The sequence below is a fragment of the Mizuhopecten yessoensis genome, unplaced genomic scaffold (assembly GCF_002113885.1).
Source record: "Mizuhopecten yessoensis strain PY_sf001 unplaced genomic scaffold, ASM211388v2 scaffold2091, whole genome shotgun sequence".
In the NCBI taxonomy this organism is placed as follows: domain Eukaryota; kingdom Metazoa; phylum Mollusca; class Bivalvia; order Pectinida; family Pectinidae; genus Mizuhopecten; species Mizuhopecten yessoensis.
Window position 1 is genome coordinate 1588036 of NW_018404373.1, and position 72089 is coordinate 1660124.

At 35.4% G+C, this 72089-nt stretch overlaps 4 protein-coding genes across 6 annotated transcripts in view; 2 read left to right on the forward strand and 2 right to left on the reverse strand.

Moving 5' to 3' along the window:
* Nucleotides 1–11758: 11758 nt before the first annotated feature.
* Nucleotides 11759–17340, reverse strand: LOC110445130. Its single transcript, XM_021489551.1, has 7 exons — nucleotides 17137–17340; nucleotides 16333–16620; nucleotides 15170–15634; nucleotides 14825–14952; nucleotides 14250–14366; nucleotides 13252–13851; nucleotides 11759–12918 (listed from the first exon to the last, which is right to left on the reverse strand). The coding sequence occupies exons 1-7, from the start codon at nucleotides 17284–17286 to the stop codon at nucleotides 12630–12632; spliced, it is 2037 nt and encodes a 678-aa protein (XP_021345226.1). The 5' UTR covers nucleotides 17287–17340; the 3' UTR covers nucleotides 11759–12629.
* Nucleotides 17341–23691: 6351 nt separating this feature from the next.
* LOC110445177 (zinc transporter 7-like) lies at nucleotides 23692–37486 on the reverse strand. 2 transcript variants are annotated; one of them, XR_002462325.1, is made up of 12 exons: nucleotides 37338–37486; nucleotides 34949–35050; nucleotides 34347–34460; nucleotides 33866–33953; nucleotides 32922–33051; nucleotides 31123–31167; nucleotides 30683–30793; nucleotides 30155–30290; nucleotides 29746–29836; nucleotides 28800–28949; nucleotides 25917–28209; nucleotides 23692–25879 (listed from the first exon to the last, which is right to left on the reverse strand). XR_002462325.1 is itself a non-coding variant. In XM_021489648.1 (11 exons), the coding sequence occupies exons 1-11, from the start codon at nucleotides 37412–37414 to the stop codon at nucleotides 28162–28164; spliced, it is 1092 nt and encodes a 363-aa protein (XP_021345323.1). In that variant the 5' UTR covers nucleotides 37415–37486; the 3' UTR covers nucleotides 23692–28161. The 2 variants fall into 2 exon arrangements, 1 of the variants encoding a protein (XP_021345323.1); XM_021489648.1 differs by having other exon boundaries at nucleotides 23692–28209.
* A 228-nt stretch (nucleotides 37487–37714) lies between these two features.
* On the forward strand, nucleotides 37715–46400 carry LOC110445131 (NAD kinase 2, mitochondrial-like). Its single transcript, XM_021489552.1, has 9 exons — nucleotides 37715–38064; nucleotides 38534–38622; nucleotides 40082–40252; nucleotides 40534–40623; nucleotides 41020–41262; nucleotides 42246–42397; nucleotides 43298–43438; nucleotides 45028–45070; nucleotides 45778–46400. Exons 1-9 carry the CDS (start codon nucleotides 37870–37872, stop codon nucleotides 45911–45913), a joined length of 1260 nt encoding a protein of 419 aa, XP_021345227.1. The 5' UTR covers nucleotides 37715–37869; the 3' UTR covers nucleotides 45914–46400.
* Nucleotides 46401–60246: 13846 nt separating this feature from the next.
* Nucleotides 60247–72089, forward strand: part of LOC110445178 (vasculin-like) — a 21269-nt gene continuing 9426 nt past the window's right edge. Inside the window, exons 1-8 of one of the 2 annotated variants that reach the window (XM_021489650.1) lie at nucleotides 60247–61510; nucleotides 64282–64386; nucleotides 64781–64823; nucleotides 65398–65594; nucleotides 67315–67527; nucleotides 68338–68413; nucleotides 69820–69905; nucleotides 70218–70337. In XM_021489650.1, the coding sequence (XP_021345325.1) occupies nucleotides 64315–64386; nucleotides 64781–64823; nucleotides 65398–65594; nucleotides 67315–67527; nucleotides 68338–68413; nucleotides 69820–69905; nucleotides 70218–70337 (807 nt within the window). In that variant the 5' untranslated portion in view covers nucleotides 60247–61510; nucleotides 64282–64314. The remainder of the gene's footprint in view (nucleotides 61511–64281; nucleotides 64387–64780; nucleotides 64824–65397; nucleotides 65595–67314; nucleotides 67528–68337; nucleotides 68414–69819; nucleotides 69906–70217; nucleotides 70338–72089) is intronic. The other variant, XM_021489651.1, reaches the window with a different exon arrangement.

Genomic DNA, 72089 nt, shown 5'->3' on the forward strand with positions numbered 1-72089 from the left:
TATAGTAGTCATCGAAACACATCGATGTCTGATATGTCATTATAAATACACAAAAGTCGGAGCATTGTTTTTAACTGACTGGCTTGAACAACGGTAAGGTATAGTCACAGCAAAACATTCCGTACTCAGCTGTTTACACAAGAATCGCAAACAATAAACTTCATGAGTACAAACGCTTTTCAATGTTGGTTAATCGCACTTAGATATAATATATACATAGTAATCATCGAAACACATCGATGTCTGATATGTCATTATAAATACACAAAATTCGGAGCATTGTTTTTAACTGACTGGCTTGAACAACGGTAAGGTATCGTCACAGGTAAACCAGTCTTTCTCACCAGATCTATTAATAGACTGACAGGCGCTCACTGTCGCTACAGCTGTCAGGCATGGTCGGTCAGTCGATCGGTGTACAGGTAAAGGTGACCGTTGTGCCTGGGGGGAAGTTTCAGCGAAAAGGGGAAGTTTCAGCGGAAAGGGGAAGTTTCAGCGGAAAGGGGAAGTTTCAGCGGAAAGGGGAAGTTTCAGCGGAAAAGGGAAGTTTCAGCGGAAAGGGGAAGTTTCAGCAGAAAGGGGAAGTTTCAGCGGACCAAGGGGAAATTTCACAGAAAAGGGGAAGTCCTACCGGGAATGGGGAAATAAAACTTTTTTGGGGAAGTTTCATCGAAAATGGGGAAGTTTCATCGAAAATAGGGTAATTACTACCCCCTTTGCGAGGAAACTTCCCTAAAACTATTCCCTAGTGACTCCATCAAGCTATGGCCCGCTTGTGTGAGCGTCCAACCGGGCACTGTTATGACGCGTCCTCAGTATTAATTTACAGGTAGCTCTATCGGAATCCCGTGTCTAGATTATTGTAAACAGGCGAATTAAGGCCATGGCTATTAATTCATGCGTTTATGCCATTACAAACCGTACCTGTTTTCTTAAAAGACACACATCTTGATTATGTTCTTCCTGACCTTGGAATGGTAAAATTACATATAGTTTTCGAAAAGCATTTCTAACACGTGAATTGCGCTCTTTACTTTATGCTGCAGTCTTCCTGCATTTAAAACAAAATAGACTGTCCTCGACGATGAATTTTCCTGCATGTTCAGTAATATCTTTGCGATAATAAAAGTTCATTTTTTTCGCTTTGACTTTTTTTTTACTCTGAAAAAACAATCCCTTATACTTTGTAAATAATAAATAAAAATACTAGCACCAATTGGAGGGTAAAACATATCATTTAAAAGGATATCTTTACTACAAAGCTGTACTGTACACACATACAGGGCTTTGTTAACATGATTCCATAGAAGATAAATCAATAGGTATGTTATTTAAATATTTAAAAAAAAATGTTCCATCGATGATCACATGCCTAAATATTTAAAAAAAGAAAAGTGTATCTGAACGTGAATTCGAACTTTCACCGTTCACTTCTGGTCACAGGCTAACTGTGTTACGCATTAAGCTACATCGGACATAGGCATAGTATAGAAATACAAACTGTTTTAACCCAAGAAACGTCTCTGGCAGTTTTGAGAAACTTTATCAACCCTGTTTTACATTATTTTGAGCACTTTCCCAAAGGAGGACCACTTTTCCGTCATACGATATGTTTATGCATTTTACATCACGTAATCAAAAAGTTTATTCAAAAGTTGGTCCTCGGATGGGAAAGTATTGAAAGTATTTTCTTTAAGTCTGGGAAACCCCGTCACTTTTATAGTTATAGTGAACATGGCTATATTTGCAGTATTATCTCAACAATACCGAATATTCATATTCAATGGGTTTGATACCTATTCCATAAATTTCGCTACTGAAAATTATTTACTCGTTAATATATTTTTCCGTTTTCATTAATGCCGGCTTAGGGAAATGTGGGCAGTTATCCGCCGACCACGTTTCTCTTTTTGCTCCTGGCGTATCTTCCCAGTCTATGAGCGATATCTACATCCTCACCACTAAGTTGGACCTTCAACTTGGAATTTACGAAGTCTACCAACTTTTTCTACACATTCTTCCACCAACTATTTTTCTGTCTCATCTTCTAGTCAAATTTTCCAGGTTCCCTTAGCTCATCATTTTCCTTCTCCAAATCAAACATTTTCTCTTCAAGTGACTCTATCAGATCACGGTTTTCTCTCTTGATTTCATCCTTGAGTTTTGAGAGCTTATCTTCCATTCTGTCTGTGATTTTGGAAATCTTCTTGTCCATATCAGCCTTGGTAACCAGACTTGACAGAATAGCACTAATTTCATCAAGTCTTTCACCTGCAGACTTTGTCCCACTTGAACTTGAACTTGAATTTAGAAACGAATATTAATAGGGTTACACTAAATATAATTGTAACACCATGGTTAGTCTGTCTTACCAGGCTGTACACGACCGTCCCACAAAGTGGCCGCGCATGCGCCTACGAGAATACTTGAGAGCCATTCTTCATATAGGTTTGGTAATATTCTGATGTAAATCAACATGTTGAAACATGAAAATAATTTTATATTTAATGAGACAAATGACGGTGTGGGACAAATCGTAAATAAGAAATGAAAATCAATAATTTCACGTATATCAAAGTTTTACATTTTACACAAACAACGTACGTATTAAACGGTTCACAACGTTAATACGCGGACAGACTAGGCCAGGCCTATGTATTGAGTAATCATAATCATACTTTCATGCTGAGTGAAATGATTTCAGGCAATTTCAATTCTAGGAATTACTCCAGAAACGCTTTTGAATATTTAAATGTAATGGAAAAAACTAGTTTGAATCAACATCATTGTTCCAGCATTAGATATATGCTTAGTTGGAATTTATGCAAATATACTATGCTGACACTGAATATATTGAACTTTTAATAACTTAACCCTTGCTGTGGAGCTGGTGGATTTCCCTTTAGCTGCTGATGATGCCGTCGTCGCCTCCGGGTTGTGATGACTTCACCCTCAGACTCTGAATCTGTGTTTGAGGATGATGATGTTTCGCAGTTTAGAGTGGATCTTTCACAGGGATTGTGTTGAACGGAAGCAGCATGTTTCTGTGCAGGTTCCTTCGAGGTCCCTTACCAGACTCCAGCTTCACCTCATACACAGGAATATCAATATTTGGTACTTTAGAAAACAAACAGGGTTCCCGATCCCATCGATCTGCCAGTTTGTGTTTCCCTTTGAGACCAACCTTCCTTGTAAGGACTCTTTCACCAATCTCAAGCCTCAACTCATGTAAAGACCGATCATACCGGTGTTTGTTCTGAGCAGCGTGTTTGAACGCCTCAGTCTGGGCTGCTTTATAAGCATACTCCATCAAGCATACTCCATCCTTTTTCGCAGCTTGCTAACATAGGAGGAGTAGTCCTCTACTCCCTGCTGACCAGGGGCAGTACCAAAAAAGGCATCTACCGATAACCGGGGGTGCCAGCCGACCACGAGATAGTGGGGTGAAAAGCCGGTGGCACCACTCTTAGTGGCGTTATATGCCTAAACCAGTGATTCTATGCAAGACTTCCAGTCCGTTTTCTTCTCATCTTCTAAGGTAGCTAACATACCTAGGAGAGTTCAATTGAACCGTTCAGCCGAGCCATTTCCCATAGGGTGGTAAGGAGTAGTCCTAGTCTTCTTAACCCCTGCTAGCTTGCAGAGCTCTGTAATAACTTTGCAAGAAAAAAAGATCAATTACCTGTAACTGAGCGAGATCGGGTTATCTCAGTCTCGGGCTAAGATTCTGTAACATCCCAACCTCGGCTTACGCTCGGTTGGGATTTTGTTACAGAATCTTAACCCTCGACTGAGATAACCCGATCTCGCTCAGTTACAGGTAACAGATTTTATTAGTGTCTTCCGGCACATGAGGCACAGCTTTACCCACTACACAATCAAGCAATGGGGTTACAGTGACAGCAGTTTGGCAAACAGCCTTGATAACATCTGGATTCATTTGAAACATGCGTGAGAGACTATCCGTGCTAGCGTTGTTTTTCCCAGGTCTAAAATTCAAGGTAAATTTGTGATTGGCCAATGCAGCTACCCAACGGTGACTGGTTGCATCCAGCTAAGCCTTACTCAACACATAAGTCAGAGGAGTATTGTCCGTGACAACTTGAAACGTATTACCATAGAGGTAATCGTGACACTTGTCTGTGACTGCCCATTTAAGAGCTAAAATCTCTAACTTATGAGCCTGATAATTCCGTTCAATGGGTCTTAAGCCGCGACTTGCATATGCAATTACCTTCTCTACGCCATCTTGCTTTTGATAGAGCACAGCACTCAAACCGAGGGCACAAATATATGTATAGACAACAAATAGCTTCGAGAAATAAGCATAAGCTAGAACAGGGGGATGAACCAGTTTCTCTTTAACGGTGTCGAAAGCTGTCTGCTGTGGTTCCTCCCACAATCACTCAGCCATTTTCTTTGGTTTCGACTTGGATTTAGTCTTTGATTTCCTTGTCAAGTCACGACCATGTAAAAGTTTGTTTGGGGGCTGTACAACTTTATAAAAGTCCTTGATGAAGCGTCTATCGTAGCCGCTAAACCCCAGAAACTGGCGTAATTCCTTCACATTCTTAAGTGGAAGCCAATTCTTTACAGCGGACAATTTTTCAGGATCTGTCGCTATACCTATGTCCAAAGTATGTAACTGATGTCTTGAAAAAAATCATATTTTGAGGGTTTTAATTTAGGCCGTGTTTCACTTGTCTTGCAAAAAACTGATTCTAACCTGTTTAAGTACTCATCAAAGGTCCGGGAAAAGATCAAAATGAATTAAACACTATCGCCTATGCATTTCTCCATGAGACGCTGAAAACACGCAGTGGCACAACTCAAACCAAAGCTCATCCTGTTGGTCTCCAAAGAAAACAGGTTACCAACAGAAAAAGCAGTCTTGAGCTTGTCAGACTTCTCAACCGCAACTTTCCAGTAACCTGACCTTAAGTCCAGTTTCCAAATAGAACGTGACCCAATCAGGCTGTCCACTGTATCGTCAAAGCGAGGAAGCATATAAGCATCCTGACGAGTGCCTGAATTCAGAATGTGGTAGTCTATACAGAATAGTAATGATCCATCCTTTTTGACTACATTGGAAATATAAGGACTATTCGATTATCTTATGACGCCTGCATCATGCATCTCTTTGATATACTGACGGACCTCCTCATACATACCCGGCGGTATCTTACGATAGGGTTGTTTAAGTGGTCTATCGTCTATGAGGTCAATGCGATGTTTCACAAGATCCGTACAACCAATGTCAAAAGTACCGATAGAAAAAGCATTTTTCCAATATCCCAGAACCTGACGTGCCCTTAACAGTTGCAAGTCAGTAAGGCTTTCATAGTCAAACACTATACCAAGCTCCTCTGGTACAAATTTTACACTTTGTTTTGTGTCAGCTGGTAAGTCTGGAGCCAGATTATCCACCACCTTTACTGGGTTAGCAGTGAAAATAGTGCTTTTAGGCTTGATAATAACATATTTACCTGTGACATTAATACTTTGACGGGAATGTTGATGCTTAACACACTATTGTGAACCTTAATGACACGAGGGCTAACTGTATATTTCAGGTCAGAATTTACGGTATTATCTGTAACAGTTTTTTTTGTATCTTGGTCAAGTCCCCTTGCTATGCCAGTAATAACCATTGACTCGTAGGGAGTGATTGGTTTCCTGCTCAAAGTTTTTACCGAGTAGGAACAAGTTATACTGGACACAGCAATTTCCCACTCCGATGGTAGAGTGACGACGTCATCCAAGGCTAAGGAATTTTATTTTGTACCCCAAAGTGCTGGACACCGCTGATTATATTCCGTGTCTGGCACGACAAACAATAACAAAAATGGTAGACTGACAGTACATTCAATATAGCCTAAATAATTTAAGAGTGAACCATTAGCTACTTTAACCTCTAACCCTAAGGAATTCAGTTCCTGTAATTATGGTTTATCTGATAGACTATTATAAAATGTCTCAGAAATGGTGGAAATCATTGAACTACTGTCAATTAGACCTTTAACCTCTTGAACTTGAATTCTAATGAGGGCCTCGTTAGAGGGACCCAGAAGCTTATCCGTAACCTTCAATATTTTGGCCAGTTGCCATTTAACTGGCCTCTGTTTGGCCACATGAAGAGACCGCTACTTTTTTGGGTCGGACTTTTGATCTTCACCTTTGTGACCTTTGTGACCTTTGTGACCTTTGCCACGACCTCGACCCCTATATCCTTACTTCGATCTCTGCTCATCTGTAGTCGATGTGGCTTTACCAAGTTTGGACAGAATCTGATCAAATTTGGTCTAAAGATTAGAGGACATTTTTTCCTCCGGTACTTATTATTTCTTGTCCAACTCTTTACTTATGTCGGAAGCGTACTGTTATCCTTACAACTGACAGCATGACTTTGACCTTTCTTTTTGTGGTCCTTCTTGTCAGTACTATTTTGTCTACCTGCTACGCCAGACTCAGACACGTATCTCGCGCAACAGCTCATCAAAGTCTTGTAATTAGTCATATTTGTGACGTGTCTGATTCTATAGTCTGTCTGAACGAAGTGACGTCTAGAACTTATGCCTAAACATGTCATTTCTAGATAACGGCTGGACAGAACCATTGCCAATGGCAGTCTGTAACAGGGTTTCTAATCTGCAACCAAAATCGGTAAAATACTCACCTTGTCTTTGCGACGAGTTAAAAAAACCTCCTGCATCAACATACCATCGGTGGATATATCTCCAAACAATGTATATTTACGTTTGGTTTGGTTTTATTTTGTTTAACGTCCTATTAAAATGTAAGGTCATTTAAGGACGTGCCTCCATGTGTGTTGTGTAAGTGTACACGTGTGTATGTATGCTGGCGACAGGGTATGTTGGTCAACTTGCCTCCTTGTAATAACGCGGATCTAATGCCGACTTTATAGTGCTATTTCACTGAAACACCATGCCAAAGGTACCCAGCACAGCATTCCGCCCGGTCACATTATACTGACAACGGGTGAACCAGTTGGTGCCATTACCTTCGATGCTGAACGTTAAACAGGGAATAACAACTACCATTTTTAAGGACTTTGGAATGGGCTAGAGGACAGGACCCATTTCCTTCCTCACCTTGGCGAATGCTCATCATTAAAGTTAAAAGTGAAGAATTGCCAAGCAAGGCGCTAGGAAATTAAAGGTAGTTAGAAATAGAAAGAAAGACAAAGATTCCAAATGTTGCAATGGGTGCAGCAGATTCATTTTGGTCGCCTTTGTGACCCTAAGTAGAGGGCGCAAAAGTAAATCCCCCATTCTGCAGGGGGGTTCCCTATATAAGTCGCCTGTTACGGTAAAATGCAGTTGGTAACAGCAGGCGTATTCTTTTCTCGATCCCCACCGGCAGGGGTGATCAAGTTTACGGAGTATATCTGTAATGGCAGGTTTCTCCCCCAGAGAGATAAGTTTCCTTCTAGTTGTTCCCCTTAAGGAGCGACGCACTGCTTGCTTGCACTAATGTGCTTGGAGAAACTTCATCATCTCTATACAAGGAACGGATCTCATATCGCCATGTCTGATAGGTTACGTCCCCTTTTGGTGGGGGGTCAGTACCAGAAAATGGTGATTTTTTGAAAATTAAGGAAGACTCGACCTGAAAAAGTTTCGTCGGGACTAGTGTTATGTGTAGCCACTGAACTGGTCCGATTACTCGGTAAGAGAGGTATATTACTGGTATATTTGGGCTTGGGAGCAATAAAACTGTTTTCCTCCTTCACCGGCGTTATCCGGTATCTCTTCCACTGAATCACAAAAACTTAAATTAAGTGTTATGTATAAGACTAAAATTGATGATGGATATTGAAATTAAAAGGTGAGAGAAGATGGCGACCGACACGCAAACATATAGAGAAAGTAGATTTTTTGTGTTTCAACAAGTTTAGAGATTGTATTAACTTCTTCGAGTTTGCAAGTGTGTTTCGGAAGAGCTCTACAATGAGGTAGTGTTACATGAACATGTATAGTGATTGGAAATTATATGTATTGACAGTGTTCGGTCGGTCCTGTTGTATGTCGTTGTTTACATAATGAAAATTGAACTGTTTTGAACTGATATTGAACACTTTCTTATCTGAGTGCAGTCCAAAACATTTCGTCACGCTCCAGTGATTTTGAATGTACCTGTACAAATGCCACACGGGGAAGAAACTGAACTGTGGCTAAACAGTTAACATTGACCGTTTCCACCAATAGTTTCGTGATTTATTATGTGACTTACATTAATATGGGTAAAAGTTCAATTGGCAGTTGTTGATTTTCTTTAATTAAGTTGAGCATTGCCATAAATACATGTACATTGACAAGAAAACAGTGGCCTTGTACTGTTAACCCTGTGTGTATATCATCTTTTGTAATAAAATATTTTATTGAAGTAGGACATCTCGAGGACTGTTTACGAGTTTTATTCCGATGTCACTGTGGATGTGATTTGGAAAGCGACATGACATATTTACAACATGTCTACAGGTTGTATCTAAATGCATTCAGTCAATATTTACACTAGTTTAGGGTTGGAATATTTTAACATTTCACATTGATTCGTCATAATCAAGCTTGTGAGTGATTATAGTACTTTAGATTCTTAGTAAACGCTGAATGAACTAATAAGCTATGGTTTGGTAATTGTGTATACGTTCAAACCTCTCTGTACCTAGTTAGGGTCGGAAAATGTAAATATGTGTATACCTCTTTGTCCCCGGTTTAGGTTTTGTCAACAAAATATGTGTATACCTCTTTGTCCCCGGTTTAGGTTTTGTCAATATAAATATGTGTATACCTCTTTGTCCCCGGTTAAGTTTTTGTCAATTTAAATATGTTTATACCTCTTTGTCCCCGGTTTAGGTTTTGTTAATGTAAATATGTTTATACCTCTTTGTCCCCGGTTTAGGTTTTGTCAATATAAATATGTGTATACCTCTTTGTCCCCGGTTTAGGTTTTGTCAACAAAATATGTGTATACCTCTTTGTCCCCGGTTTAGACTTTGTCAAAGTAAATATGCGTATACCTCTTTGTCCCCAGATAAGGTTTTGTCAATGCAAATATGTGTATACCTCTTTGTTCCAAGATAAGTTTTAATCAATATAAATATGTTCAGAGCTCTGTGCTCCCGGTTTAGATTTTGTCAATGTAAATATGTGTTTACCTCTTTGTCCCCGGTTTAGGTTTGTCAATATAAATATGTGTATACCTCTTTGTCCCCGGTTTAGGTTTTGTCAATGTAAATATGTGTATACCTCTTTGTCCCTAGGTTAGGTTTTGTCAATATAAATATGTGTATACCTCTTTGTCCCCGGTTTAGGTTTTGTCAAAATAAATATGTGTATACCTCTTTGTCCCTAGGTTAGGTTTTGTCAATGTAAATATGTGTATACCTCTTTGTTCCCGGTTTAGGTTTTGTTAATGTAAATATGTGTATACCTCTTTGTCCCCGGTTTAGGTTTTGTTAATGTAAATATGTTTATACCTCTTTGTCCCCGGTTAAGGTTTTGTCAATATGAATATGTGTATACCTCTTTGTCCCCGGTTAATGTGTTGTCAATGTAAATATGTGTATACCTCTTTGTTCTCGGTTTAGGTTTTGTCAATGTAGATATGTTTATACCTCTTTGTCCCCGGTTGAGGTTTTGTCAATATAAATATGTTTATACCTCTTTGTCCCCGGTTAAGGTTTTGTCAATGTAAATATGTGTATACCTGTTTGTCCCTAGGTTAGGTTTTGTCAATATAAATATGTGAATACCTCTTTGTCCCCGGTTTAGGTTTTGTCAAAATAAATATGTGTATGCCTCTTTGTCCCTAGGTTAGGTTTTGTCAATTTAAATATGTGTATACCTCTTTGTTCCCGGTTTAGGTTTTGTTAATGTAAATATGTGTAGACCTCTTTGTCCCCGGTTTAGGTTTTGTCAATATAAATATGTTTATACCTCTTTGTCCCCGGTTTAGGTTTTGTCAATCTAAATATGTGTATACCTCTTTCTCCCCGGTTTAGGTTTTGTTAATGTAAATATGTGTAGACCTCTTTGTCCCCGGTTTAGGTTTTGTCAAAAAAAATATGTGTTAACCTCTTTGTCCCTAGGTTAGGTTTTGTCAATTTAAATATGTGTATACCTCTTTGTTCCCGGTTTAGGTTTTGTTAATGTAAATATGTTTATACCTCTTTGTCCCCGGTTTAGGATTTGTCAATGTAAATATGTGTATACCTCTTTTTCCCCGGTTAAGGGTTTGTCAATGTAAATATGTTTATACCTCTTTGTTCCCGGTTAAGGTTTTGTCAATATGAATATGTGTATACCTCTTTGTCCCCGGTTTAGGTTTTGTTAATGTAAATATGTGTAGACCTCTTTGTCCCCGGTTTAGGTTTTGTCAATATAAAAATGTGTATACCTCTTTCTCCCCGGTTTAGGTTTTGTTAATGTAAATATGTTTATACCTCTTTGTCCCCGGTTTAGGTTTTGTCAAAAAAAATATGTGTTAACCTCTTTGTCCCTAGGTTAGGTTTTGTCAATTTAAATATGTGTATACCTCTTTGTTCCCGGTTTAGGTTTTGTTAATGTAAATATGTGTATACCTCTTTGTCCCCGGTTTAGGTTTTGTCAATGTTAATATGTGTATACCTCTCCGTCCCCGGTAAGGGGTCGACATATATAAACATGTTTATACCTCTCTGTCACCAGTAAGGGTTTGGTCAAGTATAAGTATATCAATACAATTCTGTCCCAGGTAAGGTTTATTTATAGGACCCATGTTGGCTGTTTTTGTAAAAATAAATATCGAATGTCACTGTACGATTTAAGTACATACACCTAAGATCGTCAAGTTGCCCTTTGACCTCCGACACATCATCAAACGCAACACTTTCTATGCACTACCTTTAGCATCTGTCTATACGCTATCTTGAGAAATCGTGTACATTTTTCACAAATGATTAAGTGAAAAATTTCACTTTACAAAAACATTTGATTTTTTATATTACATTGAGGCATTACCGTTGATCTTCCACAACTAGTAGTAGCGTCTGAATAACTTCATGAAAATTGATCGCAAATCTTCCATATAAACCATGTTTTAAAAATTATAAGAATTCTATATTAAAACTTAATGACTGTTAAATACAATGGACATGGTTTAAACCAGTCCACAGTTGGTGAAGGTTTGATAACTTTAACCAGTGGTTATTGAAAATTTCAGTTTGCTGCCCATAAGAAGCTAGGGCTTTCAAAGGAAAATAAACTCTAAAAACACATCTTGAAAAATAAATAGCAGTGAAATAATATCAAATGTTCTTAATTTTGAATTGTCCCCTTAATGGTTAACTCTAACCAACCTTTGGACAGTCGGGGCAATGTGTCTCCATTGCCCTGCTGTTTAGTAGTATGCATTGTAAGATCGCTTGTGTTCACAACGCGCCGTGCATCAAACGTAAGTCAATTCCTAAACTACAAACATATAAAAACTAAAACTTGAGAAACAATGCAATAAGATTTATTTCAGTAACAACAAATGCAGCAATTGAACAACTTTAGCACCAAGATTGTAAGATACTGCCAAAAGATATGCAGTTTGTACAAAAAAAAATGAATAAACAGATCGAACAATTAAAGTAATTTCAATCTGATACTGTTTAAGTGGTAAATAAAGCAGCTTTACTTAAAAAATGATACAGCGGAATTCGAGAACAAAAGTAACAGATCAAATAACAGTACTGCCTCTTTTTTTTTGGGGGGGGGGGGGAGTTATCTCACTAGAATTCGGTTCAGCTAATGATAACATGTATTGAAAATATATATATATTAAAAATGATGGTACCTTGTATACATACAAAAACAATTCAGTATCATGTGGAAATGCACACGAAATAGTTAAACCTCTATATAGATCCCCTCACTTCGTTTGTTACCTCTGCTAGTGACACAGCTAGTGATCCAATACTAGTAGCATGGTTCTTCTACACATATGGTCTTTATCACTGCATTACCAAATTCATTGAGGGCCAAAAATATTATAGAAAATTTGCATACATAAAGGTATTAATGTAAATACAAAATTCATCCAGATTTTATCAAACTTAACAAGTGAATGATAAAAATTCTAAAAATATGTATATACAAAGAAAATCTGTATTTACGAGAAAATGTCTATCACAGATGGTATTGTATAACAGCAAGATGTTAAAGATGTAAATGTTAAATAATTTGCCATTTAAATTCAAATTCTGGTAAATGTTACCCTCATTAGGACAACATCGAAAACGAGGTGTGACTCTGGATACAAAAACGTAATATTTTAATAAAAATATGTGTACAAATCTCTCGTAAAGTTTTTGTCCTTTTCATTGAAGAGTTGGATTGACAATTTAAAAAAACCCACATCTTTATCAGGTAAATGATATACAATTCATTTCAATTACTAGTATGTAAATGTGAATAACTTAAAATGTATAAGCTAGATTTAATATATATATATACAATGTAATGATACTGTAGTGCAATCCAGTACATGGGATATGTTTTAAAATGACTTCTTTATAATAATTTTGTAATTTTCTTTCATTGATCCTCCATGATCTCTACTCGTACGTGCGATAACGTTCGAATTTACACATTCTCCATGATATCCTCTAGTTTCTCCAGAACAAAAGTACAGTTCGGCCTGTCATTTGGATCATCCTCTATGCACATTTGAGCGAGGGAATCTATCTCGATGATACCGACTTTCTCGGAGATCTTGTCCATCATGTATCCTACAGAATAGAGGTCAGAAGCCGGGGTGGAAAAGAGGCCTTGTCTTACCTCCGGGGCGTAGTTCTCACGATTGTCCATGTAGGTTGGATGAGCTGAGAAACGATGACCCTTTCTGAATGTGGCAAGCCCCATGTCAATGAATCTTAAAGGGTAAAATAATATACGATAATACAGCTATCCATATCGTTAATGTATCATTTATATGTTCTATTGAAGTTTGGAATTTTTGTTGGCAAGTTTAATGTATATAATTATAGTAAGTAATTCAGTATTCTTATCAAGCTAAAAATTTGAAATAAATACATGGACAGTAATATTACAAGTTTCCAAGGCAGTGTCTCGCTCTCTCTTTTCATTTAGCAGGTAATGATATCAAACAGATAGACATTAATGTGATATTCTGTTTAAAAAGTTATATTTCACCATGATAATTTACATTTATGTTCATCTAATACGACTGTAAATAATCACATACCGCACATTATTTGTTATGTCATCCGATCTGTAGTCTACTAAAACGTTATCCGTTTTAATGTCATTCAACAAGACTTGCTTCTCGTGGATCATTTTCAGTCCCCAAAACAGCTGATAACAAACGGCAATCCACTTCCTTTTGATAAACGATGGGGGTCGATCCTTCAGCAAGTTCTTCAAAGTATAGCCCTTTGCGTAACATTCCTGCACGAGGGACAGGTCACTGGCCACAAAAGAAGATTCCGTTAACCCAAGGCATTTTGGCACAAACATTGTCGACTGTAGGTAAAGCAATACCTGAGCCTCATGGTGGATATCATACAAAGTTGTACTGTCGTCTTCGAACTCTTTTACGCAAAAGTCCATGTTATGCATGCGATGTTTAGCGAAATACACACATCCAAAGCTGCCTCTACCGAGAAGTACACTATTATTCTCTCCCTTTGCATAAGTGATATCTTGAGTATAAATAATGGGGATCTTGATATTGTCCAGGGTGGCTGGGATGTCCCCTGCAGCATAATATCCATACTGACTAAAAGGTGAGGTTTTGGAGAAATATTTATCCAGGTGGCCTTCATATGGTATGTTATCGTAGTATCTACAAAATAGGAGTTTTCACACTAATAATCTAATATATATATGCATTACCTATAAATACGTACATACGTACAAGAAATTTTATTCGGGCCGCATACATGTAGTACTATTGGTGGTACACCGGCATATTTTCTATTAGGTCTTGGGTGCAGATTACGGAATTTAATTGTGTTCTCGAGCAAGCCATTTACATCCATATTAGCCACATGCCCGAAAAATATCAAAATCTCTTCAACCATGCTTTAAAAGTATCCATCTCCCAGGCGCATATATCTCCTCCCTTTATATAACATCAGATTATTTAGTCCCTATGGCGCTTCATAATAAAGCTCACTTAACCCATTGGGCCAGGTCAATTAAAATATTTTATCAAAATCCTTTATTTTACATTATACTGACTTGGGTATATCTCCATGCGATTTCTTCACTTGTTTTTCCTGAGCATAATTGCAAAGTGCTTTTGAAGGACTTGCTGCTGCAGCCCCCTGTATCCCATTGTGGACTTCATTACTACATCTTGAAAGAAAAGAAAGAATTTGTAAACATAAGTAATCAGACTTTCACTGTTGTAACGATATTCCTACCTCAAGATACGATATGTATCGCGGTTATCGCGATACAACCTACACTGTTCGATACTTTCAGTACGATACAATAACTTTGCCTTAAAGTAAATGTTACGTATTTATGTTGCACGTATTTCAAAGTTAACATCCAGGTTTCAAGTCCTTACTTGGGGGTTGAAATCCAGCTATATAAAACCCAAATGTCATATAATATTACCACACTTCACTGTTTACAACACTTATGTCCTTTTAAAAATTGTTGAAGTAAAATAAGCTATATAAGACGTTTTACATTCTTGAAATAAGAATATTTTTAAAAGTCTGACAGGGAAACTGTCGTCTTAATGTTGATTTTGTGAGGGAATAGACTCAACGAAAGAGTAAACAATCCTATTTTAAACTGTTCACCTGTTTTTGGATTTATTTGCTGCAGCCATTTTCACCAGTGCTTGGATGATGGAAGAATCTTCCTTGCTGAGTGTCAGCGCAACACCATCCACATTTACTACAAATGACTCTGCTTTACGGGAGTCCATCTGTAATGGAAGTTAATCCAGAAGATAAATTAAAATCACTCGAATTTCCTCATACAACTCCATAAAGTTTTTGTACTTATTTTCAAGAATTGAAAAACAAAACTGAATTCCACTTGTAAACGATTCATTCACGAATGTGGCACGTATTTATCTACATTAAATTGATCAGAATATAAGTTGTGATTTTAAGGTACAAATATATTTTTCTCTTACATACCTTAATTGTGTTATATTGTCTATCGTGGTCTGGTGTTTGTTGGTCAGTAGGGGTCATTTGTATTCCAGTATCGGTGCACATTTTAACTGCTTGCGTGCTTGATTCCACTGTTATGGGTCTAATCTCAGTAGTACCAATATCAGCTACTCTGGGCTTTGCCTGCAGTCCAAATTCAGTTACATTTGGCTTGGCCTGTGTTCCAAAGTCAGTTGCACTAGGCTTGGCCTGTGTTCCAAAATCAGCTGCACTAGGTTTGGCCTGTGTTCCAAAATCAGCTGCACTAGGTTTGGCCTGCGTTCCAAACTCAGCCGTACCGGGTTTGGCCTGAACACCGCTGTCTATGGTGTCTTGTACTGCCTGTGTAGCCATATCTTTAGAGTTCATTCCTGTCCAGTGAGTCTGAGTCTGAAACTCTGCCATTGATACCTTAGCTTGTGTAGTAACTGACGAAGTCCTTGGTTTCATCTGAAACATAACGGACACCATTCAATTATAAACATAAGTGGTTTATGACAGCGATATTAACAACTGAGCTGGTATATAACATTCCAATCGAAACTTGCTACACCGTTTTGTGATTCGTTTGATTTTATAAATATAAACTTTATTTGTTTGACAACAATTATGAAACAAGTTATTTCAACTTAAATTAATCACTTTTGTTGGCCTGAATGTAAGCGCGCGGGGATCTTAGTGTGGGAGGAAACTGGAGTACCCGGAGAAAACCCACATGGTCGCGCAAGTGACCCTAAACCTCTTCACATTCTTTTCACATCCGATCGGGGAATCGAACCCCGGTCGCCTTGGTGAAAGGCAAGTGCGCTATCTATTGCACCACCCGACCACCCAGTTTCATTTTAGTAGCTGAACTTTCCAAATGTCTAACAAATATTAAACGATCATGTACACATGTAGACATATAACTTCAAAAAAATAACCAATGCGGAACCTGGGAACAAATGGAAGTTTAGAGTGTATCCTGTAATATAAAAGGAAAATAACTAGTCTAAATAGTTTACACTTTAAGTTTTATTTATGAAATATTACCGAAAATCAGCTGCAGCCACTATCTAAAAGACATGCTTTTCTGAAACAGAGAGTCGCCCATTGGACTTTTGAACATTGACAGTCTTTAAAAAAACATGTTACATCCTAAAACATACCTGTCTATAGATGTTTTGTTGAATGAACCTGGGCATGGTAGGCGTTTCTTTTCCTATACCAATGTTTGAGAGACAGGCTTGTTTGTGGGTCTCCCTCATGAGTTGTTGATAAATTTCATCCCCCTGGTTCGCCAGACATCTCCACTCGACATCGCTACTGGTCTGTCTGTTGTTTGGTTGACACACGTTATACAGACCACCTTCATACTCTACGTAAAGTTCCATTTCACTCTTTGAATAGGTGCTGTATGAATTGAGGAGGTCATCAACGACATGGTGTCGAGGTGGCTGGAACGACAAACGAATTCCAACAATTAAGACGGTCTAATGTAGTATTCTATCGTACTTATAATAACAGTCTTCCATTTGTTATGGTAGATAGTGATGGCTGGGTTTTGGGTAGAGATGGTCCGGGGGAGGGGGTGGAGGGGGCATTGGAAGCGCTATAATAGACATACTATCAGCAAAATAGTACTCGGTTAATACAAATAACGGCTACAAATAAATAAATAAATAAATAAAAATGGAATATTTTGTGTGGGAGAGGAAAGTTACACCTCACAATTCCCGCATTTCTCAGTTTCTGGAGAAAACGCTTAACGTTAGGCTAGTTCCATTTATCAATACCCAACCCACCCCAAATAAGTCTATAATACTATATAATATGTGAATCTATCGTGTTATCGTGTATATTACACCTGGTTTGTCCCTCGGCAACTTTGAAGTAAGTAGATAGGTTACAGTAGGCTTTGGCGTTAGGTTAGATTCATAGTCTACTAAACATGTAAAAATATCACTTCTCACCATGAATGCTCTGTTTTCCGTCCACCTTGAACCATAACAACCGTAATATCCGGGCAATGAATACTTTCTGCTTTCGTAAAACTTGTTTCCTAAATTTTCACTCTGTAAAACAGACTTGTTTAGCATCAAGGTTCCTAAATCCATGGTCATAATGCCGAGAGGTAGAAAGCTCGCGATCTCTTAGAGTTTGTTCGTTGCTATGGAGTCACTTGTATCTTAGCGCCTTATGAAGATCAGTCTTGGTCATCAAGACGTTTGTGTTCGGCGGAGAGGACAACAGTTTGAATGATCAAGACTATCTGCGTCTGAAGCGCTACCTGGCGGAGAAAAACAGAACTACAACAGATAAGCCAAAAATGACCACTTATAATGTGAATTTCATCTGAAGTAGACTGGTCCCGTCTGTAACGGATATAATAAACATAGAGAAGAGTGGGACTCTTACAATTTTTATTATCTTGATGTCCGATGTTAGAGTTTCATTATAGTGTGATGTGTGGAACGCAAATTAAACACTTAGTCGAATAATTGCTTCTATCTCATAATAAAGCGGAAATGTTGCATTAATTAAGCTATCTTCCTCTTCCATTCGATTTATCCTATGTTCAATCACGGACTTGCCCAGCAATCTAATTCCGTGGTACAATTGAATCAATTATATCATCAATTAGTTTGAAAAATATATTAATAACAAGACAGGTTCAATTCAATACTTCAAAGTGATTGGACACAAGTGTGAGAATTTGTTATTCTAACAGTTAAATTATCTTCTCTTTTGTCTTTCTCTCAAAATTTTCTCCGTTTTCATCGCGACTGCATTCCAACCTACTGCATATGACTGACCCAGGTCCATGCCCAATATGACATTGTAATATCCTCCCACGCCGGAAAGCACCATTAAGGCGACATAGGAAGCCATATTAAGATAGGCGAACCAAATGTTTTTTTTGTTGCTTTTGTTCATCTAAGCAAAAATGATGAAAACCAATCACACACCAAAACAACTTTGAGAGTACCGTCGAATGCCGTATAGTGTTATATATTTTCTTACATTGAAATAAGATCTGCATCATTCTAAGAATGGTTAGCTGCATGACATATGCTATAAAAATGTAGGGGGGAAATCTCCGGACAAAAAATCAAATACTGAAATGAACAAATGGCAAGAACTTTTGCAATTATTGTCGAATCAAAATTCTTTTAAGGGAGACACAACTTCATATCATGATTATAATGTATACCAAGTTTCAAAGAGATCGGTAAAAAAATGTAGGAGGAGATTGCTGGACAAACAAAAGTTCACGCCGGACGGACAACCCATACCAAATGTGACGGGCGTATAAAAAGCAAGGTTACCGTTACTGTCTGTACTACTGACTCTCAAGGGAACCTGTAGCATCATCATCCTCATTAACTATTACAAATGAGCTATACACAGAGGTAAGGATAATATTACATACCCTGTGTGTTTACAGTATTTTGATATAAACAATTATGTTTACATATCTTGTTTTCCTGTATATATATATTCATATAAACTAAAACTATAAGGAAGATATGGCCAGTAATAATTATTAAATCAATGACACATTAGGTAAACTCGATTTCAGCCCAGAAAAAAAATATGGTATTATTGTATGGACTCAAAAAACAATATCACTAGCAAAAAAATCATCCAAAATAGTGAAGTCTGGTCGTGGGACACTGAGCCTTGGGAAATATACACCAAGCCTCAGATATACACCAAGTCTCAGATATATAATATAGTTATAAAACACCAAGCCTCAGATAATATACACCTATCCTTATGTAATATATATACACCAAGCCTCAGATAGTATACACTCAGCCTCTGGTAAAATACACCTATCATCAGATAATATACACCTAGCCTTATGCAATTTACATCTATCCTTAGATACTATACACCAATCCTCAGGTAATGTACACCTAGACTCGGGCAATTTTACAGATATCCTCAAATAATGTACAATATACACCAAGCCTCGGGTAATATACACCTAGCCTTATGCAATTTACATCTATCCTTAGATAATGTACACTTAGACTCAGGCAATATACACATATCCTCAGATAATGTACACCAAGCCTCGGGTTATATACACCTAGCCTTATGAAACTTACATCTATCCTTAGATAATGTACACCAAGCCTCAGGTAATATACACCTAGCCTTATGTAATATACACCTATGCTCAGATAAATTTCACCAAGCCTCAGGAAATTTACATCTATCCTCAGGTAATATACACCAAGCCCAAGTTTTATGTTGATGTAATTTTAAAATTTGGGGAAATCAAGATAATGAAAATTAAGGTTGTTTTTTATCGAGATTCCTGTTCATTCATATCTTGTCTACAAAATATATTTTGAATTTTTCACTATCAAATTGTTCATTTATGCTGAAAAGGGTATTTGTTATTAATCAATTAAGGATTATGTAGAGGTGAAAATGTAGTTATATGGACCGGAGACAGAGATATTAGCCAAGCTGAAGTCCATATCACTTTTTAATCCATATACCCACATATTCATTAAAATAAATGTTATACACTGTATTACATTTTAGGTATGAGATGATGCTGAATTTAAAAACAAGATGCCATGTATGCAAATCAAGAGATAAGTACTACATTTGGTAGACATCATTGTGACATTACAAATGAAGTGACATTATAAAGAGACCATTGACCTACCTTTTTTTAAATCGTAAAATCGAGTCAATATTGCATATCACCAACCACCATGTGTTTATGGTACCCGGTTCAACCAATGAGGATATATAACTTGGTGTCATCATCTAATTTGAATCAGTATACCTTGTTTTTCAACATCATAACATTAAAATATAACAGAAAAATATAACACATGGTATTAAAATATCATCATTTAGTTTATTTTCATGTTTTGTGGAAAGCTTCCACAAAAGTTGTACCAGCACCTTAATTATCCAGCGGATCTACAAACGGAAAATACCAACACATGGACACAGAATGAGCCAGTATGCCTTTAAGTACGAGGTCTAGTGCGTAGTACAACTACAATAGATATATACATCATTAAACAGAGTTACCATCCAACAGCAAAATTATCAAAGCACCTGTTATCTCTCAGAGGACTGCATTTATTATACAACCTACCTAAATCTGTCATCTTCACAGATATCATTGGAATCAATCTGATTTGTAAACTATTCGATTGGTCCATACAAGTGACATATTTGCTATCAAGATCCATGTGATATCAACCAAATGCTATTTGATTGGTCCATGCAAGTCAAATATTTACTTTTCAAGATCCATGTGATATCAAACAAATGTCATTTGATTGGTCCATGCAAGTTAAATATTTACTTTCAAGATCCATTTGATATCAAACAAATGTCATCTGATTGGTCCATGCATCCATCCATTACGTTAATTGATCTACAGCATTGGAAAGAAAAGAACAATATTTAAATAACACTTGCCTAGGTAATGTCAGTTTGGTGCTAGTGTCTTTTATACAAAGGCTAAACTATGAACAATAAGAAATTAGCAACCATGCCATTAAATCTTTTGGACCAACACTTTATTTACAGGTAAAACCAAATCCAAGTGTGTGTATGTAGGGTATACTTCTGGTCACTTATAACAAATTAAATACTGATTAAGATGTGCAAAATTATTTTCACTTTCCATCATAACTATTGTGTTGATGCTTATTTCACAGATGACTGGTACTTGTAAGTATTAGTCAGATAAGGTTTACACATATCTACTGTATATGTACCAATATCTGATGTTCTGCTGTAATCATCAATATAATTACAGCGAAATTTCCATGTTACATAGTACAGGTATTTACAGACAGTTATTTATCATTGCTTTTTTAGTACCTGTAGCTGAATACATGTATATACATATATGCAAATGTAAACATGAGAAGTGAAACTACTTAACTAAGAACAAATGCTGTCGACATATATACTTTAGACAAACATGGCAATAACTACTAACATTTGACTAGAATAGTACATTTCTAGAATAAAGGACATGCATCAGTGATTAAATCACTCTACAGTGGCAAAAAGTTTGATGAAAAAAACACCAAAGCCCAATTTCACAAACTTTCATAACTTCAAGAATTTTCTCAGTTCTCAGTATTCACTTGTATTAATAACAGCTGTATTTAATCAAATATAAGATCAAAAGCAGAATTATTCATACACCATTTTTACAAATATTCTTTCCCATGAACGATGAATAAATTTCATTTATAATAAGTCTGTAACATTCAGGAGATACAAGATAGAAAAATATATATAAATGTCAAGAATGCTCTCAAGTTACTGGGGTAAGTACTTCAGTGAATCTGTACTGTGCAATTCTGATTACAGGTATTTCTCAAACACGAAATCATGTGCTCAATTATTTCATGCCATTTGAAATGAATATTCCATACAACACATTCTTATATCAACAAACAAAGAAACACATTTCAAAAAGGATAAATAAAACAACTTATCTGACAAGTGAATAATACCCTGTATTATTGGTAAATAACGTTTCATTCCACTGGTTGTTTCCTTAACATCTGGCACAATCAAATTTACATTATTTATCAAACTGAGTACTCATTTTTGTAAAACATACTACAAAATGTCATAGATGAATTCCCAATGATGACAATCCCCGATATTGACAATTCAGGAGCAGAATGTACAAGAAGATGCCTCAAAGGTGAGTTGTTGTGTAATTATATAGTACAAGTTAATCTTAATAGAACATGACTTGGTCTTTTTAACATAAATAACACATATATGTATACAAAAAAAGACTGAAGTTACTATTTCAATCTTTCCCGGTTTTTAAAGCCTGGTAAACTGAAAAAGGCATCAACTCTATTTCTTAATATGGTTTTTGAAAATTATCTGAAAATTTCTAAATATTTTTGTATTTCTTTTCCTCAGATTTTAATCCTTTTGAATCCCTATAATATAGTGGGGTGTTTTTTTTCTTTTTTTTCTTTTCTTTTTTAAATGTACTAGATACAAAATGTTTTAAGTTGTTGCAAACCAGGCAAACTTATCAGTGTGGCTCCTAGGATGTGATACAAATGATAGTGAAAGTACACTACAAATAGCATATTTATATTGATCTATTTATAGCATGGGAAAACCCTGATGTTTTAGATTAGACTTCTGGCATACACTAATAGGAAGCAAACTTAACATGTAAACAGCAGAATGTTCCATGTTTAGGCCCCTTTTAATACACACACATTTCTTCACATGAAAAATTGACAGACTTGACATTAAAAAAAAAAAATGAAATGAAATGTTTATATAGAAAATACTGAAACAAACAGGTGCTTTTAAGAGTTAGTATATATGTAACTTAGTATTATGTTGATTGAAACTATTCAGACAAAACATATACTTGTTACAATAGAAAAATTATACTTATACTAATAAAAATGTAATAAAGTAGAAAATCAAAACAAAGAACAGAGTAGAATTCAAAACAAAAAGTTCCAAGATATTTTGATATCGAGTGTTTGGGATTCGTTGTGAAATCCTAACATACTTTTAAGTAACTTGTGAAATGTTTATTACTTTGACAGTGAGTAATAATGTTGTGAGGTTGTCACTTGTTAACAGGTTAATCAACAATAGAAACTTGATTAGGAGACAATACAAAAAGTTCAATCAAGAATGCTACCTGCCACCATATCAGATCTTTGCAACATTGATTTTGTATGTTCAAACACATCAGCTTTACAATTTAAATAAGGTTCAAAATTCATTATTGTAAGTATATTAAGTCATGATCACAATATTGATTTTGGCAAATTCAAATTTAGAATTATTTCAAACCTCCTATTTTGGCAAAATTAAAATTTATCAAATTGAACAGGAAACTGTCTATGGAAAATGCTGAAGAAATTTACATTGTAGTTGCAACATTTTCCATGAGATTTCCAATGTTTGTGACAGACATGGACATCAGCTGGTTTGTAAAACATTTAAAGATATAAAGAGCATGCAGTTCCAATACAATAATACTTAATAAGGATAGCAGATCACACTTACAAAGCATATCCTAGATATACATTTAATAAGCATATTCTAGACAAAGTAAGAAAGCCTATTATAGACACAAATCTTAGTCATACACTTAAAAAGCATGCCATAGACATACACTTACAATGCTGGTATAAAATCCAGCTAGGCTTTGAAATGATGTCGGACCTATCAGATTTCTTAGTAAGTAGTATATATCACAATTATGTACACTGTGCAGTACATGTCACACATATGAACATTGTACAGAATATATTACACATGTTCAGTGTACAGCACATGTCACACATATGTACATTGCACAGAATATATTACACATGTTCAGTGTACAGCACATGCCACACATATGTACATTGTACAGAATATATTACACATGTTCAGTGTATATTACACATGTCACACATATGTACATTGTACAGAATATATTACACATGTTCAGTGTATATTACACCTGTCACACATATGTACATTGTACAGAATATATTAGAAATGGTCAGTGTACAGCACATGTCACACATATGTACATTGTACATAATATATTAGAAATGGTCAGTGTACAGCACATGTCACACATATGTACATTGTACATTACATATTAGAAATGGTCAGTGTACAGCACATGTCACACATATGTACATTGTACATTACATATTAGAAATGGTCAGTGTACAGCACATGTCACACATATGTACATTGTACAGAATATATTAGAAATGGTCAGTGTACAGCACATGTCACACATATGTACATTGTACAGAATATATTACAAATGGTCAGTGTACAGCACATGTCACACATATGTACATTGTACAGTACATATTAGAAATGGTAAGTGTACAGCACATGCCACACATATGTACATTGTACAGTACATATTAAAAATGGTCAGTGTACAGCACATGCCACACATATGTACATTGTACAGAATATATTCCACATGTTCAGTGTACAGCACATGTCACACATATGTACATTGTACAGTACATATTAGAAATTGTCAGTTATGACTAATAGTCTATGCATTAGTTGCATAGTCTGTTTGACAACTTGAAATGGTGGCAGTTAAAAATATCAAACAAAAACAATAACAATGTTATACTGAATAGATTTAAACCAAATCATATTGCACAGCTACTTTTATGATTTTGTGAAGCAATGCACATTCAGGAAGCTCAGTGGCAAGTGTCGAAATACCTGTACAAGACATTCCTTCCATTGGCAGTTCTTATGTGACAAAAATTTTGGTTCAATGAAAGTTTGAACAGACCATGACCTCGCTTGAAATGTTGTCTCTCGGAGAAAATAGTTCATTGAATGACATATGTGATTTATGTCTGACTGACAACAAACACACACTCTGCATGTAACAATTACAGACTATACAATCAAATGAAAAGTTCACGTAGTTGTACAAAGTGTACTACCCACACGATTTTGATTGTTTTACTAAAACTTCTGATTTAAGAAAAAAAATAGTTATCTAAAAAAAAGTACACAAAGAAAAAAATCCTTTAGGTAAAAGACAATTCAAAATTCACAAGGAATAAAAGAAAAAGTGAGACTTTTGCAGCCAAAGTAACAAATACCATAATCACAGAATTTGCTTTGCATCAAATACCTTTCTCATACCATAACAACGAACAGCTGCTCCACAAGTTACACAAATGTTGTTACACACAGCCCAGACAAACCAGGTGATCCTATGGTGGCAGTTACATGGTAAAATTACACACTGGCACCTGTCAGATATTGCATTTGAAATGAACATGAATAAAGTCCACAGGGGTACCTAATACCTTGCTATGAAATCTTAATTATAATACAGTACAGTAATACATCTAAAATAATATTACAGCAAAACAAAAATGTGCTCGGTGTTTGTCAGTTTAGGAACAGTTTTGGTCAATAAACAATGAAAACTGTCTTTTTGTTTATACCAAATATTAACAAATAAAGTAACAAACCGTGTTAAAACTGTACCCTGACCACGACGACTTGCAGGGTAAGTCTAACTGTACAGGTTATGGCTTCTAGTACAGTGGATCCCTGTTAGTCAGGACAGTTTTTCAAAGACAAAGTTAGAATGAAGTTTGTGGATCCCTATAGAGTTTCCCAACATCTGGAAATGCAGTCTCTAGGATGTTGGTGTCTGGATTATATCTCTACTGCACGTGCAGGATCCTTATTCAGCCATACTAGTGAAATATTCGTTATCTATCAGGCAGCCATTAAAGGTCCTGAAAGTAGCACTGGACGTGTGAGGGTAGGAACTAATAAAATAAACTACAGCTGTAATACAGCCCTACCAACAAGTTCTCTGAAAATGCTTCTTTTTTTATAGATAGAACATCATTTTGAATATCTAATGACACAAAATTCTGATGTTTCCTGAAATTCTGTATATTTCACTCTATGTAAACCGATAAGTCGTTTACACTAGGATACACAGCAAAGCCCTTCTTCAACATCCAGGAAATGATGAAGAAAATCTCTCCCCACCTTTGGCGTAAGACAAAAAAATATCAACCCTGGGGAAATATTCTTAAATGTCTAATCCGAGTCTATTCATTATAGAGGTTGATTGGCACCTAACATCAGCATTTCTGTTACATAAAAATATCACCATCTTAGTCACTTCTTAACATTGCCTAAATACACCTTGTATTTATCATTTCTTAACATTGCCTAAATACACCTTGTATTTAAAGAAACTAACTATGTAGTCTCTATTTTGACGGTGAAAAATCCCTGTCTAGCCCTTAATTCCCGACAGCTGGCATGCACTGTAGAGTAACAATCATAGATCATCAAGTTTTAATGTCAGGAACACAAAGTAAATGCTGCATTTTACTTCTGATTCGACGAAAATAATTACCTCAGCTTGTTGTAGACCAAGAAAGATAAACTGGGCTAAGATTTCTCCATCTACATCATACAGCATTGATAGATGCCACTAATTTTTTCTTCCCATTTAGCTTCATCTATGTATACATATAATAGATGTTCATAATGTAATTTTCTTAACAATCGTACAACCAATAGAATTGACTTGTCATCAACAAACAGATTACCTGCCAGTAGTATCTAAGTTACTAGATACACAGAACACTAAACATATCAACCAACCACATCATGGGCATGTTTTTTTTTCTTTTTTTCTTTTAAACAATACTACAATGACATGTAATCCATATTTTCTAAATTAGATTCACTTATGTACATATCAAAATTTTATTCATAATTCCTAAAATCATGTCTTTCATTTGATCCCTTACTTTTGCTCAATTTCATTGATGGAATGCATCAGATTTATCACATTTTAACAATAACTACATGTATTAAATACCTCAAATAAATAAATTAATTCTTTGGTTTACATTCCACATATGCAAGGAGAAATCCAAAGCATTCTACACCCTCCTTTTATCGTACAGTAACCAAACATTCTGTCTTAGGCTGTTCAAAGCAGAAAACATTTTGCCAACATACATTGTATTAAAAAAACCCAAAAAACATCCAATACCACCCATGTCCTTTTAATGAGTACTGTCCAGTAACTTAGTAGCAGGGTCTATACATGTATTGATAGTACAGGTGATGTTTTTACCTCAATTATACACCTAATTAATAATATAGTGGATTTATCTACAGACTGGGATCCAGTAGTACCAAACTTCATCATATTAGGGTAGTTCAATTAAACTTACCGGTAAAGCAAACTTCTCAAATTCATTCCCACTTGTATTAACATGCAGAATATGAATCTAAGGACAAAAAAAAACTTGTTTTCAGTTTCAATAATATTAACATCACAAATATAATCTTTTCGCTTATTTGCTGTTAACTTAAATGATCCTGATATAACTTTTTTGAGATGCAAAAAAATCTATCCTTTTAATTTTTAGCAGAGTTTTTTAGATTGACAGTGGTTTTCGTCAGACACAGGAATAAAACTGCTCAATGCCCATGATTTTTTGAAAGTTGATCCTAATACTTGTTGCTTGAAAGTTACATTTTTCCACCTCACTGAGGAATCATCATAAGAAAATCCAGCTTTATTTTGGATTGTAACCAATATTTCACCAATGTACAAAACAAAATACAAATCCTTTTCACAACAAAAGATTTAAAAGATTGTTAGAATCAGTAACACAGAGCAACACTTAACAAATGATAACAGAAAAATCAGCTCATATTATAGAAAAATAATTGAACTTATCCAAGAGATGAAATTATTTGACCATTACATCAGGCCAAAATATGAAACCACAATGATCATGAAACAATCTAGACCTTAGTATGAATTTTAATGTTGTTTAATTTGCTATTGTCACGTACATAAACCCTCGCATGCCCTTTGTAAATTGTGAAATTTGTCAGTGAAAATTTTGACACAAATTTACCACAAAAGAATTGACTTAAAAAACAAGTTTCTTTTAAATTGTAGAATGTTATAAAAATCGCTAAAATCAGACATTAAACTAAGTCCAACAAAGATTATTTTTTGTTTAAACTGAATTAGCATATCATTAATTTGGAATCAAGATTATACACTATGATGTATAAGTCAAAGAGCAGTACAAATGTATTAAGTTGGTGATACATCTGACTAACAGGAATTGTGTCGGGTAAATTCAACATTGTTTACCAGGCAAGGCATATAGATGAATCTTTATCATAAGTCCAAAAATCTTGATGATAATCTGGCATAGGAAATACTGCATTCTTCCAAATACAGTTTATAATGAATTTATGTTGTCCTTTTTGATGCCAGCATTTTTCACACTCCCACTTACACATTCATTTACACTGCACATGATGAATCAGCATACTAAAATGAAACTTATATTGATGCTCAGGGTTAGAGGTCATATGAGTTGATGCTCAGGGTCAGAGGTCATATGAGTTTATAGAGATGAAGGTCACTTGGTACTTGACACCTACATGGCAGAATAATCAATCTGTACATACAACTGTCTTACTCCAATCTGAAAGAAAGAAATACAGAAAAATTAAATTTCTTCAGATACTGCACTTATTTAAGGTGGTACAAGTGTATCATGTTTAAAAATGTGGTAATTGAATATTCATGACTAATTTGATGGGTTTTTTTATCAAAAAATTCAAATAGTTTATTTTTAAACACAATTGTCGTGAAACATTTTCATTGTTACGACAGAACCATGCATACTGGTAGACTACTGTACTTCGTATACAGTCAAAGCTGTACTGGTAGGCTACTGTACTTCGTATACAGTCAAAGCTGTACTGGTAGACTACTGTACTTCGTATACAGTCAAAGCTGTACTGGGAGACCACGAAGTACATAAAGTGGTCTCATATTACAGGTGGTCCCTTTATACAGGTCCACTTATCACAAAACTAACTTCATTGGGAACATATAAAGTAGTCCCTATAAACATCGGTGATCTCTCAACCACATTTGCAAAACATACATTATGAAGTATCAAGATACTTTAGATCAGCAAATTAGTTTGAAAACGTAAAACAAGGAAAGAAAACACAAAGAAATGTTTCATGAAATACAGTGCATATAGTCATGAGACTTATTTCTTACCTGTGTAAATAAATTATGTGTATGGCTTAAAATATATTTGGCATCGGCTTTAGATGATACTTCCAACTTTATTGTTCCGACGTAGACGTCACTGCACAACGTCCAAAAGTGAGGCTCCTGGACACTGTAGACTCCCTCTAACTGACTCACCTACAACACAAACCATTAACCGATACATGATGTTTAAACTTACATCTGTCACTGTCAACATACAAGAAAAACATTGACAAGTTTAACATATCTATAAGGTATTAGATTTATCAGATCAAAGATCTATAAGATAAAAGATTTATCAGATAATAAATTCATTATGTAAAAGTTTCATCAACAAAAAAATTATCAGATAAACGCAGATTAAGAATGAGTTGGTTTTAAGGATATATGCTATCTTACTGTGACATACATTTTCTTTAAAAAAAAAAAGAGAGTATCACAGCAGAAAAACATATAAGAGGTATTCATTAAGAGACATGTTAAGTAACCAATGTGACACATATAAAATGTACACGAGAATGCATGTTTCTATGAATTAATAGATTCTTCATCCTCAATACTCCAGGGTTACACTCAAATATGCTCACTGCACTCCTGAAATATTTCATAGCAAAATCGAAGGCTTAGTGTGCACCAACTTGTGGATTAAACAAGAAGACTAGTTTGGTCCTTTGATGTACATCAAAAGAATCTGTCGGTCATGTAATGGTAAAATTGACTGGCTTTGAAGTAGGGACTAGGGTGTCTGCTCCTCTGTAATCTTCAAAGGGCAGGTGTCAGCCTAGCAATTGGTCATTTTTTTTTTACTTGAGACCAATCAAATAGCTAGTTGGGCGAATCATTTTGCTATGACATATTCCAGGGGTGCAGAGAGCGAAAGTGAGCATAGATAACTTTTATCCTTGAACTAAAATAGAATTGTATCACATATATATTGGTAAGCTCTACTTACTCTATTATAACATGATGGTAGTTGTGACTCCAATGATCTGGGTGTTCTCTGCATGAGAATACCGACAGAATCTCTAAGTAATGGCAAAACACTGGAAAATAAGAGCAAAAACATTACATAGATAATTCATTCAACACATGCAATAGTTCATGGCTCATAATTGCTGACATTAACCAAATTCATGTAAAGAAACATTAACGAACAGGAGTTAATTAAAGAAATTTTAAAATTATCGATGATTCTCCATTAGATGTTCAATTAATTACCCTTAAATAACCAATGGTTTTCTACTCCTTCAAATGTACATAGATCTTTTTTTTTTTTTTTTTTTTTTTTTTTTTATCGTTTTGAAGATCCAAAGATCATATAAAGTAATTTTTGATCGATCAGAGCAATATTAATATCTTACCTTATTGTAATTAAAATAGCTATGAATAAAGAACATATAGGATCTGCCTGCATCCATCCAAAATAGTGTATCAACCCAGAGGAGATAATGACTCCCACACTGCCTAGTGTATCTGCTAATATATGTAAAAATACACCTGAAACAGAAAAAAATATTGATATCAATTTAGCAAATTAAACATTTAGTGTGACTAAATGATCTGACTTCTCCAACATTTCCATTTGATATTTTTCCTGAATGACACATTTTTTATATACATTTCCAAAGTGATACAGACCTAGTTGCGATAAAGCATTTTCACAAGTGGAAGGTCCCTGTTAAATTCATGATTATAGCAATTTGTGGTGAAAGGGAGGTAATTTAGATGGTGTTATCTATATCATGGCAGATCATTCGAGAAATAGTTTTTTTACAACTGTGTCTTACTGTACTAGTCATTTCAAAATTATAAATTTTAAGAAACATTTACTGATGCCAAAATCAACAACCATGTATTAATTTTCTGCTGAGTTCTACTCAGTGCCCTACCTTGCATGATTTGAGATTGTGCTGCTTTTTTTGAGGAATCTAATTCGCCATGAGCATGACCTCCATCGTGACTGTGACCGTGGTTGTCTTGATCACTGTGAGACTCCATTCCTGTCAATATATTAGCAAAACATTGAAACCAAATACAGTAGAAATGGCATTGTTTCAGAAACCAATAATGAGTCTGACACACCAATTTTCTAAATGTTTAACTCCGAAAAAACTTTGACAATACTATAACACCCTTGTGAAGGTATATATATATGGGAATCAAACATTGTTGACTAGCACTTTTTGCTTCTTTTGAAGCTCTTCAATGAAGAAACATGCATATACACTTCCATATACAGTGTACTTATATAACTGGACCTTGCACACGAGTACAAATGATTTTGTAGTTTAATAGAAACAACAGCAGTCTGACATGACAGAAATCTTACCCAAGCCATGACTGTGTCCATGTCCACCATGAGAGTGACCATGATCTGAAAAATAAAACATTCCAATCATTCACAAATTCTTTATAAATGTAACAATACACATTAATATATACTCTATTACTCACAAATATTGTAACAATGTACCAATACAATATTCTATTATTCACAAATATTATATAAAATATTCCAATATATATTAAAATATGTTCTATTTCTCTATAATATTTTATCAATGTAACAATACAAATCAAAATATATTCTATAACACAAATATTACAACTATGTATAATGTTATATTCAAGGCAATTCTTGAAAACTAGAAAATAATATGCTGTCAAGTACATGCATGCCACTCCCCCTCTGACAGAAATAGAGCTAAATGATTAGTCAGTTAAGAAGAAAATATAGGTCACAGTGACGTTCATTTTATATATATATTGATGTACTACTCATCTCATAGGGGTTTGGGCTAATTTTTAAGGATTTTACGTCACTACCCTGCACAGTCCGGGGTGATTGACACCTTCCATCACTACCCTGCCCAGTCCGGGGTGATTGACACCTTCCGTCACTACCCTGCACAGTCCAGGGTGATTGACACCTTCCGTCACTACCCTGCACAGTCCAGGGTGATTGACACCTTCCGTCACTACCCTGCACAGTCCAGGGTGATTGACACCTTCCGTCACTACCCTGCACAGTCCAGGGTGATTGACACCTTCCGTCACTACCCTGCACAGTCCGGGGTGATTGACACCTTCCGTCACTACCCTGCACAGTCCAGGGTGATTGACACCTTCCCTCACTACCCTGCCCTGTCCAGGGTGATTGACACCTTCCGTCACTACCCTGCACAGTCGGGGTGATTGACACCTTCCGTCACTACCCTGTACTGTCCAGGGTGATTGACACCTTCCGTCACTACCCTGCACAGTCGGGGGGAATTACACCCTCCGTCACTACCCTGCACTGTCCAGGGTGATTGACACCTTCCGTCACTACCCTGCCCTGTCCAGGGTGATTGACACCTTCCGTCACTCCCCTGCACAGTCGGGGTGATTGACACCTTCCGCCACTACCCTGTACTGTCCAGGGTGATTGACACCTTCCGTCACTTCCCTGCACAGTAGGGGTGATTGACACCTTCCGTCACTCCCCTGCAGAGTCCGGGGTGATTGACACCTTCCGTCACTACCTGCACAGTCCGGGGTGATTGACACCTTCCGTCACTCCCCTGCACAGTCGGGGTGATTGACACCTTCCGCCACTACCCTGTACTGTCCAGGGTGATTGACACCTTCCGTCACTTCCCTGCACAGTCCAGGGGGATTGACACCTTCCGTCACTACCCTGCACAGTCTGGGTGATTGACACCTTCCGTCACTACCCTGCACTGTCCAGGGTGATTGACACCTTCCGTCACTACCCTGTACTGTCCAGGGTGATTGACACCTTCCGTCACTACCCTGCACTGTCCAGGGTGATTGACACCTTCCGTCACTACCCTGCACAGTCCAGGGTGATTGACACCTTCCGTCACTACCCTGCACAGTCCGGGATGATTGACACCTTCCGTCACTACCCTGCACAGTTCGGGGTGATTGTCACCTATGTCATCTAGATGTATCCAAATATGAACTTTTACGACTGCTGACATTTAGCATTAGAATAATGAAGCTAAGAGCAAATCTGACCAAGATGTTGTATGGGAGGATGGATGGAAATGGGATTATTTAATGGGGCACTATATGACCGAGACATTTAAAACAATTTTCTTCCAGTGAAATACTGTCACATACCTCCTCCACCACCATGAGAATGGCCGTGTCCATGTTGAAAAGCGAAAATTCCTATAAGATTGACAATGAATCCAGCCACTGACACCAGGAAGAGTCGTTCATGTTTCACTTCTGGGGGCTCAGCCAACCTCTACAGAAAATCAATGAATCAATATGGTAAATCTTTGTAGAAATTAGTTAGTAAAAGTTTGGTAGAGACAACGAAAGTGAAGAAAGTTTGGTACAGTTCATGTTTTTACATTAAAAATGAAACATTTTAATCAAACTATACCTTACATCTTATTATATCCCCCCAGTGTTATTTGAAATATATTTGTAAACTATATAACATGATATATATCCGAGTTTAATATATAAATTTGTGAGGCTGCCAGAACAAGTATTTGTGAAGTGGAATATCTGTAAGTTCACAGTTCCAAAGTCGTTTCCAAAATCAAGAATGTGAATACACAGCCATGCTTTTATATGTTATATATAGAGTTTGTTGTTTATGTGGAACAACAAGTTTGTTAACTTTTATATGTAACATGTTTAGGGGTAAAATCTTGAAGACCTATAAACCTTCAATGCAGGCTTTGAAAGACTTGTCAATACTAGACAGAAAAAATTATCAAACCAGAATCTCCATCCCTATTTTATAAACAAACAACTCTGCTCAAACCATTTGCAATATGATGAACAAAACTAGTAGTATTACTGGTGGTTCAAGGGAGATAATTATATACAAGACTGAGACATTACATAATTAATGCATGCTTTTCAATTTGTAGATTATTTTTTTAACTCTCAAAATTCTATCATCAGATAAGTTCATTTTAAGTATCTCTTATGCAGTCAACCATTAATTTTGGCTCTCGATTGTTGACATTACAGCGCATTTGAGTTCTGTATAAAGAATTATAAAAAGCAAGCAATCCCTTATCTATCTTGCAATTGTTACTCACCTCTACAGCTTCCGAAAAGATGAAAAATCCAATGAAAAGTAAGAAAAGTCCATTCACAAACCCAGCTACTATTTCAGCACGAACATACCTATATGAAAAAGTGAAAAATGAGCAAATAACTGCATTTTAAAATACTGTGTATTTTTAAACAAGCTGGGTGTTTTATAAAAGAAGATCTTCAAATGACCAATTCCAAGACTTATGAAAATACTGGTATTCTTTTACACTCATAAAAATAGTCACAGGACATGACGAGCTTGCTTACATCACAGATGTTTACAATCAGAATTATTATTTAGTAAGATTATGTATACCTAGCCTACTTACACCAACAATAATGAAAAAATCTGTCTTAAATGCATCATTTCTGTGTCCAGCTATACAAACTTTACCGGAATATTTTCCCAGGTCCACCATGACAAAAAGCATGGGGACTGAGACTTTCTTAAAGTCATTTCATGACAAAGTAAAAGAATTTTACCCATAGGAATAAGCTTCTGTGGCTCGCCATCTAGATATGACTGAGGCGGCTAGGCCAGCAAGCAGGGCTGTACAGTCAAAAAACATGTGGAAGGAATCAGATATGAGGCCCAAACTGGAAAGAAAATAATAATTATAATAATTAATGTCAGAAATCTCACAAATTCTAATTTTTGTTGACTACCTGTGCAGTATTTGAAAATAAGCTAAGAAAAGTATTTACTACTTTACATTTTTAAATCAGTTTAATAAATATAAAACTTGAACTTGATCATGCTTTCTCTAATTATACAAAGACTATTGTAGCATGTGGGGGTAAATTTGTTAATTTACAACACATTACAAATATGTTAGAATAGTAATCATGGCATCTGGGGGTGGGGGGTTGCAAGTAAAGTACAATTTGGAACTAGGCATAAATATGAAATATGCCCTAGTTTCAATTGGAAATAGTTCCCATTATCGGCCCCCAAAAGTTCCTAGAAAAAAAAACCACTGTAGAGATTCATATATTTCATGCTTGGTAAATTGTGTGGATACATAAATGCCTTTTGACACCATATCAGGGTTTGTAAACAAATTATAAAATAAGTTGATGCTTACCTGTTCGTCCAAATTCCATATGTAAGTTCAACAAAAGCAAATGAGAGATTCAACAACATAAAAAAGAACAGATTTCTTGAAGTCTGGTCTGAGAATATCAATCTGAAATGACAAGTATGGAAAACAAATGCATCAGATTTCCACAAGCTTAAGGTAGATACACATGTATGCAAAGTAATCACCCTTCCATTGCTTCCAACTACTGATTCTTAAAATTAACGAAACCTCAATGACAAGCAATAAAATAATGACTATGAAAGGTTTCTTGTGAGTTTAAACAAAATTAAAAGCAATTCCAGAAATCTGAATATCCAGTGATTATCAGCAATATATTAGCATTATGCCAAAATAAAATCCCCATCAATCCACCTTTAATTAAATATGCATGTATATAGGTGGGGGTAATATATATTACTTTACAATTAAATTGCTACCATGTAATCAAATTGTATATATGCATATATAAATAGAATAATCATTTCAGGACCAGTTTATTCATCGACAATTACCTTTACAAAAGAAATGGTTGAAAACAAAGCAGTGTTTAAAAAAAAATTACTGCTTTAATTTATGAAAGTCTCAAAAGTAGTGATTTTACTGAGTAAGTCATGCATAAAGAACTACCTTAATCTGACTGGAAACTTATGAAACCAAGTTATATATTAAAGGGGCTGGTCAGGGGAAAAAATACAAAATAAATGGGTCTAAATGCGTTCTCTGGCCTTCCAAAAGTTATACCACGGCAATATGATGGTCGAGTTCTGCTTGCAATGTCCAGTTTTGACCACTGAAATCTCGAGAAGCCCCGCGTAAATTTAGCGCAGATCTATTTATGTCATGTGGTTGTTTCGAAAGTGAGGCAGTGAAGATAACAACAATAGCACGCCGTCATGTGCCATGTCAGACTCAACTAGCGGACAAAACAGCAATACTATACGTAAATAATTGTTTTCAAAGGTCATGTATGATGCAAGTGTAGTATTCCTACCTATATGTTGTTGTTATATATAACGGTATTGATACCTCGTGCCTTTCATGACTTTTGCATGCATCTTTTTCTTTCGCCACAAAGTTTACATTTGGCCTTGTTGATGACGCGCGTGCGGTAAAATTACATCACTGATCTGGGTCAATTGAGAGTTTTAGACTGTCAGGTGACGATTTAGGATTTCTTTAATATAATTGTAATTTTTACTCTTAGGGAGTGAATTTCAGGAAAATTTGGATCGGTGTATTTCATACGTAGGTGTGTGTATGCCATTTTAGCAAATATGACATTTTTTCCCCGACCAGACCCTTTAAATGTTCTCAGTAAAGTTACAAGTAGTGATACAGATTGATAATGAGTTGAACTCATGTTAATTGATCATGAATCTATTAATTGTTGCAACAAAAAGGAGTAGCACTACGTACCTATATCTAAAAGGAGTAGCACTACGTACCTATATCTAAAAGGAGTAGCACTATGTATACGTACCTATATCTAAAAGGAGTAGCACTACGTACCTATATCTAAAAGGAGTAGCACTACGTACCTATATCTAAAAGGAGTAGCACTACGTATACGTACCTATATCTAAAAGGAGTAGCACTACGTACCTATATCTAAAAGGAGTAGCACTACGTACCTATATCTAAAAGAATTTCAAGAGTAACGTAAAGGATATGCAGAATCGAAAAAATAATCCATTACTTTTTAGCCTGAAGCTCTATCATGCATTAAAAAATCTTTTCTAGTAGATTAACTTCACAAAGTTATATAAAGTCTATATCAATGGGATACTACTGCCCAACTCCAACAAGTTGAAGATCTTAGGCAAGAAAGAGAGCAACGCTGGTTAAAAACTGTATTACTAAAGGTATAATTGGAGGAATCAAGAGAATCAATAGAGGTGATATGTCGCAGTAAGTTGCTGAAAGAGTTCTTAGACTATTTTGCAAGATGGTATTTGGTAAGAATTTTGATGGGTATGGCGGGAGAGGCAATTTGGTGGCATGAGTGAAGTTTTCCTTATAGCTATTAAGTCATTTTTAATTTAAATTACAGATAGGAGGTTCTTTTGATATTTTCAATATTTGGCATAGGGACTGAAATGTGACAGAATTGATTAAATTTGGTTTGAGATAATTTTGAAAGGCGAATCATCTTTATATTTTAAGTTTGGTAGAACTACATGCAACAACATCGTAATTAATTTCAGAAACATGCCATATCTCTGACCGAACATAATGGTTGTTAGCAGATATGCAATGTTTCTATATTTAAAATCATAAAATGTGCAGTGTCCAGTTGTGTTTGCGTTATATGCACCATATTGCAATATTGTGTAGGCCTATGCAACAACAGTATTCAATAAAGAATACACTCCGATATTTCCTAGGTTATTACCTCAGCCATCCTGCTGCTTTTTGCTTGATCTTCGACCCAGCAGCGTACTCCTTGTCACCCTGATGTAAAGGCAACATGCTTACGAATATTACAAATGCCGGTTTAAATGTCCCCAACTATCCTAACAGTCACATCCGTTCATTTCTTGACAGATGAGCAACGTGGGCAAAATATATAGGTTCGTTACGTATTATATTACTTCCGCAATGTTAACAATATTTATAAAGCAAAATTACACTTGCCAATAAAAACTTAATAAATACAGTGTTTTGAAAATATTGTAAGTATGGTTATATATTATTCATTATCATATATATTTTTTAATCACTGTTCGAAACTAATTTACAAATCTTATAAAGATAGCTCTACTTGTAAAATTCCAAGATGGAACACCTGCGTTGCTGGGATAAGACTGCAAATGAGTTTTTAGTGTTTTAAGACGAAATAATGAGTACATGATAACAGGGATCCTTACCTGTGAGGTTTATAATGTATTGATTTCGTCTGAATCTTTTTTAATGACTGTTAAACAATGCAATCATTAATTTTAGCTTCTGTTTTGCGACGTCCGGGTCGACTGTGCAAACACCTTGTCCAGTCCTTCAGGAATATACAACATGAAACTTCATTCAACCTCAAACGTGTGGCACTTCTTACGAAAATGACAAGATACGAGTTTTTAAAAACAACTTACAAAGATTTAAGCGAAGGAGAATTGAAGAAACATGTAAGAGCTTAACAATAAATATCTGGCTATTGGAATTGTTACATTTTCTGCAGTTTCACGATTTGGTTGGTGTTATCTGTAATATGGGATTGTGGGTTCCATATGGAAGAGCAGTTTAGGGCTTGACATGACTCTTTGTTTAAGTCTTCTTATGCATTCACAGTGATGTTATTAAGTACATGCTCCGTTTCCAAAATATACATGTCAATAAATCAGCTTTATCAAACATGAACTGATGAATACTTGATATAGAGGGATATCAGTTTATCGTCCATAGATATATGTATTACAGACTTACACTCATTTTGAGAATCCACTATTATATATAAGTAAGGGACTCATCAATATTTGAAAATCTTGTCTTAATTGAAAAAAATCCTACTAAAAACTCAGCCGTGATCAATAATTTGATTGAATACTGCATGCATAAACTCATACATAATCTTTAAAACATTTCTTTATTTTAAAGCTGGATAGCATAAGGTCTGATTATGAATCTCTTCATCAACTCCATTTGAACCATTACAAATGTGTTGACTTGATTCACAAAATTTTGAGGTACGTATTTTGCAATTCATTTCAGATGATAATTTGAAAGCGAGAGTTAAATTTACTTACCTATCAAATTCGGTATGGATATATTTGGTGTATGCATGTACATAGTACTAATATTAATACCCGGCCTCCTCTGCCCCAATTTATAAAAAAATCTTGCATGAATACAAGTTATACTATTCTGATTGTATAATACATGTACCTAACATGATATCTTCACGTATGAAGATATATCATATGTGAATCTTTACTATAGAAAGAATATATTTATCACATTGATTATTTCTGATATTTCATTGGTGAAAATGTCTATATATTATACATGATATTATACAGACATTAAAGGGAAAACAATCATAATCTTGATTCATTGTATTATCATTATTTCAGTCAACATAGATCGTATTGTTATTGAAATAAAAAAAGGAAATTTACCATAGTTAAAGATCTCATTTTTAGCTTCACATTAGTCAATAAATTGGTACAATGTGCCAAATAGCACATCAATCATGTATGACATGTAGGTGAATGGATATTTTATACACCCATCAAATTTGACAGGAGTATTAAGGTATGGGTTTGTCCATTCGTCCGCCAGGCATAATCTTTTGTTTGTCCGGCAATCTCCTCCTACATTTTTCGACAGATCTCTTTGAAACTTGGTATACATTATAATCATGATATGAAGTTGTGTCCCCCTTAAAAGATTTTTGATTTGACAATTTTTCCAAAAGTAATTGCGCTTTGTTCTTTTCAGTATTTGATTTTTTGTCCGGAGATCTCCTCCTACATTTTTTGACGGATTTCTTTGAAACTTAGTAGGCTAAATAATCATGATATTTTGTTGTGTTTCCTTGAAAAGAATTTTGATTCGACAACTTTTGCAAAAGAAATTGCCCTTCGTTTATTTTAGTATTTGATTTTTGTCCTGCAATCTCCTCCTACATTTTTCAACAGATCTCTTTGAAACTTAGTATGCATTATAATCATGATATGAAGTTGTGTCTCCCATAAAAGAATTTTGATTCAACAATTTTTCCAAAAGTAATTGCCCTTTGTTCATTTCAGTATTTGATTTTTAGTCCCGCAATCTCCTCCTACATTTTTTGACGGATTTCTTTGAAACTTAGTAGGCTAAATAATCATGATATATTGTTGTGTTTCCTTGAAAAGAATTTTGATTTGACAATTTTTGCAAAAGTTATAGCCCTTTGTTTATTTCAGTATTCGATTTTTGTCCGGCAATCTCCTCCTACATTTTTCAATGGATCTCTTTGAAACTTGGTATAAATTATCATCATGATATGAAAATATGTCTCCCTTAAAAGAATTTTGATTCAACGATTTTTGCAAAAGTTATTGCCCTTTGTTCAATTCAGTATTTGATTTTTTCCCAGAGATTTTCTCCTACATTTTTTATAGCATGTCAGCTAACCACTCTGTTTTTTGTATTATTTAACAGAGAACATGGTTTAGAGATTAAGGTTGTGAACAGATTCCAGTACAGTAATGAAATTGTTGACTGGGCAGATCTGATCGTTACCGCTGGTGGTGATGGTACATACCTATTGGCAGCCAGCAAGATCAAGGTCAAAGACAAGCCAATCATTGGAATTAATACTGACCCTAAAAGGTTATTTTTAACAAAGGATTTTGCCATTATGTGTGTCTTCATCTACAGTCTCAATCTTTCTCTTCAATAACATGTAATTCATTGAAAAGTTCTTCAATGTTCATTGTAGTTTATTTGATTATAATATGTATATCCTGTACACTTTGTATAATATAAGAAAGTTGAAATTTGAGCTGACAAATACTGTTGTCTGATATTATACAGAAATTCATATTGATTTTGTTTATTATTCACTCTATGTGATTGTAAAATGAATTCTTATTCAAACCTAAATCTTACAGGTCGGAGGGGTATTTGTGTCTTTCAAAAAAAATATTCCCTGCAGAAAACTTTGGAGAGGCTGTGAAACGAATACTTGAAGGGAAATTTAGGTAAGATTTGTGTCACTTATAGATATATGTCACAACAATAACATAGGTATAGGCAATCACTGTATAACAATTAACAGCTAATGTTTTGTATTAGATTTTCCAAGATGGCTTGCATTTTAAATGTTTGACAGAGTTGCAAAGGAGTGAGGACGGATGTCAATGTTGGCATCGAAAAGAGTTTTTTAACCAGAAGTATTTAAGGTAGGATTTCATCCTAGGGATAAACATATTTATTCAAGAAGACAGTGAAATAAAAAATAAAATCATATTCATATTTTCATTATTGGTAATACCATAGTTTAACCATGAACTTTAAGTTTTAAGGGACATGATGATTGTTTAATACATGATTGTATAAATATGACATTCTACACATTTAATGTTGCCATGTTTTAGATGGAAGTGGCGCCACCGTATCCGAGTGACCATGTCAGGCTTCCACCAAAATGATGAGCCTGTGGCTATACATGACCAGCAACTTTTGTACCCTGAACACAGGTTTGAGGAACACATCAAGGAGGCCGAGTCTCACTTCGAGGAGGAGCTCGAGCAGAGGCTACACATTCACGAAATGCCACCTAGGGTACTACCTGTCTTAGCTTTAAACGAAGTTTTCATTGGTGAAGCTCTGTCAGCAAGGTAAGTAGTTATAATAAAACAAGATTGTGACTTAAGCCAGTATCCCATTGTGTGTAGAGAAAGTATATAGTAATCATTGCCAATGGAAACTTTGTAGCTTCCGAAGGTGCATTTTAATACTTCTCTAATAGTTCTACATGGGAAGATGAGTAATTTTAACTCTTTCTGATAGTTATAATGAAAAGGTTTTACTGGTATGTTTGGTGTGGGAAGGGTTTAAAGTCAGTAGAAGTACGAGTTGAAATTGTAGGTCAGAGTGACTGGGTTTTGATGTGTAATATTGTCAGCCTTAGATTTATCTCTATCAAGATTAAAGATCCTGTATGTTATGGTGAGGCAGATATACATTCAGATACATTCTTAATGCAATATGCCTGGTAGGTCAAAAATCATAACTGGGGGGTTATTGTGGCCTGGTTCTGGTGCAGGACTCTCCACCTTCGCTAAATATACATCATATCACGTTTGAAGATCCTGTGTGTTATAGTGACAAAGATATGCTCTGAACAAGTTATTGAATGGGACAAGTCAAAATCTAGGTCATAATGATCATGTCAACACTTCATGCTGAGGTAGGTAGGAAACTTTTTTTTTTATCACATACTATCATAAGTGTACTGCTTTTATATATATAATAAATATATATATAATTCTCAAATGTCGATAAAATAATTACACTGTGGATATGAAAAAATGTATATAATCAAAAGCAAACCAAAACGTATTCCATTATTTATTTATTTTCATTATAACCTAGAAGAACCTGTTTGGGTTAATATAACTCTAGCTTGGGGATGTTGAAATCATAGCTACAATGTGATGTCATTACCTTGAACATATCACCAGCTAACGCTGGCTTGTCAATTTATCAAAGTGCTACCACAGAGGACAAAGTAGGTGATTATTCTTTTTTTGTTCGGCAATCTGTTGCCAGCTTTAATAATATTTACAATGTATATGTACCGATCATATGTGTGTTTCAGAGTGTCGTACTACGAGATCAAGAGGGATGACGAACCCGGTTTGAAACAGAAGAGTTCAGGGATCACCATGTGTACGGGGACTGGCTCTACATCCTGGTTCTTTCATATAAACCACCTCCCAATAGAGGCTGTCAAAGATATACTAGAAATAAGTAGGTGTACATTCCACTCAATGCTGTCTGATCTGTTTTAGTATATAATTATTATATAGATCTTAGGGATATAGCAAGTGTCTGGGCCCACTTGTATAAAACATCTCAAAGTTAAGGAAAATATCTATGGGAAATCTTAGACTTGAGGAAATCTCAAGAGTTGAGATGTTTTATACAAGTGGGCCCTGGTTCTTTGAGATAAGGTCAATTTCCTAAGGTGAGGTCAGGGAAATAGGCCCGGGGCAAGGGATTCCAGAAATTTGCTTTATCCTGAATTCCAATACTAAAACTGTTTTAATATATGGATACAAAAAGCATGGACATTTCATAAAGCAACATTCTAACAGTATTTTGTTTTAAAAAACTATCAAGAGCCATATCTACTTTGACATTGTCTGTGCCTCAAGATCAACTGGGTGGGGTCAGGGCAGTACAAGCTCTTCCCATATCTCACCTGACTGACTCTATCTTTTCAATGAGGAAGTTACAGAAATGGCTCTACAAGTTAATCTGCACCCCTGGAAACTCCTGAGGGAGTTAGTTTGCTAAGGTCTTTTAGTTTTCAGACTAACACACAGGTGAAGTGATAGAGGACTAACTCGCTGGACAGTGAAAAATACATGTATATGAGAAACAACATTGTTTCTTGTTGGTTAATAAACATGTAAAAGCTATTCTACATACCTTGAGAAGCCTAGGTTGACATTTCACACAAAGTACAGAGACTTGAACCATTTAAGAATGTGTGCATGAAAGCTTGATTCAGCTGGTATTGTTGTTTAAAAAGTAAAAAAATAAGGCACTAAATGACTGAAGTTAAAATTGAAAGTAGTCACTTTTTCAATGGAATATTTTGTTTTATACAACTATTTGAAATGGCTGAATTATAATTGTTTTTAGCGAAGAGCCTAACTGATTGCAAATTAGATTTAACGGATCAAAAGCTCATGAGTAAGGTTGCCTCAGAATTCAACAACTCCCTCAAATTTGCTCCCGATGAACCTCGGATGGCCTACACAGTCAGAGATCCCATTGTGAATGGTAAGATAATATATTGAATTTATACTGGTACTGACACATTTGAAATGCACTAAAATGAATTTATGATAAAAGCAACTACTGGTAGGTGAAATGATATGTTCTAATGTATAAATATTGTCTATTTTCAAACACTCAATCACATACCGTAATATAGTTGATGGTTAATCTGCACACAACATAATGTGGTTGTTACCAGACTCCTTCTGTAGAGTGTAATATTTTCTGGATCGGATATTACAGTGTCTGTGCTGTAGTATTACAATGGTATGGCATATAGAAATACAGACCCATAACAAGCAGAAAACCTATACAACCTGCAGCACACACATATAGTGGTACTAAATAGGAACACTGGGTGAGATACTTTTTTGAATGAGTTGAATATATTTGTCTGTCATTCCTTGAATGTTAAAATAAAGGATTGAGAGTAATGTTTTGGTAATATGGTGTAAAAATACACAATAAAATTATGGTAATCAACCTTTTTCCTGATACAATCAGATCCAATGAATTCAGCCTTTAAGTAACAAATCTAGTTTGGCTGAGTTTCCTTTCAGTATTATATATAGCCTAACATAATAAACTTCATGATGAATTGACATGTAATATGTTATTTTTTCTGTGTCAAGCTTTTGTGGTTTTCTATTTCAAAAAGTTTTCAGGGATTAGATTTCATGCAACATCATAAATATTCAATAGTCCTTTCTAACTATGTCCCCCAAACAAAGGTGGTTTTTTTTTTATTATTCTTATTTCTTCCACTTTCTTCTGCTGACGAGGCTTCCGACATGTTTCTCGAAAAAAACGTGGGGTGAAATTTAACGGAACTTTACATGAGTGATCGCGTATGACAGACGGGGCGCAAGAGTATTTTCGTTTTTTGATCGGTCATCTAACTGGTCAGCCGGACGGCAGCCTCTGATTGGTCGAAATTTAGACATTGTCCGATTTGGATGAAATTTGGTGCATAGGTGTAGTATGGAGCTACGAATACAACTGCGGTGTTTGTTTTGTGATTTAACAAACAAATACCACAGTTGTATATGTTTTGTGATTAAACAAAATGCCTGCCATTTCCTGGCCTTTGATTGTTCGAAATTTAAATATTGTCAGATTTTGATGAAATTTGGTGCTAAGGTGTAGTATGGCACTACGAACACAACTGCAGTGTGCGTTTTATGATTCAAGAAAATGGCCTCTGATGGTCTAAATTCAAATATTTTTTGATTTTTATGAAAATTGGTATATAGGGGTATTAGGAGACTGCGTATTCAATCGCGTAGGTTTCATTGCTATGACAACTACACTAAGGCTTCTGATTGGTCGCAGTTGAGAAATAATTTGATTTCACTAAAATTTAGTAAATATATTGTAGCTGTATTAAGGCTTTGCGAACCTTTTCTGATGCATCTTTGCGACTATGGGGGCAGTTTGGGGGACATCTGTAATAAAAAATTATATTATGTAGATGACACACACATATCCACGTATCATTTGTATGTGTGTGTAGTCTACAGTAGGACCTCAGGTAACCTTGTCAAGATCAATTTTACATAAATGACAGTAATGATCACACTGGCTTATTTCAGGGGTGTTTGATGCTATTCGACATCAGAGAGGCTTTGCCACAAGGTATGTCTATTCTGCTGAGCTTATAGAGTAAACTGTATTAAAATAATTCTGCATTTGTACTGCATATATGTTATATCTATAGTGATGGGCTGATGATCAATTATAATAGAAAAACAATCAGTTTGCCCTTTCGGCTGATTATCAATTACAAATTCCATAATCAATATAATTGGTGCATCATCGAAAACAAAGTGTTAAATGTTTTCAATGTAAAATATGCATTGAAAGTTATTTATTCTTATGATTTTTACTATATGAGTGATAAAACTGTATAATAATTGCTTGAAATTCATTCTTTATTAAAGAACGAAAGCTAATTTATAGTCAAATACTCTGTCTATTGATCATTACGTAATAGCAGTGTTCTCACTTTATTTAGGTTTCTGTCCCGTAAAAAATATAACTGATTATGCATTTGATCATCAATCGGAATACTACTAACGATTACAAACCGATTATTGATTATGATTTTAAACTGATTGGCCTTCACTTCCGGTACTATACGAAAATGGTGTTATTTCTCTTGCAAAAACAGTCCAACATTCAGCAACTCTTGTGTAGAATCAAGCTGTACATGATTCTGTACAGCATGTTTACAGCGTGACAGTTTGTACTGTAACTATATCTTAGGTGTGTTTGTACTTTATAATGTGACTCTATTGTAACTCTACTGACTGTACTAACAGTATAGCGTCTCTTGTCACCAGGATCAAGATCAACTCCCGCATGTGGGACGGCACACTTGTGATAGATGGGGATTCCTCCTTTCAGTTCAACGACGGCGCCATCGCAACCATGGAAATACTGGAGTCTGATGCTCTGCTAACAATTGAACTAGACTGAGGAATTTAGGGTTACATAACATTCTAAAATAGTCTTACTTCAATCTTTTTGTCTCGAAACAACAAATTTAGACTGGAAAAATATACATTTTATCAATAAGCTTTCACGGAATATTTACATGAATACTTGCCACATTAAATTGGAATTGGAAATATTTGTTAAGCTAACTCATGTAAAACTTAACTGTTTCAAGTTCATGCATACTGGCCCAAAGATTAACATTTGTAGTGATGAAGTGGTTTTTGAAGCTAAAAGAAAGTATCCATGTGTGTTTTATGTTGCACTTATCTTTCAATGCCATCCTCAAAATTCCAGGAATTATACATATATAATAAGCTGACTTGTTTGATTGTTCAATGTACATCAAGGCCGCTTTCATTTATCGCGATCTAAATGGTTGGACCGGTTAGACCAAAGTTGTTCGTTTATGAAATAAGGTCGGACCTAGTAGTTTTATGCTGCTTTCAGGTGAGCCTTGGCAAAGCCTTGCAAGGCCTGCATAAACATTTGCAGGTCCGCCAGTATTTATACCCGAAAACGTTACATTTAAAAACTGACCAACCAGTTGTTCTGCATAAACGAACAGGCCCCAAGAGAATGGCATGTTCGACTTTGAAGTTGGATGTTGTTCCTCTATAATCTTCACTGTGAAGATATCAGCTGAACCCGTTAGTCAGTTTTTTCACCTGAAACCAATCAAATAGCTACACATGTGCCTTTCATTTTGTCGTGTCATATTCCAGGGGTGCAGAGAATATTAATGAATGTAACCCCAGGAATTTTGAGATGCTCTCATTATCTGCTCAGTTGGTTAACCCTTACACCATTGTAGACCATAATGGATTCATCCAGATCAATGCATTGTAGAGTCTACTAAAGTTACATAGGGGTGAAAGGATTAATAATTAAATTTAAAATATGCTCAGTGTGATCATTTTAAACAGAGATTGACACTTTACCTATTGGCTAACTATATACTGCAGCCTAATGTACTAAAATTTGGTTGAAAAAAGAAGCCAGAAATATACGTGATATTTTTATATGTCCTGATTTAATTCTTCATTCTCCATGACCATATATATTGTGTAGGCTGGAACACCTGTTCTTGATCTAATGTCCTCACAAAAAAAAAAAATCAGAAGTTTATTACATATCTTGTTTAATAAATCGAAAATAATTTGTTGATCAGCTTGAAGATAAATTTACTTTTCAGTTTAGTACGGTAATAAGATGTTTGATATAATGACTTTCTGAAGTGCATAAGCAGACAGGGCTAGGGAGTTTGGTGGGATCTACTTATATATAAACTATATTATTTTACAACAAATGATAAAACAAGATATTCCAACTTATCAAATCTAGCTGAGGGTCTTAATGAGGGAGGAAACCGGAGTGGGCGGAGAAAACACCCACAGATCTACATTGTTGCCAAATACTGTAGGTGATTTTCATGATGATTTTTTTACTCTCCACTTTTTGCAGTAGATGGAACAGTTACTCAGCACTCCACTAGAGTTCTATTGTCTCTTTATATGTATCCTACTAGTCAATCCTGTTTTGGTGAGTACCACCAATAAACAACACACAAAAATAGTTCTCTGAGGGCAAAAAAAACATCACCAATTTCAACCCGTCACACAGTACAGTAATAGTTTGTATTTGTTCCCTATCATACTGTCACGTCTTATATTTGTTATTACTTTTATGTTTTGTTACTTGACTTTGTCAATGTAAATAGCTTGGTTTTATTCAGGAGATTCTGGAGGTGTTAGCATAATGTTCAGAAAAGCTTTAAAGAGGAGATTTCGTCCATTTTATTGTACAGTATTAAACAGTGAACAGAACTCAATATATATGTTGATTTTATATATGATGCAATCAAATACGAAATTTGAGAGAGAAAAAAATGGAAACTTAAAAGAAACCAGGATATCTGTTTTGTTTTACATCAATTGTTTTACTTTTTAGGTATGCTAATATTTACACATTCTTTTCCTTCAAAAGACATTTGTTTTCTTCAGCAGTGCAGGTAATGAGTTCATATAATTTTAGAAGGGGAATCATCTTACACTTCTGATGCTGGTGTCAAGTTTTGTGGTTTATAAAAGTGTAACTTATTCTTTGTACATGGTTTGAAATTTTCTCTGTAAGAATCATAAAAACATTCCTTGTTTGTATAGTTTGTCATTAAAACTATAAATGGTTAAACAGAAAAATCCCACTCATGTCACATACCTATGTAAGGTTTGTCTGACAAGTGATTGACTGAGATTTAGGGCAATGCTATATAGTTACTCATTATTGCAAAGGACTTTGAAGACTTTGAAGACAGATAAACATAATGACAAGTACAGTGTGATAATACTCCATAATTGATATATCCATTGTTGAATGCTGGTAAAATCAAATTGCTGATACTTGATCAGTTCTCATGTATTACAAAAATTAGATTGGGGTGGGGGNTTGACAATTCAAAGCAATGAAACAAACTTGTCTAACCATCTTATCCCATATTTTGATTTGCAAAATAGAGCCAGGTGAAAATGTGCATGATGTAAATTTGTGAATTTTGATACATTGAAAAAATTTGATAAAAATACAAAATGAGCAACTATATACATGTACAGCGGATATTTATTGTCATATTAATCCCCTAAGTGTGAGGACTCCAGGGTATCAGGGACAGTATATATATACGTCCCTGAGGGTATGCATGCTCTATAATGTAAATTTTAAATATATGACTTTCAGTATTCAAACTGAAAGTCCGTAGATCAAAATAATCACCATCAAATGATCTGGGTATACAAATAAAAATAAAAATTCTGCATATTTTTCAACAACAAAAATGACTTCAAATATGGAGAAGATTGGTACAGAAGAGTTATATTGTGTATTACCATTGAACATTTTCACTCAACTTTTTGCATTTTGATTATTATTGTACAACAAAAATACATTATTGGGCTGCTTGGCTTTATTATTAATGTATTTACTGTACATTGTATTTTTATATGAATTATTTAGATTAACATTGATCAGACAAGATATCTGAAGTTAGAATTGATGAACATGAAATCTCTAATCAGGAAGATAACAAAATATCTCAAATCAGAATTGATGACAAGATATCTCAAATCAGCGTTGATAATGCACAATGATTACGATTAAGATTTATTTCTTGCCTTTTTTTATACCCATAGTTATAAGGGTAAAGGTATTGTGACTAATGGAAGTAGTTGTCATGTCATTTTAAACCTAATGAAGTATGGCATTGTTCGATGAAATTGTTTTCGTTGTTATTTTTACTACTATTAGTTAGCATTCCTGTGTGTTACATAATTTGAAATGGATAGCCATACACAGAACACAGTGCACATCCTATACTTTTAAGGCCATTATGATTACCGATAGTTTGTGTGAATTTCTTTTTTCTTTGTTCATAAACTGTTATCTGTGTACTTGCAGTGTAACAAATGACAACAATGGCAAAGTATTTTCCAGAGGTTTTACGAATTTATTTTCTGATCATAAAAATAATGTACTGGGTACATATCCATGTATGTGTGTTAAGTTTAATCCTGGTTGTTTCAGTTAACCAACCAGAGAGACCTGTCAGGTTTTTCTAAGGAATGTCTAAAATCAATATACTGGTACCAAATACAGCATTATCACAAAACGTTAGCAAATTTTCATTTTCAAAATAATGTTCGTAAGAATTTATCCTTTAAGAAAAGAGATGGAGCTTTTGTGATCCTCAGCTCTCACCATGCATTAAAATATAAACTTTATTTATTTTACAACAATTATGAAACAAGTTATTTCAACTTATATTAATCATTCTTGTTGGCCCGGATGTTAGCGCGCGGGGGTCTTTTTGTGGGAGGAAACCGGAGTACCCGGAGAAAACCCACGTGATCGGGCAAGTGACCCCATACCTTTTCACGTCCGCTGCACCAACCGACCACCCTGCACCATGAAATACGATGTTAGATGTGTATGAATGGGAAAAGTATATTGTTTTGAGTGTCTATACTGGTGATTATAGCATGAACTCTATCAGGCTCGAAATTCAGACCAAATTTGATATTCTATTCGCCAATATAGACATTCATATCTAACATTTTACATGTTAAAAGTGCAGGTTTTACCATCAAGTTTATTCAGGCCTAGTCGTTTTGTTTGTTAAATTGGTAAGTAGGGAATGAAGCATTTTGTGACTCCTTATATTACATGTACTTGGCAGCTTGTGAATGGATTCTGTATGCTCCTGAAAAATATTTTTATCTTGAATTTTATTATCCCAATGACAATCACTAGAATGTTATCATATCCTGCTCGAAAATTTAAGGGTATATAGTTTTCATGTTCTGTGTAAAGTAGTGATCGTTTCTGAGCCATAGTTCCTGTGCATTTTCATGCATGCTGACGAAACCTCATGCCTCTGAGAAGAGAGATATTATTGGTTAATTCTCTATAAAGCGCCAGTAAACATTTTATAGAAGCTTCATTATAATGTAACAGATAAATGTTGTCTTTGTAAGAAAAATAATATTATTTTGATGCAAATTTGTCTTGATAATGATAAAATAGTGTATGTTCTTGGTGAAAATAGACAAACAAGCCTTATTTTATCAAGGCCCTCAATACAAGAAATTTGGTGCATAGTTGGTCATCGATTATGGAGGGATAGTAAGACGTATAAGGGCTGTTTGGTTTGAAGGAGAGTCTGTAACTAATTGCCGGTCTTTGTAAAGTAACCCCTGATTAGTCGAACGTCGATATTCCTCGAACAAAAATTTGCCCCCCGACTCTTCATGGTCATATTATTAATCCTATCTTTTCGTCGAACAAGTGCGACATGTCACACCTGACAGATATTTTACCTGTGTATTACACCAGCACTGCGAAAATGCATGTGTATGTGTTATCTGTAATAACTTTCTAGATGTCCATTTAGTGAAAATAAAAACTCCCAGAAAATAAGCAATAAACGGTAACTTAAAATCTTCTAGGAAATGTTGTCTTCCAGTGCTGCAGACAAATATTCCTGAAAATGTCATCTGCTGGTGCTTTGGACAACAGAAGTATCAGGTTTTACTGATTAAAATCAGTATGTTTATTGTTTTAGGGCTAAGATTTCACCAATGAAAACTCTGTTGAAGACAGTTTCTTTATCAGGACTTAGGAAAATATTATTGTCAATTGAGGTCTGAATGAAAGTTAGCATTGTGGCTGGCTTCACAAGAAAAAAAGAAAAAAACCTACACATTACCTGTAGTAAGTTTTGTATGTTATATTTTTTTAATCAAGAACAAATTAACCAGATAATGGTGGTGTTTGTAAACATAAAGATTGCTTTCAAAATTATGTCCCAGGTTTCAGGGTTTTTTCCAAGACAAGTTTTTGAGGACAAGGTCCCAATGTTTGATTCATGTGTGTTTCCCTAAGACAAATGATGACCAGGAATCCCCACATAGTAGCTTGGGTAGCCATACCTAGCAGGTTGTTACATTTGTCTGGCCGTGTCAGATAGTGTATAACTGAACTGTTTGGTTGTTATTATCCATATTTATGGTATTTTGACATTGTTTTGTGACAATAAAAGAGAATAAAACCATTTTATATATATTTGATATTTTGATTGTATTTTTGCCTCCCGGGTTTGCCTCCATACTAAATAGATGGAGGAAATGAGTCAATCATACATATTTGAGAGCAAGTTGTACAAAGAGGAGTAAAGAACCACAACATCTAGAGCCACAATATATGGTTAGTGATTTGATGGCATTGAGTACAACAAAACTTTGGGAAAAAAATACCTTGACTTTTATTCAAAGTCATGTGGAGGCACGGTAGTCTAGTGGTAGATACTTTACTCTGCTTGTTCCAGTCTACTCGGTTGTAAATTAGTATGTGGTTGGGCAGTGCTAGGATTGTTGAATGCTCGCTGTGAGTGCTGAAAAGGCAGCATCGGCTGTATGCTCCCCAGGGAGTTGAGAAAGATATTGGCTGGTTGCAAAGGCCTATAACCACGGATAATAACTTGTGAACCCCTTTGAGATGACCTACAAACTAGCTTGTGATAAAGCCGTAAATAAGAACCTCAAATTATTATTATTATTATTAGCTCACCTGGTCCGAAGGACCAAGGTGAGCTTATGCCATACAGTGGCGTCCATCATCCGCCCGTACCTCAACAATTTCTTGAAACAACTTCTTCTTCTAAACCACTGATTAACACAATTTAACATAATTTGACTGGAAGCATCCCTAGGTGGTGGGGATTCAAAATTGTACGAATGGTGGGGCTGACCTCCCAGGGGGCTGAGGGGCAGGGCCAAAACGGGGCGATTAGGCTATGTTGCTACAAACGACTTCTGTAGAACTATGCCATGGATATCAATCATATTTGACCAAAAGCATTCATGGGTAGCAGGGATTCAAAATTGTACAAATGGTGTGGCTGACCCCCAAGGGGGCTGAGGGGCGGGGCCAAAAAGGGTTATTTGGCTATATTGCTGTAAGCGACTTCTTCTCTGGAACCAAGAGATATATATCAACCATATTTGATTGGAAGCATCCCTAGGTAGTAGGGATTCAAAATTGTACAAATGGTGGGGCCAAAAGTGGGCAATTCGGCTATATTGCTATAAACCACTTCTTCTGTAGAACAATGCCATGGTTATCAATAATATTTGGTCGGAAGCATTCATGGGAGATGGGGATTCAAAATTGTACAAAGGGTGTGGCTGACCCCCCAGGGGGCTAAGGGGTGGGGCCAAAAAAAGTTGATTACTTGCTTCCAGGATGGCCTCAGGGTCTGCCCCACTCTTGGAGACTTAATCCCTGGGCCATAACTTCAAAAATGTTAAGATCCCCACCCCAAAACTATATATACAATTGTTGGGCATAAAGAGACGAATGGAGTCATGATATTAGAATTGATCCTGGGGTCTGGCCACAACGCTAGGGACCTAGTTTCTAAGTCACAGCTTGGAAACAGTTGAGATCCCCACTCCATAACCATACATAAAATTGCTGGGCATGAAAAATCTAATACAGATATGCGGCCTGGCCTATTCCCTTGGATTTCCTTTGGAGAATATTTTGCCATGATTGTTTAGATATCCAGGTAAGTGATACAGGCCCTCTTGGCCTCTTGTTATTATGTTGGATCATATCTTTTAAAGCACTCCAATGAATTCTTTTGAAGGACCAAGTGATTACAATACCTTACTGGCATTGAGCGCTACAAAATTTAAAAAAGCAGTGATGTTGACCAATATTCTTAATTCAGGCAGGGCTTAAATTTGTTTTTAAAAAACACCAATGATTTCTCCTGGTGAAAAAAAATGCCTACAGTCATAAAATATGGCCAGTACCTCGCTAAAAAGTAGTGTTTCAATGTTTGTAAATAATGAATCATCTTTACACATGATCAATATCACCAAACAACTTTTTGCAAAGACGTCAAAACCCTAGAGACATGATATGTGTCCTGTAGCTTTCTGCTTGATCCATATTCAAGGTAAAAGCGGTTAAACACTCAACTAACTTCTTCAGAACAAAAAGGCATAGAGTCATATAGCCCAAGTTTCCTCTGGCCCTGACATCATGCACACTTAGACATTTTGACAGAAAGATGTCTACACCAGACTTATATCTGTCAAAATATCTATAGTCTGGTGTCCAGGCCAGAGGAAACTCGGGCTAAGAGTCATAGTATATGTCCTGTAGTTTGCTGGCATAAAGTGCTACAAGCTTTGTCAAAAGAAATTATATTTACCCATTTTCAAAGTCACAGGGGTCAAATTTATTGAATACTGGTATAATTTCTTAATAAGAACGAAAGGCCTAGTGCCATGTGTGGTCAGAAGCTTATATTGCTTGTACTACAACATTTATAAAAAGGAATGACCTTGAACCACAGGGGTCAAATTGGTTAAACTGTTAAAAGGTCTAGAGCCACGATGAGAATGTTGCTGACTTTGGAAACCAAAAAGTTTTGGCACTGCAAATAACCTTGACCCATATTAAAGGTCAAAGGGATCACATTTTGTTGAGATACTTGGACAACCAAGGACTGCATGTTTAAAGCCATGTTATTTGACATGTAGCTTGCAGGCTTGACATGCTACAAAGTTTTTAAAAAGGAAATGACCTTGACCCATATTAAAGGTTAGAGAGAAAATACAACTTTCTTGAGGGGGGGTCATTTTTCGATAGAATAATTGGTGCAGAAACACGTGCCTAACGATGACGACGTTGTGCTGGTTGATTTCAATCTTCACTACTATGGCAAAACAATTTAACATATTTGGTTGCAAAAGTATTAGAAATATCTCTACGCGTAAAGGATATATTTCTTAGTGAATATTAATAGAGATGTGATCACTTATTCAAACGGAAATATATTTAAGTAAGAGATACATACTTTGCATTTAGTATGAAGTCCCAAAATAGGTAAAACTAGAGCACAATGTGATAAATTGATTGAACATAGATATTCTTGAAGAAGTGCTAATAATAGATTTGTGTGTTCCGGCTTCTGCTTTATCGACGACACCCACTATTATGTAACGTTAACAAAGAGAGAAACGGGGTAGTGACAACGAAGTCAAAAGAAACAGTAATTATCATTATCAGTGAGATCATGATGCCAGCCATGAAAAATGCTGTCCAAAGTTTCATCAACCTACATCATTGGAAACAATTGGAATCAATCAAGTAAACTGCGATACTCGAGCGAGCCCTTGTATATCGAATTAACTGTAACACGTAAACATCCTATGTCGGTGTTTACTGTAGAGAAAGGGAAAGCTTATGATCACAAAATTGAAATTGTCACGCTTATCGACAGCATCATAGCAAGCCGTCTCTGTTGGTCATGTTTTAAGTGCAGATAGAGTCTGTATTGCCCTTGCTTATAAGTTCAGGGCAGTACATACGATCGACGTGGCCAGTGAATGTCATTTTATTTAAAAACGGCACCTCATCGAAACATCTGAAAGCGAATTTGAAGGACTTGGCAAGGTCTGCATTACCCGTCCTGAATAGGTCTTCGAAGAAGTCAGCCTCGTATGAAAATAGAAACAGCTCAGCGGAGAGAATGTCGCAGTTAGTCTTCTAGTTCACGAATGCCAAGAGTTGTCAGTAAATCTTGCCACCGAGCTCAACAAAGATGTTGTCAACCAGGACTCGATCATTATCATTCCCACGATTTTATCCTCGGTATATTCACCCCAAGATATGCTAAAATAGTTCACAGCCATATTACTTTGTAACACCGTTCACCTTTAATGGAAAAGACAGTTTTCATATTAAAGAACGAAGACGTTTCATTGTGGCATTCATGAGGTATAGCAGAGAACAACGTGGATAGTCGAATGTTCCGATAGAAGAAATAATTTTGAGGAAAGGACGTTCAAGATTGATCAAAAGATCTTTCCAATTCCTAAAGAAAATCATATTCCGGTCAATCAATCCTGATTCTGGAATAATGGAACAATGAAACCATGCCAGACGACTGGAACAAATGCCTTATCTACAAATATGCGACAACTAGAGGGAATAACATCGCTATCAGTCCCCAGCAAAGAACTCTGCTTAATGCTGCTGAACAAAATAAAAGAGATGATAGATGAAAACATGAGAGAAGAACAAGCAAATCAGTTACATAGACTCTAGAAAAGTATATGATAGTGTGCACAGGGAAACACGGTGGAAAAAAATAATATCATATGGAATTCCATCGAAGATCTGTTCGCTTATGAAAGCCTTTTATGAGGAGTTAGACAAGGCCGCGTCATGTCACCGATCCGCTTTTAGGTTGTAATTGTCTTGATCCAAAGGAAAGCAACATCTGATAAATGACGTGACATGCAGTGGACAATGTTAAGTCACCTAGAAGACCTTAACTTTGCAGTTGTTCTTTTTGATATATCATGCAATAACACCCACTTGCAAGAGAAGACTGACAGGGTGAACAAATATGCACACCAGACAGGGCTAAACATCAATGAAAATGTTATGGCAACTATCATATCCATATTAGATTGCAACAAATTACAGGAGTTGACGGTATCTCTGCCAAAACGTTAAAAGCTGGCACTGAAGCCTTAAGTTTACCTTTATCTAGAATTTTTAATTTGTGTGTGCTTCAGAAAGTAAATTCCCAGTCAAACTTAAACAGGCACAAATTATTCCAATCTTTTAAAAAAAATGATACTCTCTGTAAGGAAAACTATCGTCCTGTTAGTATAATTTCTACTGTGTCTAAGATTTTCGAAAGGATTTTACATGACCAACTAGGTTCATCTTTAGAAAGCCTTTTAAATCCTTTCCTGGCAGCTTTCAGTCGGTTCTGCTGAGAATCCTTAAAGATTGGCGTCAGTCCTTTGACATCAACCAGAATATAGGTGCCATACTCAAAGATTTGTCCAAGGCTTTTGACTGCCTTCCTCATGGTCTGTTGCTGGAGAAGCTGCGAGCCTATGGGCTGGATGAGTCTGCATTGAGACTGATCAGCAGCTACCTCAGTGACAGACAGCAGTGGATCAGGCTTGGTCCTAGTGTCAGCGGCTGGGAGATGCTCAGGAAGGGGTTCCCCAGGGGTCAATTGTTGGCCATCTAATTTTTAATGTATTTTTTAATGACATTTTCCAATTTGTTAAAACCAGTAGCCTTTACAATTATGCTGATAATACCTTGTCGCATATAAGTAAAAATGCAGTTTCCCTTAAGTAAGTTTAAGAAAATGAAAGCAATTTTAACAAGCATACTGAGTATTGTAAAAGTAATACATGTCCCCTACCGGCCCCCGCTAGCTATCACACTGTAATGATTTATCAAAATGGTACCCTTTAGGGTTAATTTGGGAGAAATGAAAAGTACACAATAAGCTTGTAACTGATTTTAATGTAATAATAATACAAGAAATTGTAATGTAAGTATTATGATAGAGGAATTATATAAAATAAAATAATTGACAACCCTGAAACTCGAACTTGTCCGAGATATTATTGTCCTTTGAAATTGTGTGAAGTTTGATCAAAATCCCTTCAGGAATGAAGCCGCGAGAGCACTGACAATGAATTTTTATAAAAATAGTAACGGTGACCTTGATCCAACAACCCTGAAACTCGAACATGTCCGAGATATTATGGTCCTTGTAATCGTGTGAAGTTTGATCCAAATCCCTGAATGAATGATGTTGCTAGAGTGTTGACGTATGAGATGTCTTGTGCATGTTCTATTCCCAAAGTTGCTTTACACAGGACACTACCAAGAGAAAAAGAGGCAGACCGAGAATAGCATGGGGGAGGGCAATAACATCAAAAAAGGGATATTGTACGGGGCAAGCTCAGTTCATTGCCAAGTAGAGTGCGCCAAATTGTTATTGCCTTATGTCCCAACGGGAACGAAGAGGAAAAGTAAGGTATCCTGCTTTTGGGGTATACAGTATTAGTACCAACAAGGACACATGTACAAAATAAAACGCAACATTTGTCCTCCATACCTTTAATGTCCACTTCAAAACCACCGAATAAACAACGTTAATTAGAAATATGAACACAATCCAATAGCTACTAAAAAATCGTTTTATTATCGGTCCTTTTTTCCTAAGACAATCAGAGATTGGAATAACCTACCAGAACAAATTTAAACATCCGAAAGCTTACAACTATATTTAGAAATTCTCTTAAACCTTCAGATACTAAGCGAAATCCAATCTTTATATATGGTCATGGCAAACATAAAAGAAACCACGCACGTGTTAGAATGGGACTAAGTGCTCTTAAAACACATATACTTTGACAACTGTTTGAATTTGATTGAAGACGAAAAGCATTTCCTTCTTTACTGTCCGAAATACCATAATATCATACCCTTCACCAAACGTAAATCAAGACACTGTGCTTGATTTAATTCCTGATCAGTTCTGTACTCTACTCCAACAGACTAATACCCAACATTTTCATTCTGTCTTTGAATTATTATATCGAAGGAAGTCATATAATCAAATAAACACACCCACACCTCTCTTTCTCTCCCCTCTCTTTCTCCCCCCCCCCCCCCTTTTTCCCTCTTTCTCTCCATTCTTCTTGTTTTCTGTGTGTTTGTCTGTGTGTGTTTGTGTGTGTGCATAAAATGTGTCATGAAGTGGTGCCAATGACCAGTGTAAATGTTCATGCATTTCCTGTATTTTGTACTGTATGTTAATGATGTAAATGTTGAACCGTTCACTTGTTTGTAAAATGTGAGGGTAGCCCTTGGGCTGTTCGTAATCCTCGTTAAACAAATAAAGAATTAAAGAAAGGAGACATGTCTGTTTTGTTTTGTATCCAGAAAGATACAGGAGCTAGTATTTCGTAGGTTTTGTGGTGGGTTTTTTTTACCATGCAAGCCTCGTACGTGTGAGCAGAAAGAATCATATTGTTTGCAGAGACGGATCCGATTATTAGAATGATGTTTAGTCTGCCAACTATGACAACCACATATCATACAGATCGTTGATTGAATTGTGGTTTGGACATCGGAATCCAGAAATACAGACTTGTGTTTGGCGTTCATTTTGGATATCAAGCTGTCAGGTTTTTTTTCAAAAATTGGCCTGATAGATTTAACCACTATTCCCTGATTGAATAAAAGGTCATACACATTCGACTGTTGTAGCATTAGCTTGAATTCAGATTAACTAAAACCTACAATCAACCTACAGATGCCTCTGTTGTAAACAACACCAAAAACAGGGTTGTAAAGTCTCTTATAAAAAATAAATGAATTAGCTTTTTGAGTTGAAACTACTGGCTTTATTTGTCTCTGGTTGGGGTAATGGTATTGGGTAAAAAAATGGTCGTGGGGTCTTAACTCGGGATGCTATCTTTGGTATATCATGAAGAACACCCATGCAATTTTATTTTTAATATGTTTTTTTCATGTCAAAGGTTAATTCTGAGAGCTGGCCTGGATCAAAGTTCAACAAAGGTAATTTTCTTGTGAAGTGTTGGAAAGCCAGAAAGATTCGTGATATTTTGACAACAGGTACCTAGCTAGGGTCACAGAATTAGATTATAGATAGCTAAGACCGTGCTATGGTGAAGTAGTTTTTAGTACACATTGTGTACTATTATATTTCCATGAATAATAGTCTATAGGTCAAAAGGGTCAATCATGTTAATAACTTCAGTCTGTCTGTATCTGTATATGTACGTTGAAAGACCACTTCTGGCATATAATCAACGGAGGGGAAGAGCGCATAGAGGTTTTTAGTCCGAGTGGAGACAAGATTTGAAGATCTCCACAGATTTCACAAGGACTTGTTCGTCCTGAAGATGGTTCCAGTCTATTATAGTCCTGGGGAAAAAAGATTTCCTGAGTGTTTCTGTTTTCGCAGCAATAGTTTGAAAACAGCGGCTATTGTTTGTAACACTATTTTCAACGACGTTTGTTGAGATAAAGCTGTCAAAATGCCTTGCTGTCACTTTGCGTTTAATTCTCACTGGTTTTAAATAGGGCTATACGTATAGCCGGTACCAACCCCTCCTACACCTTGAACAGGAAGGTCAGACGTAAGTGACTTCTTAAAATCAGGTCCATCAAGTTTGCCAACAGTATGCCAAAATTGCACGGTCCAGATCAGCGGATGCATAATATTAAAATAATAAAGACTGTTTTCCACTTTTACTCACCGTGGTGCACGTCATTTCAGCCTCGTGACCCGTGTTTAAAACTTCACGTAACTTAATTGTTTGGAGATTTTTAGTATATGTGTAATTTATACATATATATATACTTGTTTAACTAAAAGTAATCGCATGAAAATGAATGAAATAAATAAATAAACGTTGGTATGTTTGAAATCATAGTGTTTCGCATCTAGTCTACATGCATTTTGTAGTTTTCTTGTTTATCTCCCTTTGGTTTGGCACACAAGCTTCCTTAAGTCGACATACGTAATTTATGCATTACTACATTATATTGCTTCATCGTCATAATAAATCCGCACAAAAGTGATGTAGGTATTAAAATATGTAGCCAACATCGAAATATAGCTTTAAAATAAGGCCGACCGTCGTCCCTTCGTTCGGAACATGATTGATTGCAATTTGACGGTGGCGCCACCTTTTGGACACCACAGTTAATTGAGCTACCTGTAATTGACATGTGAAGGCTTAATTCATAAAACTGATTCTTGAAATATAAATGGCATTTTATGAATATAAGTAAACAGATAATACGCTAAATATGATCTTGTATTAAAAACGCTTTCGTCTTTATAAACAAAAATATATCGGTCGACTGGAGAGTACCGCAAGGCATTCTGGGAAGGTGCGCCATATTTGTTGCTTCTGAAAGTAGAACAGAAGAAAGTATGTCAATAAAACTTCGAAATATCGAAAAAGTACACATTTTGGGAATCTGACAACCCGCCAGCTTGAGGAAGTAAGTACTTCGAAGAATGATTTATCGCAAATTGATCTATATTTGACGAGATATACACCTTAAATTCCACCTCAGTCTTATGAAAACAACGACGATTCCGGACCTCCATGCAGCACGTTCAGCAATTTGTGAAACGAGTACATGCTCAATCCAATTTCAGATGACGTTGGTGTGTTGAATATCGTTTTTGATAATTTCAGTACATGAAGAAGTAACATTTACTATGTATGGTGTTAATATTTAAGAGTAAAATGTGATTGTCACCAGAGGAAACTGAATTCAAGGCCAAGCAAGGGCAAGGACGGGCTATTTCAGAGCTGAAATCAACACGCCGACCAGACACACTGCACCTTGGTGTGGACTGGTACCAAACGAAACAGATGACTTGACAAAATACACTTTACACATTAATGTTTTTTTTCTTATATATCAACATCTATTGTGAGCGTCTTGACAAAATGACATCATGAACTAGCAAGAAGGAAAGGGAGACATCATCTTGTGTCATTACACTGTTTACATCCCCAGTTTAGTGTTACTGGAATGTACAGGGTTGATACTCAACATCAATGTTCTGCCCATGAATGGATATTCTTATCAAAGACTGACCCTGTAGTCAATGTTTGACTTCAATGGAAAAATGGGTCTTTGCGAGAATGCTTTATATGAACACTGACATGCGGTAATCTCAAATTCTTTCACTTTTCATTTTCTTCTGGACCAAGCAAAATCATCATGCAGTCATCATTGCATTAGAAAAGGTTGTAAAACTTTTTTTGTATATATTAAGTGTCAGTTGATGAATACTGCCACTGTAAAGACAGAAATGTTGTAGAATATCCCTGACAAGGATATAATATGTAAATAAAATAGAATTTATTTAGAGATATGTGAATATAGTGCAGCTTTTTATAAAAGTTGCAAAAGTGCCTTATTGCTCTGAAAGAGACAATAATAATCATCCTACTTTGCAATAAAAATCCAAACCGTGATCCTACGTGTAATAAAATCTTCATTAGTCAACTGTACCTTCCACTGCCAGAGGACCCTTTAAACTTTCCTCAGAGCACAACAGACTTCTATAACACGCCATAGGATATCTACCATAGACGGGAATTACTTGCAGGGAACTTGTGGAAGTAAATACTGGTGAGTTATTAAAATACTGTATTGCTCTTTAAATGTATTATTAATAATTGAAAGCTCACAGTGCAAGTTGAAAACCTTTCAATTGAAATAATAATAAAAAAAATCTGGTGTTGAGATCTTCCCCATCTCTTCCGACTATTGTTTCCAAGGAAGTGCCAACCTTTTTAGTTTGTCCTTACTTCCCGAAAATAAAATATTTATTTAAAAACCCTGCAAAAGAATCATATTTGTATTGGTGCTATATATTCTGTTTAAATTTTAATTCACTATAAATTCCAAAATTAAAATAGTTTCCTTAATTACCTACCCATAACTTGATGATTTGAGTTGGTAAAAAGGAAACAAACAGTAATATAATGTAGGCCTGTCCAATCAAGGTTAAACTTGTTTTGTTTGCAATAGATCTTGTGTTGTATCACATTTTTATTCCAGTGTAACTTCTTATGATCAACTCTTGACCATCAATGAATTACTAAATATATTTTTTATATAAGCTCCTTAATCTTGAAACATGCTAAACTTTATCTAACAAATTGTTGAAATGTAAAAATGGGCTTTACTGTATAAAATGTACACAAAGCTTTATAGTTTAATCTTTATTAACTTGAATGTCTTATTAGTATTTGTTGCAGAATATTTTCACTGAGACTAGAATAAAATATATTATCAAAGCTTTTGTGTTGTAAAAAGAAGTATTACTTATACAAATTTGCAGCTAGTTTTGATGGTGTATGTTCTTATTTGTATGTTTATACCTAAAATGTCAAGTGTTTAATTCATCATGACCCATACTTACATGAAGCTGTTTATCAGAATACAGCTTCTACATAGTCGATGGTATTTTAAGTTGCCTTGTCCTTGAAATACTACTGTACAGTACACACATCAAATCAGCATGCACATAATTAGTAAGCAATTCGAATATTGGAATTTTTCATATTTTTCAGTTTGAAACTTTCTGTAGAGAACCTGTTTAAAGATTTAAAAAGAAAAAAAATCTGAACCACTTTTATTACCCATGTAATTTATTATTATTAATTTTTCACTTCATCACTTTTTTTGCTGTGTTTATTTAAATACAAGGTGCACATGGACAGTGAATTCATTATAAAACTCAAAAATTGCTTGATTGGGATGATGAACTAGCTACATATTAAGTATGTTCATGACACTTGTATTCATTATTCTAGGGGGAAAAAATGAGAAATACCAGTGAATTTGCTATTCGGAAAGAACATCTTAAATTTTGTAGGGAAAGTTTAAGGGGCAAAGTTTCAGACCAAAATGTATAAAATATAAACCCCCAACTTTGTTTCATCAGTATATAAAGTTCAGTTTGAACAATCAACTATCCAATTTATTTTTCATTGTGTATATGATTAGTCTATTGCAACCAAACATTCTCCTGTACTTGATGTTTTACAGTTCTAGTCACCTCTTTATTATTACATTTAAATCAGTTGATCATAAGAAATTTATTTATGTTATAAAGTATTTTTCATCAGATACCGGTAAATAAATAAAAATATTTTAATTAAAATGACAATTAAAAGTGTCAAATAAAGCACAGCCAAGCCATTTTTAGCTTTTAAGTACAAGATGCCATATGGTACATACTAATGCAGATTAAATTAAAATAATTATTACATGTACATGGTATTATTTGTCATCATTTCTTGATAAATGAAGATGTCTTTTTCATCTTAAGATCATTGCAATTAATATAATTTACGATTATGGGAGTTGATTAATGAAATAATTATTAAATAGTAAAATAATGTTTGAGGCTTTGTCAAAGATTTCAGTTTTAAAAGATATTTAGATTGGGTAATTAATGCAGCAACTGAACAAATTAAATAGTCTTGCAATCAAATGTTTAAAAAAGGGCAATGTCTCTGATTAATACATATTTACTGGGATATTGCGTCGTCTACCACACTCAATAATTATGGTACGTTATTATTGTTGCATCCACCTTATCAGAACTTTTATAAACAGCTGTAGAAGTTATGTGGGATGAACACATTATGATGTGTGTCATGATACGCCCGAAGTGTGCCCCAATATACATATTGAAACACCAAAAAGGCATTGTAATTTGTCTTCCGATAAATAGTCGTAGGGAAAAATGCTCACAGTAAAAAAGAATGTTGAAAGAAAGTAATCAACTGATTCATCCATCGTATATCATAATCATATACAATATAATTATTATGTATGTTAGGTACGGATCACACAGATTTAAGATTTTCAGTAATTTAACCAACCGTTGATAATGAAATTTCAACATGATTCCTACCACTGGTAATTTACGTTTTTCTGCATATCTGTTAGAATGTGTAGTAATTTGTTAAGTTAAAACACTTAAAAATATATAAAATAAGCTTTTGAAAATTTTTGTGATGCAGCGGAATTTCACTTCTGTATTGCGATATGATACAATAGGCCAATGTAAACCAGTCTTTGGATACATTGTGGTTGACTGCCATAAATTGGTTATACTATTTATAGCCATGTGGATATATAAACAAGAAGGATATCTTTCTTTAAGCAAACAAAAATGTCCATAGTTCTGAAAAATACATACAGAATCATCTGATTTCTGTATTAAATCAATACTGAAATTAATAAATCAAATCTTACCAATATGACCACCACATGCACCCACTTCTTAATTTCCATCTTTTATCTGCACCCCACTTTAGGCCTTTGTCCATAGTAGTTCATACATAATATCATGATGATATATAAATTTGTTTTTCCTACAACAGCCTGTTTGGTCTCATCATGGTGAGAAACCTGTGATGGCCACACACAACGCTCCAAAGCACGACTTTGCACCAGCCTGGCTTAAGATTCCTGCACAGGATAATCCTGTAAGTTACGATTCTCACTGTTTAATAAATTCATGTAAAAATGGGGGGGGGGGGGATTCTTACAATAATCAGGGCCATATATTTAAACAGTTCATGATGATATGATTGTATTAACCCGATACATCCGTTGATTGTAATTGATTTGATATGTCTTCTTCAATAAATGATACAGGTTCACGTTGTTTGAACACTTATTCCCTTGTAAGTGTTCTCTTATGAAAAGTTTTAAGAAGAATATTGTAATTATTTGGAAAAGACATATAGATCTGTCTATAAAATAAAAATGAGATGTTTTCAGTATTATTACTTTTGCATTTACAATAAAACTGATACAAATATTGATGAACTTTTAGAAAAAATATATATATTGTATATTTGTTATTTTCTATTGCAGAAGCCATCTGGTTCCAAGCAAGCTGATTCAGGTAGTGATAAAAGTAAGCTGGTGCAAGTGTAGTATTACTACAGGATTTAGTCCAACCATACTGTTTATTGGTACAGATATTGGTACAGATATTGGTACAGATATTGATTTTCTCTCATACAGTTGCATGCAGTTGATGATTTATCATAATCTTTTACTGTGCTTTAAAAACATGGTGAGAAAATTTAAAACAAGCTAAAACTTCCTTACAGAAATAAAAACAAAACATTTGTGTGAATTTTGTGCTTGAATGTTGACATGTTGAGCTTATCACCAGTAAAATTTGGTAAATAAAAACCAATTCAAATCTAAATTTAGTTAATTATTCTACATACAATTTGTATCTGGTTCATTATGAAATAATTTATATCATAAGTATCAAAGTTACACGATGTTTTTCATACAAAAATGTCTTTTGTCTTGCTCTAAAATATGAACTTTCTTACAGACAAATGCACTAAAAGAAGGGAATGATGAATGGTCTATATTGACAAAGGCAAACATAGCAAATAATGGGATTTTTTTTTATTGGCTGATTGGTTGTTTTTTTTACTTTGGCTACAACTCTGTAAGTTCTTTGTTTTTAGGTAGAAGACATTCTGGAAGTTCATCAGGGAAATACCGACATCATCCGTCAGAAGACGACTACTACCCTTACCCTCCTTATGGACCTTATGGCTATTACAATGGCTACGGCATTCAATATGGATCTCAGTCATCAATGTTTAGGTCACCTGGCCGTGACCCTAAATATCAGCAGCACCCAGGAATTCGCTATAATCAGGTATGTTCCATGGCAAGATGTTTCACTAGTGTAAGTTTTCCTGTTGAAATTGCTACCAAACTGTGATAGTCATCTTTTCTGAACCTTTTCACTGATGAAACTCTGTAATCAGGGATATTCAAAAGGCTTCCTCTTGATAACGAATCCATGTATACAGGGATTTGGGTTTTTAGGTCACCTGAGCTTTAGCTCAAGTGACCTATTGCTATCCGTTTTCGTCCGTCGTCGTCCGTCGTCCGTCGTCCGTCGTCCGTCGTCCGTTAACATTTTACATTTCAAACTTAAAGTCAAGTTCTGCTGGGCCGATTGAACTGAAAGTTGATAGGAATGATCGCCTCATGGTCCTGACAAAGTGTTGTTATTTTTCGGGTCGATCAGAAATCCAATATGGCCGCCACGGCCGCCATTTTGAAAACCTATTTCAAACTTAAAGTCAAGTTCTGCTGGACCGATTGAACTGAAAGTTGGTAGGAATGATCGCCTCATGGTCCTGACAAAGTGTTGTTATTTTTCGGGTCGATCAGAAATCCAATATGGCCGCCACGGCCGCCATTTTGAAAACCTATTTCAAACTTAAAGTCAAGTTCTGCTGGACCGATTGAACTGAAAGTTGGTAGGAATGATCGCCTCATGGTCCTGACAAAGTGTTGTTATTTTTTGGGTCGATCAGAAATCCAATATGGCCACCACGGCCGCCATTTTGAAAACCTATTTCAAACTTAAAGTCAAGTTCTGCTGGACCGATTGAACTTAAAGTTTGTAGGAATGATCGACTCATGGTCCTGACAAAGTGTTGTTATTTTTCAGGTCAATCATAAATCCAATATGGCCGCCACGGCCACCATTTTGAAAACATATTTCAAACTTAAAGTCAAGTTCTGCTAGGCCGATTGAACTGAAACTTTGTAGGAATGATTGACTCATGGTCCTGACAAAGTGTTGTTATTTTTCAGGTCGATCAGAAATCCAATATGGCCACCACAGCTGCCATTTTGGTAAACTATTTCAAACTTAAAGTAAAGATCTACTTGGCCGATTGAACTGAAACTTTGTAGGAATGATCGAATCATGGTCCTGACAAAGTGTTGTTATTTTTCGGGTCAATCAGAAATACAATTTGGCTGCCATGGCCGCTATTTTGCTACTAAGTTCTAATAGGCCGATCTCACTTAAAATTGGTCTAGGAATGATCAGCTCATGGTCCTGACAAAGTTAAGTTAACATTATACTATTTTTTACTCAAATTGGTACATATTTCAACAACAAAAATAAATACTATAGACTCAGGTGACCGTTAAGGCCCATGGGCCTCTTGTTTGAATTCCTACCAATTATAAATTAACCCAAGTAACATACAAGGTCTTCACAATACACTGATATAAGTTTGCATAATTGATGATCTTCATAAAACATTAAAATATGCTTAGTAAATGTAAGACATTTAAGTTTTGTAGTCTATAAATAAGAATATTTTAAAAATCTGTCTGGATGCACATTTTTGCATACCTTGTCAGGGATGTACAATTTCATATTTGATATATTTCAAATATAAAAAATTCTACTAGCCTGACCTATATCTAAGTAGCTGCACCATTTCTCTAACCCATACATAAAATCTACTAGAGCATGGTGTTGTGCTAGTGAAATTGTACATAATATCAACTATAAACCGGTACTCATAAGTTCTAAAGTAATACAAATTTAATTCTTTTATTTGCAGATGAATAGCGGCTACCCTGGATACTATGATCTCTACCCGTTTGACTACTACGGTGACCCCTACTACCCAGGATATCAAAACTCGAGAGCCAGTTCTAAACGAAGTCACTATGAGAGAGAAGGACGCACAAATTCAAAAGAAGGGAAGGAAACAGAGAAAAGCAAAGGAAAGGAAACTGAGGAGAAGGAAAAGACATCATTTCAAGATGATTTTGTAAGTTTGGATGGTCAAAATAATTATGAATTTTGAATTTAATATCACATTCTTTATATAAACTTTATTGTACAACAATTATGAAGCATTATCAACTTATATTCATCACTCTCATTAGACAGAAAAGCAGCATGTAGGTGGTTTTAATGTGGGAGGAAACCAGAGTATACCTGGAAAACCCATGTAGTAGGGATGGTAACCCTATAACTTTAAACACCCGACCAAGTGATCAAGCTCACCCACATTCATTATAATAGGATATGCTACAACATGGGTGTACAATTTCATATTTGAGTACCAAGCCTACAGTATGATTTTGAAACATTCTAGTTTATGTTCATAACAAATATTGAAAATTTTCATATAACATTGCATGACATTTTCTAGCCTTAGGCATTTGTCTGGTGGAAATATGTACTGTCCATTGTATTAGCAATGTCTTCAACCAAGATGTTAAATGTCACAAATGTCTAAAATGAAATCCTGAAATTGAGTTACATTGAATATTGATAGAAGTACTATTGATTGTAGTCATTAAAAGTGGCATAGTTTTGTATTTCGTAATGATGGGAAAATACAGTCTCTGAAAATATATAACAAGTAACACAGTGTAGCCAAACCGAGACCATCTCTTCTACTAAAAGTAATATTATAATATAGCTGTAACACCAAACTAATGGTATCATATATGTTCCTTTTGACACAATATCCAATTGATGATGATGCTTCCTTGTTAAATGAATGCCATTATCAGGTTTTCAGTAAGATGCTTTTACTTGGCTTGAAGTATTTGTTTCATCTAATTTTTAGCCATCACTAAATGGAGAAGAGAGCACTGAAAAGGCAGGTAACTCCACCAAAGTCACAAATGGTGGAAGTGTCTGGGGTGAGTAGGTCTCCACAAATATCACACTTCTTTCAATTTCTTAAGATTTTACAGCTACATCAAATGTATATAAAACATTGATATTAATGTGAAAAGTTGTATATAAAACAACACTGTCCTAATAATGCATAGGTGTCGGATGAAAGAGATCCTGACCTGAGTTTGTCTGATTTAAGATTTTTTTTCTACATATTTTCGACAGAGGTCTGTTTCTTGTGAATTTGGGGAAATTTTACACACAAAGAGCATGATTTTGGGAAAATAAATAGAGGTAACACAAGGAGTGGTTGTTGAATGTGGTATTTATTTCACTCTCGTTAGTTAATTTTCAAAAGTTACAAAAGACATGAGCTTTAGCGAGTGTCTTTCTGTGACTTTTGAAAAATAACTAACGAGAGTGAAATAAATACCATATTCACCAACCACGAGTTCTGTGATCTGTTTCTCCTACAATCTCAGTCAGAAACAGCTGGAGTATTTCCTGATTTCACTCATTAATATTAAAAAATGTTGGTTTTTTTACAAATTTATTAATTTTCAAAATGAATGTTTCGGCAACTACTTAGTGAAAAAATATAATAAGTGAACGACTTTAAATATTGAGAGTATGCAATATTGCATTAAGAAATATAAATTAACCACAGACTATATGCGCTTAAGCATATCGACGAAGTCTGCCTCGCACCAAGTGATGAAGACGAACTAATCACTGTCAATGTCCAAAAGCATAGGCCTGAGACGTTTCTTCGTGAGGTTCTATGGTTGACGTTTATAGTGAGATTTCCGCCATAGACAGGCCCTCCAAATAATGATAACGGGACATGAGGAGAACGAAATATTTTCCCACACTGTTACAGATCTTGTTTGGGTTTCACAGAGACATATATTACGTTCCTGGGGTTCACGACCTGGACACATGACGGTATGGCGTCGAAACGATATTGAGCATCTGTAGCAATTTTGCCTGAAACTAGCGATCAAATCTTTAAGCATCATCTTCTTTTGGTAATTGCCTTAATAACCCCCTTTTCCCATTGCATAACCTCACAAAAGTCACCAACATTTGCTGATGGTGACAGCAGTCGACGTAAATAAAACAGCACGCTGCAAAAAGCGTGTGAAAAAGTCGTCCTGTCAAGGTTCATCTTCTCGACCAATCAAAACTACGGAAGGTCATTATCACGTGTTGTGTATAACTCATATTTATTCAACAGTCTGCATGTTTAGACAATGATCTGAGAGTGGAATAACACAGCGTATTGTGGTAGAAAGTGACTTTTGCAATGATTTGGGGGGGAAATTGCAGAAAATGTCTTGGGTAATTAGAAGGGGCCTGTATAAGGCCACAAATTCACGGAAAAATATCAGTCACTTTTGTTAAACTATAACTCTGCTTTGTTTATCAGAACACCCCCCTCATGGTAAAATGGGATCGTCTAAGTTTGGAGACAGAGCTACTGCAAATATGTACAAAACACTTGTGCCAACCAAGGTAAAAACAATCATTTGCTAAACCTTTTTATTTTAAAATCATAAAATTCAATTGCCTCTTTCAATATTAGAAATATTTTGACCCAACTGCCAAATCTGCAATTTATGTTAACAAGCTGTTTAATGGATTTCTCTACATTTCAAAAAAGATAATATTTTAAGAGAAATTAAGAAGAAAGTATATATTCAAGTATTGAGGCTTGCTCTATATTTTAAAATTTGACATCTCTTACTTCAAGAAGTTTAATTTGATCTAAAAAATAGAAGTAGGTGATAAGTGTTTGCAAGAGTTAACAGTATATTCTGTCTACAGCCAACTATAAAGAAACCAGCAAAGGATAGTAATAGATTTAATGGAGGGTTCCCAAAGGATCCTTTCTCTGGCACAAAGTCGCCACTGTCACCAACAAGTTCCGGTGGTCAAAACAAGGAGGCAAGTATTCATAATATCTGTTAACAAAACTCATTCAGAGATAATTGAATTGTTATAAAATGTTGCATGTCCTCTCAAAAATGTTTAAATTAATGGCGAAGAAATTGAATTTTTTTTAACAGATAAGATTTTGTATAATTTGAGTGTTTTATATTGTATCAATGTTAAAATGAAAAATTATCCTCTTATGATGAGGTAATTGAGGAGTGCAGCATTCCATTCCTTCATACATGTTTTCACCTTTTGTCATCATTCCAGAAAGTGTAAGATGAAGAATCTGATCATGTGGAAAATAATAATAAATATATCTTTGATAAGAATATAGCTTTCCTATAGTTACTAGCTATATATAGATATGTATGCCAGCAATTTCTTGTCAGAAAAAATGCTGAACAGATCGAAACTGCATCCTGTGAAATATAAAACAGTGCTGGGACTTTCAGCCTTTAATATGGATTATGATCAAATTTAACATAAAATTAAAGTATGAGAATGTTTCAAATGAGGTCAATTTCAGGATATCAAGATCACCATAGCTATTAATAGAAAATCTTCAAACTCAATACATTGACTGATTTTTAGCTCACCTGGCACAAAGTGCCAAGTGAGCTTATGCCGTGGTGCGGCGTCCGTCGTCCGTCCGTCCGTCCGTCCGGCATCAATATTTTACTTGAAACGACTTCTTCTTAATAACCGAAAGGCCTAGGGTGTCGATATTTGGCCAGAAGCAAACTTGGATGAAGGGCTACAAAGTTTGTTAAAATTAATAACCTTCACCTATTTTCAAGGTCACAGGGGTCAAATATGTCAAAAACTTTAAACATCTTCTTCTCAATAACCAAAATGCTCAGGGAGTTGATATTCGGCCAGTAGCATGCTTGGGTGAAGGGCTACCAAGTTTGTTCAAATGAATGACCTTCAATTATATTCAAGGTCACAGGGGTCAATTGTATAAAAAAACCTTTAAACAACTTCTTCTGAATACCCAAAATGCTCAGGGTGATGAAATTTGGCCAGTAGCTAGCTGAGATGAAGGGCTACAAAGTTTGTTGAAATGAATTACCTTTACTTATATTCAAGGTCAAAGGGGTCAAATATGTGAAAAACATTCAACAACTTCTTCTGAATTACAAAAATGCACAGGGTGATGATATTTGGTCAGTAGCATACTAGGATCAAGGGCTACCAAGTTTGTATAAATGTATGACCTTGAATCATATTCAAGGGCACCAGGAACAAATATGTTCAAAATAATTCAACAAGTTGTGCTGAATAACCAAAAGGTTCAGGATGTTGATATTTAGTCAGTAGCATATGCTGGGCTAGAGGACTACTTTGTTTGTTAAATTGAATGAGTTTGACTTATATTCAAGGTCAAAGGGGTCAATTGTATAAAAAAACCTTTAACCAACTTCTTCTGATTACCAAAAATGCTCAGGGTGATGAAATTTGGCCAGTAGCTCGCTGAGATGAAGGGCTACAAAGTTTGTTCAAATAAATGACCTTCATCTATATTCAAGGTCACAGGGGTCAAATATGTGAAAAACATTCAACAACTTCTTCTGAGTACCCAAAATGCTCAGGGAGTTGATATTCGGCCAGTAGCATGCTGCGCTGAAGGGCTACAAAGTTTGTTGAAATGAATTACCTTTACTTATATTCAAGGTCACAGGGGTCAATTGTTTTTTTAAATCTTTAAACAACCTCTTCTGAATAACCATGGGTCCCAGGATGTTTATACTTTGCAAGTTG

Excerpts from the sequence above, each read along its gene's own strand:
- LOC110445130 (XM_021489551.1), bottom strand. The coding sequence starts at position 17,286 with ATGACCATGGATTTAGGAACCTTGATGCTAAACAAGTCTGTTTTACAG. Across the intron at positions 14,953-15,169 it reads GACAATATAACACAATTAAG|ATGGACTCCCGTAAAGCAGA; the intron begins GTATGTAAGAGA and ends CTTCCATTACAG. Across the intron at positions 14,367-14,824 it reads GCAAATAAATCCAAAAACAG|ATGTAGTAATGAAGTCCACA; the intron begins GTGAACAGTTTA and ends TTTTCTTTCAAG.
- LOC110445177 (XM_021489648.1), bottom strand. The coding sequence starts at position 37,414 with ATGTTGCCTTTACATCAGGGTGACAAGGAGTACGCTGCTGGGTCGAAG. Across the intron at positions 31,168-32,921 it reads TTCTCATGGTGGTGGAGGAG|ATCATGGTCACTCTCATGGT; the intron begins GTATGTGACAGT and ends TTTATTTTTCAG. Across the intron at positions 28,950-29,745 it reads TACCATCATGTTATAATAGA|GTGAGTCAGTTAGAGGGAGT; the intron begins GTAAGTAGAGCT and ends TTTGTGTTGTAG.
- LOC110445131 (XM_021489552.1), top strand. The coding sequence starts at position 37,870 with ATGCAATCATTAATTTTAGCTTCTGTTTTGCGACGTCCGGGTCGACTG. Across the intron at positions 41,263-42,245 it reads GGTGAAGCTCTGTCAGCAAG|AGTGTCGTACTACGAGATCA; the intron begins GTAAGTAGTTAT and ends TGTGTGTTTCAG. Across the intron at positions 45,071-45,777 it reads CAGAGAGGCTTTGCCACAAG|GATCAAGATCAACTCCCGCA; the intron begins GTATGTCTATTC and ends TCTTGTCACCAG.